Source organism: Saccostrea echinata, unplaced genomic scaffold (genome assembly GCF_033153115.1).
Source record: "Saccostrea echinata isolate AGI-Se365-2 ecotype Australia unplaced genomic scaffold, CSIRO_AGI_Sech_v1 ptg000009l, whole genome shotgun sequence".
In the NCBI taxonomy this organism is placed as follows: Eukaryota; Metazoa; Mollusca; class Bivalvia; order Ostreida; family Ostreidae; genus Saccostrea; species Saccostrea echinata.
The window spans coordinates 36296234-36368322 of NW_026889758.1; the positions used below are offsets into that span (position 1 = coordinate 36296234).

Consider the following 72089-nt stretch of genomic DNA (forward strand, 5'->3'; position numbering starts at 1 on the left):
ACCAAAGGGAAGACCACTTGCCAGGTTTTCAAAGGGTCCCGGGGAAGACATAGGGCCAGTAAGCTAACCTGAACTTTGTTGTTTTTCACTTTGTGTTTTAATAGACGGGTTAAAGGTCAGCCATTATACCCCTTATCTTTGAAGTGTGCTTCAAATCATTACTGGGGCAAGGTAGAGGGCCCCTAGGACTATCATTTCCAGCTTTCAGAATGGGGCTGTAGTGGTACCACCAAGTGGTGCCATAGGTTGGGACCGTATTTCAAGCATTCATTTTGAAAGCATCTTTGGTTACTAGAACAAAGTAACACTAGTGAAAGGTTAAGGACCTTAGAGAGAACCACTTTCCTGTTTTTGAAGGGTCCCTGGGAAAGGAAGGGGCCATTTTGCTAACCTGAACTTTGTTGTTTTTCACTTTGTGTTTTAATATACAGGTTAAAGGTCAGCTTTTATACCCCTTATCTTTGAAGTGTGCTTCAAATCATTACTGGGGCAAGGTAGAGGGCCCCTAGGACTATCATTTCCAGCTTTCAGAATGGGGCTGTAGTGGTACCACCAAGTGGTGCCAAGGGTTGGGGGCGTATTTCAAGCATTCATTTTGAAACCATTTTTGGCTACTAAAACAAAGTAACACTAGTGAAAGGTTAAGGACCAAAGGGAGGACCACTTGCCAGGTTTTCAAAGGGTCCCGGGGAAGACATAGGGCCAGTAAGCTAACCTGAACTTTGTTGCTTTTCTCTTTTTGTTTTAATAAACAGGCCGGTTAAAGGTCGGCTATTATATCCCTTATCTTTGAAGTGTGCTTCAAATCATTACTGGGGCAAGGTAGAGGGCCCCTAGGACTATCATTTCCAGCTTTCAGAATGGGGCTGTAGTGGTACCACCAAGTGGTGCCTAGGGTGGGGGGGGGCGTATTTCAAGCATTCATTTTGAAAACATCTTTGGCTACGAGAACAAAGTAACACTAGTGAAAGGTTAAGGACCAAAGGGAAGACCACTTGCCAGGTTTTCAAAGGGTCCCAGGGAAGGCATAGGGCCAGTAAGCTAACCTGAACTTTGTTGTTTTTCACTTTGTGTTTTAATATACAGGTTAAAGGTCAGCTATTATACCCCTTATCTTTGAAGTGTGCTTCAAATCATTACTGGGGCAAGGTAGAGGGCCCCTAGGACTATCATTTCCAGCTTTCAGAATGGGGCTGTAGTGGTACCACCAAGTGGTGCCAAGGGTGCGGGTCGTATTTCAAGCATTCATTTTGAAACCATCTTTGGCTACTAAAACAAAGTAACACTAGTGAAAGGTTAAGGACCTAAGGGAAGACAACTTGCCAGGTTTTCAAAGGGGCCCGGGGTAGACATAGGGCCAGTAAGCTAACCTGAACTTTGTTGTTTTCACTTTGTGTTTTAATTTGCAGGTAAAAGGTCAGATTTCAAATGATTACTGGGCCAATGTAGAGAGTCCCTAGACAGTGCTTAAAGTCAGACTTCCTACCAGGTCCAAATATGACGACCTCAAATATTTGGTGGTCGGCATTTCGGAATTTCTGGACGCCATCAACAAATATTTCACTCGCCATGCTGAAAACATTTTGTCAAAACAAATTTGCATGTAGCATATAGTAAAAGCAAGGAACAACACTCTTTTATGTACATATCATGTGTTTTTTCAATTTTGCAAAGATTACTTATTACTGTGAGTTAACACTTTGCTAGGCTGAAGAAACCACTTATGAAATATTAGTTTATAGAACCACCAGTATGATTGTACAATGAAGAACACAAGTGTTTTACCATAGAATTAAAATTAATTCAAATGAAATTGCAGCAAGTTTTACTGATGCGTGCATAAGTTTGAATTATTGAGATCTGACTTCGTCAGCTGTTCATTATGTATATTTTATGAACTTAACATATTAAACAGTTGCTGTCCATATCGCCAAAACATGATGATATTCAAGCAATATATGCCAAATGCTCCATTTACAAGATCGGGTTTTAAGAATAATACAACATTTTGACAGCCGTTCTGTTAACTGTACAGCATGCTGGCATATCATTACGTTATCTCAGTCTTTGCGACGCTTAACAAAGTTCTGGAATGTCTTCAAACATTTTCTTGATAGAGAATCTTGGAAAAAAAGTAATCTTGATCCCGATCATAAAAATTGACAATTGCCAGCCGAAATTTTCTCAGTCGCAAAAATGCGAGTTAGCTTTCATTTCCAGTCGCAAAATTAATTGTTTGGTCGCAAATGCGCACATTTTAGTCGCAACTTGGAACACTGCTGGGGCTATCATTTCCTAATCAAAGAATAAGGCTCTGGTGGTACCACCAAATGGTGCTAAGGATGTGTCCTATTTTTATTTTTTATTTTTTTCAATGAAAACAAATCAACACTTGGAATGATTTAAGTACCTCAGTGAGTATCCCTTGTTAGCATTTGGAGAAATCTGATGTAAAGGACGGAACCAGTTAGCTTTCCTAAACGTTGTCATTTCTTCTCATTATATATTGAGAAAGTTTAACCTCAAAAATTGCTTCAGATCATTACTTGGGCAAGGTATAGTTCCTTAGTGCTATCAGTTCCTACTATGAGTTTTGTGTTTTATGGATCAACCCCAGTTCTACCAATTTTTGATACCATATTTTAATATCGGACAACCAGAGGAAACATATACAAAATTCCAATTATGTGTATGCTCTTTGATTGTATATTTCTTTTTATACTTTATTTCCATCAAAGGAAGATCAAGGATCCCTAAAATGTACACATGCCTGGTGTCAGGGATCCATTTTGAAGCTTATTTATATATATATATATTTTTGCATTATTTAATTTATTCTCAATTCTAACCCAAATATAACCCAGCTTAATAAACTGGTAAAATAATGTCTATATGCTCAAATTACTGAATGTACCTTTGGTATTTTCAGAAAGAATTGTGACGTTTCCATTTAAATACAAATTCAAAAATATCTGAGCCTTTCTCGTGGCCTCGAGTTATCACTTAACAATGAGAATCCTGATTACATTAGAAAGCAACATCTTGGGTTCTTGCATATCAATTTTGTACATGGTCATGCTGTTCTAGAAAATATAATCTGTTTTCTCTCTAGTCTCGTGTAATTAGTGTGCATGTATCTAATGAGATTTTGACAATGATGTTGATACACTGGAAATTCAATACCCAAGATTGAATGCTTATTAATGTAGTCATAGTAAAACTTAGAAAAAAGCCCTTTTTGTGTATTTTAATGATTATTTCCCTTAGAAAATGTGCCCTTAATTTAAACAACTTTGATATCAATCAAAGATCTCTGTGCCAAGTTTGATTGAAATTTGCCTAGTGGTTGTAGAGAAGTTTAATATGAAGGAAGTTAAAACAGACAATCACAGACATACAGGAAAAGGGTGATGAAAAGTTGCATTGAGCTAACAGGTCAGGTGAGTTAACAAAAAGAAAAGACCTTTTTTTGCATGTATCTATGTATCATTATGAAAACGTGTTGCAACGAAATGAAAACAATTAAAACCATAGCAATTTATTTAAAACTATGAAATAACAATAGATAATGAATCTGAATAAAACTAATCTTTCAGGACATACATTTTTACTGTTCAGTAACAGATTTTTGCCGAGTAACTTGTTCCTCGTTTTTGCGAGCCAAAACATTCTTGATACCTACTTCTCTTCTCGTTGCTGTCGAAGCTGTTTAAAGAAAATTATATGGCATTGTTAAACATTGAACTGGAAGTTCACAAGTACTGATAAGAAGCTCTAAGATCATTTATCGATAGCTATGTTAAACAAATACATGTAAAAATCTCACCTTATTCCTTTTTTCATTGATAAATGACATCTCAGACATGACGCATAAGTTATTTGCAGATTTATAGTCTATAGAGAGATGTTTTGCAAGTATTTCTATTAAAATTTCTTTCACCAAAACATCTCTCACATAAATGTTGCCATAGGTCCAGTTGGAAGCCAAGATTTGATTAAGCTTGCTTTCTTTTGGTAAATCCCTCAATAATACTTCCTTTTGAAATAACTGTATCTTCTCAAGTAGGTATCTTTTTTTCAGATATCGTGATGCCTCATCAATTGTTTCTGCTGAAAAATAATCCCCTCCAAAATTTACAAGATATTGTCCATGATAATACGTTGGATTTCGAAGAAAGATTTTGTGACGTTTCAAGCGTTCTCCACTATCATTTACATCAGCCGACGCGATGAAGAGAACCAATTCATCTATGTTCTTCAACAGAAGTAATTCTTTCAATCCGAATGGTTGCTGTTGCTGAAAAAAGGTTTTCTCTAACAATTCATTTAGAACTAATTGACGGATAGTGAAGTCCTGTCCATAATACTTCGCATGTAAGAGAGCTTTTTTAAAAAGCAAAGTTGCATAAAGACAAACATAGACACCGCAGCTGTCGAAGTCATTCTGCTTGGGAAATGATTTAGAAGTACCCGCATCTTTGACAACCCATTCATTGCAACTCATTTGTTCTCCAGTGTTAAGAAAGATTTGAATTCTAATGAAATGTTGTAGTTTTGATATAACTGCATCATTAAATCCTCCTAAAGGATCGAGCTGGACAATGCATTTTTGTCTCAATGACACCACAATCAATATCCAATGACGATTACATAAGTTCACTGGTATCAGAACAAAGTTATCGTTCCACTCTCTGTACGTTTGAGGAGAAATTCTTTCGTCTGTCATGTTAGGAAACCAACTGCATGGTAACACAATACAGTTCTCGTTAATATCATCTGAAACCAGTGCTGACAGAAAAAGATCTATATGGAGATCAGTCAGCCATCCCGTTAAGAACGATTCAACTTGGTTTCCCTTTAAGTTAAATTTGGAATTGGAAATACTACAGGAAAAAGCAGTAAGCATCCTCTCTGTAGTTTGATCAAAGTCAATTGACAAAACTTTCGTTTTTTCATACCCGAACATCTCTGGAAACGCTTCTCCTGGCTCTTTTGAACACAAGTTCCTTTCAATGTCCCCATCTACTGATTTATCACAAAACAGCACATAATTCTGTTTAGATGTAAGGTTGATGAATTCATTTTTTGTTAATGTCGTTATTTCTTCACAGTTGTCCAGCAATATACACTGGTTGTTCGGAAATAAAATGACACTCGGTTCCTCTGGAATAAAACATACCGAAACTCTAAACTTAAACAAAACACCAGGGAAAATAACATCTGCAGCCCCAGAAAGAACCAAGTTCAAACTAGGAAATCCTATTGTCTTTTCCAAAGCTGACTGTATAAGAATGGTTTCCCCAAAATTGCTGATGACTTGCTTTCCAGTTATTTTTCTTCCACAAGTGCAATTTGTTTCGACTGTGAAGCAATCTTTTCTGTATAAATCAATATCGCCTTCATTTAGCTGCAGGAAATGTTTTGTTTTACCTACGATCTCGTGGCAATCATCACAGCAAAAATACTGTAAAACATCAATACCAATAATGTTCTTAGATGCGTGTGGATACTGTTCAACGAGATAGTTTACAACATCTTGTATATATTCAACTGTAAATCGCACATTTACACCTGAGTGATAGATTAGGTACAGAAGTTTACTATCTTCTGGAACTAAATCCGTTATGATTTTAAAATTTCCAAATCGGTCCAGTATTTGCCTTTTAATAGGGGAGGTAAAGGTTGTGTTTGACATATGGACATCAAGTGAAGAATGTAAAGCTGAATTAGAAATACAGCAACAGCTCATGTAAAGAAAGGTTGACTGTGAAATTTCCATGGATGAATATACAAGGAGGTATCCATCCTTGTTCAAGGCATTGCCATGATACATTTGAACACGATCGTCGTCTATCAATACGAAGGAATCACTAGCTTTTCGTAGAGCTGTGTAGTGACCTGAAGTTGGTTGCCGTCCGTTATGCATAACAACACTCTCAAGTTTATATATCAGTTCGTCCTCCCGTGTTGTGTATTGTTTAAAATTGATTAAGTTGTCTGGATTAATATCCTTCCTGTCTTTTTCAATACCGTCCCACTTATTGACTTTGTATCGCTGTAATGATAGGATTATAGTGTCGGGAAAAAATACAGGCACGCACTTCTTATATTTTTTTGTGTCATCGCAGGTGTCACATCTAGCCCCTTCGATATATTCATCTTTAAAGAAATCATCTAACAGATCCTGCAAAGAGTAATGTAAGCATTCATAAAAATTAAATATGTTGAAATTAGACTAATACGGACTTTTTGGAAGAAATAGTGATATACGATATTTACTTTTACACAAATGTTATCTATCCCTGCTGGTACACCAAGTGAAAGACAAGTTGTTTCTTCTTCACGGATTGTGACATTTCCGCATGTTAAACAAGTGATAATATCCCTTATCTAAAATATAAATATATATGTATACATGTATATAAATTTATACTTTTGTCTACAAGAGAAAGAAAGCTTGACTAAATTTATTATTAAGAAATAAATTTTCATTACCCGCATATTCTTGTAATTAAGGGAACGTGTCAAGAATGATAAGAATGTGGTTAAAAATTCATGGGCGTCATTCTGTCTTGTGACTTCAATTTGAAATGCTTCATGCAGATCATCTAACGCTTCACATATGTCTGTGTTAGGAATTTCTGCCTCATTGTATAGGTTGTTGATAATGCAAAGGGTTTTTTGCAAGGTGGGACAAAATGTCATTTCTTTGTTGTATCTATCTAATGCTATTTGCATTATATCTGTTGGAAACAATGCACTCAAAACAGCATTAAACCAACATGAGTTTCCAATGTTTGATAAACCGTAAGTTTTTTCAAATATGAATTTGTCCTCTCTCGATATAGTTTCTAACGACTGTGGAAAAACAACGTGACGTTGAGCTATACATCCTTTCAATCTTATGAGTCTTGTGTTCTCAAGATCACAGTTGTGGATATACAGAAGCGGTTGAAAACTCTGCTTGGACTGGGATCTTTCAGAAAATTTTCTTGCTTCTGGATTGCGTTCACCATCCTTATTGAAGGACTTTTCCGTGATCTTTGTAGTAGTTTTCTTTTCTTGTTTTTGCTTTTTGCAGGCACTCGCCGAGAAATCCTTATTTGGTGGTTTTTGATATTTTCCAAAACTTTTAGATTGCAACTTCGTCTGCTTTTTCTCCCACTCTTCTTCAATAGTTTTTGTACTTCTCCCTCTTCTTTCTTTTCCACCACTTTTGATACTTCTGATTATCGCCATGTTTTGTAAAGTTTCGACATGTTTCTGTAGGTGCACTGAAAATTCATCAAGCCTATGTACAGGTTTTCCTCCGAGTGAAATGTTTTTCAAGACTTGAAAACGTTTTTCAATGGAAGTGTTTCCGCGTATACATTTGTTATCGCTGGCGTACGATTGATAAACGTGACCTGATCCATGGCGTGAAAGATCTCCAAGAAGTAAATTGGACCACAGTGGTACAGTAGGCATATAAAGTCCATGGATTTTCTCTGCTAAAATCGTCGAATGAAATTTGTTTTCTTGAGCGCGAAGGCACACAGTCGTTGAGACTTGTTTTTTCACCTTTTGCAAAATTTCATCAGACATGCTGTAAAAAGCATTTGTTGTTGATCGGTTTAAATAGTCCTCTTCCGTCAGTCTACTAGCTTGGGCTAATTCTGGGAAAATGGAATCTGTTTCAATTAAATCATTGTCAATTTCCAGTTCTATATCGTTCAATGATTTAGATGAGAGTTTTGACAATTTTTCGTCAATTTTTTTCAGCTCATTCTCAGTGTGTATATCAAGCGTTTTTGAAAGGAGAACTTGATAAACCGATGTAAGAGTTTCTTTCATAACATTAAGTGTAGTTGAATTCAGTATAAGACTGAAACAAAACATGCCGAATTCGGAATTTGTCTTGGAAACACTTTGAACGACTTTTTTGAAAGACGACATTACATGAGAAAGGCAAGCGTGTGGGTTAACTTTTGTTAAATCCGAAATGGATGCTTTACCATTGATAATTCTCCAAGCCCTTGATTTAAATTCGTCCATTGTTTCATTGTTGAACTCTGATAATGCTGCTTGTATAAATACCAGACTTCTATCACTGTTTATCTGTCTCGGAATTGCAACATTGGCATGGCCATACAGTTTTTTCTCTCCTCTCCTAAATTCACTTATCCAAAATCTTATCATAGGAGTGGAGTGCAATGTTGAGAGGAGGCTAGTCACTGGTATAATGTTTTGATCTTTTGTCGGATTGAGGCATGCCATTTCATAATAATAAAAATGAGGACGGTCTTGTCTTGAACTTATAACGGATCCGGTGGCGTCCCAGAAAACTGTTGACTCCTTAGCCATATCATGCCAGATTCTCACACCTGCTTCTGACCAATACATGATTATAGGTGGATAGATGGAAAGATGTCTTATGAATCCTGGAAGCCTTTTTGAAGTGGATTCTGTTATCATTTTTTCTGATACCCTCAGTAAGCTTTCAAAATCTGATTTTTCTAGAGTGTGTGTGAATCTGGATTCGCTTGCTATTTTTTGAAATGTTTGGGGAGAGTTGCCAAAATCTGAAAAGTTTCCTGCAAGTTTTATTTCATTATCAACTGATCTGAATTTATCCATATAGCATTTGAAAGGTTTAGGCCCATCTTGAAATTTAGTATGGAGTTGCTGTCTTCTGTCACCCCTGAATGGCCTTGAAAAATTTTGCGTAATGGCATGCTTGACCTTTGGGCTCATTGAGTACTGAACTTTTCTTTTTCCATCCATGGCAAACTTTAAAACATTTTTGCAGTCTTCAAATTTACAAATGCCTTCTCCACGAAACGCAGGTTTTGTTGAAGATACTCTCTCCGTGGCAATGGAAACCTTGTGCCATTTGAACATGTAGACGCAGAAGGGATTTGTGTCTTTGATTCCGTCACATATGATATCCTCCCAGTTGCTATCAGAAAAACATCTACCCTTTTGGCTACCTTTCAATTGTTCCCATGTTACTTCTGGTATATAAAAATAGCCACTCTTAGGCACTGTCTTTTCAAAGAATGGATCCAAATGCGATGCACCAACTGCAGTTTCTAAGGTTTCCACAGAAAATGAGTTTCCTTGCTTCAAAGTATGGTCCAGAACGTCCGTGGAGGACATTTCCTTTTCGTGTTCTGTTCCGTTTTTCAATTGTATATGATAGGTTTTTGCAAATGGAGAACATTGTTCTATATGTTTGTCGAAATTCTCATTCTCCTCAACGTGGAAAAGGTTCCCTTCTTTGGTATGCTCTAGGTCCTTTGAGTTTAATGCGTCGTCTATGGGATGTGTTACGTCTAACAAATGTTTGTCATTTGCATGAGTGCAACTTTGAATATTATCATTACATTCTTGGAAAACTTCTTTGTCCGCTTTTTGTAAATAAGTATCAGATTTGTATTTGCAATTTTGGGGTTGAACAGGAATTTTGCTATTTGGATAGATGAGCTGTGTTCTTTTTCTTTTCGTACTGTAGTCATATGTTTCATTGAAGTAACGCTTATTACTTTGTATACTTCTCCCCGGTCGTAAATTATATGGGACTTGTTTTTCCATATCATGTGTTACACCCCTCTCTCTTTGATATACCATATGTCTACCAATGTCTTCTTGCTCGTTACTGAGTTGCAAATATTCCATGCTTTCAAGCGACCTAGACTTGAAGGTTTTGAAATCCCTAACACCTGAACGCATATTTTTCAGGTTATTATGAACGCTGTTAACATCAACGAAACTTAAAGTAATATTTTGTATGCCAATGTCCTCAGTGTCAATTACTTCATGATCATTTCCCTTCTTTTCTAATCGTAGTCTCGTCGAATAATCGTTTACGATTTGCTTGTCTTCTGTTTCATGGAAGACATTATTTTTCTTTGTAGAGCTGGCATCCTCATCACAAACCTGCGCTTCCGTAGCATTTTCATCATCAGATGAATTGGCAGAAATATCAGTGAATTCTTTGCTTACTTCCTTACAATTTTCAGTCAAAATAGAATCTGCTAGATGAATGCTTACATCATCATTATTTATTGAAATTTTCCCAGATGAAGAACTACATTTTCTTTCCTGCGCGAAGGACTTTGACTTTTTCTCAGAAACTTCATTTCTCTCTTGTCTGTTATTTACATTCAAGAAGAAGTCCTCTAAAATATCATTTTTCAAACACCATCTTTTTAAACTCAGTATTGCAAATTTGGTGTAAGGTTTCCCAAGATATGCCAATAGTCTTCCCCAGATTCCTGTTTTGCTAACTGATGTAAGATTGTCATCATCTCTGTAGCATTGTCGAAATCCCTCCAAAATATCATGTCTATTAAGTTTTGAGAAATGTCCTCGAAGATACGCTTTGTTTTTGTATTTCTGTGATGGAAGCATAATAGAAAGGACGTTAATACTGTTTACATTTCCAAAATAAAAAAAAAATGTTCATGTGAGGAAAATTTAAAAGAAGAAATCAACTTTTGGTAAAAGACATAGATACTAAAAGTTTAAGATATGTTGACCATTTGAAAGTAAATATTAGTAAAATAAGAAGCCCTGGGTCTTATGTATGGTACAACCCTGTGATGTGACCCCATCCCACAGGCCACAGAAAGGCAGAGACCATGAAATTCACAATTCCTTTGTCCATGACATCCATAGAAAAAGAAGAAGGTAGGCAAAGTCCCCTTTATAGCCCTGGTTTGGAATATCTCTTAATACTCCACGATGAAAAGGCTATTTTATGCCTGTTACCAAAATTTTCCTTTACGTAATATGATATACAAAGGTCACTGGAAGGTTGCAAAATTGTTTATGTCCAAATTTCCTCATTTTCATTCAATTTTTATGAAGTTTAACGCATTTTCCCCAGAAATCATTGACTAACTAATAAATATACCTACCTTATTAACCAGTTTACACTACCTATCATGCTCTCAAATAAAATTGACTGGTCATGCCTTTACTTTTTTGACAAGAAGATTTTTAAAGAGTTTCCCTTCATATTCCTATATAAAGTTTTGATCGCCAATTGTGGTCCGAATCTCAATTCAGGGGACATGATTTGATCAAATTTGAATCTACATTATGTCAGAAAGTTTTCACAATAGTTTCATCTTCATGGCTAGTGGTTCTTGAGAAGATTTTGAAATGCCTCCACTCAGTTCTTACAATTTTTAATTATATTCCCTTGGAAGAGATTTTGGTCCTTCAAACTTTCTGTAAAGGTAGTATTTTTCAACCTTTTTAGGACAAACTTCGACGTGCTAAATAGCACCTCACCTTTAAAATGTCAGAAATATGATGTAAATCTGTACTCTGAACTTTTTGAGAAGTAGGTCTAAGTTGAAGTTTAAGGGTAACGAGGTCGATATCCATTTTATTCATAAAAACCATGGTGCCCAGCAAACATATGTGCAAAATTTCGAAATCTACACCTCTAATACTTTTCAAAATATAAATGTGTCACATATGGACCAACAGGACGGACAGACAAAAAGACGCCGGATAAAGGGATTCCTAAGTGTTGCTCTGCTCTACAAGCGAAACAAAAATACCTCTTTCATCTGGATTACAGAAAAAATAGGGTAGTCAAATCAAACTCATTTAATAACCGGACTCCTCACCTGCCTCTCAAATTCAGAATATAAACTACTCTATCGTTATTATCATATAATGTCCTTCATGGCTTTATTATTAAAGAATCAAAATGCAGATGCAACAAATGGAATAAGATGAAAGAAAAGGAAGGAAAAAAAAATCAAAATATTCTTATCAAATATAAATACACAAAATACAAAGGACATTTAATTCAATATTTTTGTAATTGTTAATGGTAATTCAAAAGTACTTTATTTTTTTTTTTATATCAATGAAATCTAATGGTTGTGTTTCGACCATATCGTCTTAATAAAATGGCTGGCGTTATTAATATATCATCGTTTCCCGAAAAATTTTTTGATCCGAAGAGAATTAAGGTAGGTCCCTACTTGGCATATCTTGGGTTTAAGTAACATTTTTCTACTTCAATCATCAGAATAATATCTTATGCTATGAAAAAGCCCCAAAAATACACATCTTGACAGATTTCTCACCTCAAACTCTGCAAGATGTATACCTCCTTCCTTCCTCACACTTTTCTCAGGTAAAAAAGTATTTTGTTAATCTAAGCACAAAATTACAGCTAAACAACTTTCAAAATGTATCAAATTATCTGCTCTCATGTTAAAATTTCATAATTATTGTGACTTTCTTTAATATATTAACAAAGATAAAAACTTGTTGGAAAAGTAAACAAGAGGGAAAGTTTAAAGTATCACAATATTTACCTACATATTTTTAGAATTTCATGGTTAAACACCTTTTTCTTTTCAAAATATGAGATTTATATCTATTATGTTTAAAGAACTTAAACATGTTGTACTTCACTGGCCTTTTATCTGTCTACAGCTTCTAAAAAAACACGTATACCCCGAAAAATCAATCAACATCAACTTGAAAACTTTAAATGAAACATTTTTTTTTGAAAAAAAATAAAATGACTTCATTAGTTTGTTTTGATAAACAAGAAGAGTCTGTATTTGAAAAAAAAATACGTTACCAATTTTATGAAATTAGTTATTCTTGTAAATACTCTATGAAAAGACGATGTAAGATGCACAAAGTGCATGTGTATATACGTCAATTTAGCCATGAAATCCAATTCACACTGCACTGCTATTAATACAATATCATTTTTAAAAGTTTACAATAATTCTATTATTCCTAATTACGTATTTTCAAATAAGTAACAGTATCGATGACGTCACTCGAGTAGGGACCAAGTTTAAAAAGAAAACTATTGTTTCTCTTCTGTTTACCCTATACATGTATCATTAAGTCATTAAGCTAGGTAGGTTACAATTTGAGTACATTCGGCTAAACAAGAAGACTTAAAATTACCAGGTCGTTTATATTACTTGAAAACATATATAGATGGAATAAATTTTGCCATTTAGGATTATATTTTTTTTTAATTCAACTGATTTCCAATCATGGAGTGTCCCTTTGTAGATAAACAAAGCATTGTGTTGCCATCGACTATGACTTTAAAATTATTGTTGTCGAAAGATCACGGGTCTTAAACCCAATTTTGTAAGTACGATAGCGGTATATTTTTTTGTGGAATAGAATGTGTCCAACAAATTAAGGAGGTTGGATCCTGTTATCAAAAGTATTGAGAATTTTTTATTAAGTATATTTTTAGAATCTACACACAGCTTAATTTAAAATCAAAACAGAAAATGGGGGTCAATGCACTTCTTTTGGCGCTATGGAGCATTGAATATGACCTTTCAACTGTAATTACGTCTAACAAATAAATAAATTTTTCAAAGTTTTTCCTCAAATATTTCTTCATCCAAATAAAGTGTGGAAACAAACACAGCCTTCTTTTTCATCTTGAATAGTCACATTAAAATTTGTGACAACAAGAATGTTTCAAGTTACTCCGCATAGTCAAGTATTTGACATTTCTGCACTCAAAAATGTTATTTTTCTGGCATTAAAAATGTAACAAGGAATAAAATCATTTAAAATATCTCCGTGATCAGCAGGCTATAATCTGTTTTTTCATGTATGAGTATGGGTTATTCCCATTTAGCCAACATTTTGAAAAATCCTATTCCCAAATAGCCAAGGTTATGATTTCTACACATGAACGATTTGCAGGCTAAAGTCTGTTTTTCATGTATGAGTATTTTGCAATACTTTACCTGAGAATTAATTCCGTTATAAAAGATAGTGTAAAATAATCCCAAATAAAAACTTAAGCAAAATAAAAATGAATGAATTATATATATATATATATATATATATATATATATATATATATATATATATATATATATATATATATATATATATATATATATATATATATATATATATAAAGAATAAATAAAAATTATATATATATATATATATATATATATATATATATATATATATATATATATATATATATATATATATATATATATATAAGAATAAATAAAAATAAGAAAATAAAATACAACAGTTGTTACATTAATCTATGCATTAATTTATTTCTGTACATGTTACGTTTTATTTCTTTATAAAAAATTCTGAAAATTACCTGTTGATATAATATCAGTTGTGCAGAAGGACATTTTCACTTAAGGCCTTTTTTGGCCCTATAAATTTTTATAGAAATTAAAACTGCTCAGTTTCAGCTGAAAATACATTAGATGTCACTTGGACCATTGATTACTGCATATCTATTTATAATGACGTGATTTTTTCGCTTTCCAATGTATTATGACGTCATGGATTGCGTCATTTTCCTCAAATCCTAAAAATTTCTTCAAAAAAGACCAAAAAATTAAACTGTTTATCATAAGGTTTGCAATCGTCGATCATAAATTTACAATCATATAATGAAAGAACCGTTTCTGGTGCTCATAATACGTGTTTTATTTTTTGGATGGAGAGGTGGGATCATATTTTATTTCCTTGCTGAAGGTAGTAAAATGCAACCGTATTCTATAAAATTCAACAACCTTGCAACTTCACAAAGCCTGTTTTTACGACCTTGACACACAGAGGAATCTTTTTATTGGAATTGAAAGCACCAGGTCTCTACTTTATTATTGTCTTCCTTAATTGGAAGACGATATACAGAGCTGAAGTATTTAACAGTCTTCGGACTGTGCACATCCTCTCTTTTGTGAATGGTAGAAAATGCATGATGAGAAAATTTTCAACTATTTCATTGGTTGAAATGCTGTTCAAGGCAAGGGAGATAATTTTCTGATCTAATTTTCGTACGACTGAACAATTTTTCAAGATTTTCAATCGTAAAAAAACATGACAAAACGAACAGTGGAAATTGGCAGTAATTAATTCGAAATAACATGCTAGTTTTTATAACAATTTCCATAAAACGTTTCTATGTTTTCATTGTTAACAGAATTGATCTTTATTGCATGCAAACTTTACAGCTTGTAAGTATTCTTTTTCCCTTTCTTTTGCACTGTCTTTCTAATCTCGGCAGCACTCGGCACACCTCGGCCGATTTGTACCTCATCTACATATCACAAGGTGACGGAATCAGCGGAGGTTTGCCGAATGATCATGGCAGCAGAGTCGAAATTTACGGAGATAGCCGAGCATCTGTTAACCTTTCACTTGGTAGGGCTTATGTCAGAAGAGAAACTAATGAAGAAAAACAAAGCCAAGAAATTTTCAAGAAATATACGGCCTGATAGGTAGAGGTCAGTTTACTGTTTAAGATTGTTGCTAAAGATGGTAAGCTTTTTGAAAAAGCTCTACTTGTATTGATATTTGAAGTGGGACATCTGGTTTCGGTCACTTAATTGGTATTTTTGCAGGACCACTTTATGGATAAAGTAAACCTAGCTCTTTAAGTAAAAGTAAATAAATAAAAATAAAACATAGAATTAATTTAAATGTCTGCATTACTTTTAATCAATTTGTTTCACATGCAAGTTATTTTGATTAGTGAATAAATTAAAATTAAAGATACTAATGATTTGAAAACAATGATTATGATCAATCACCAAAAGAATGGCTGTGTTTATATTATAAAAAACGCGGGTATGAATAGATCAATACTGATTCAAAATTGAGTACGATTAAGATGATTGTCTTAATTTATTTGTGTCTTATTTATTACTGTATCTTATAACAATGTGAGTATACATTTTTAATAAAATATTACTTTCCACATGCGTTTTAACTTATTATTCTTTAGACCTATATCTTACAATAAAATATGCACTGTAATAATTCTAAAATGAGTTTTCATATTTTACAATGATGAAAGTCAGAAATAGAAGAAAATACATAATATTTTTAAATAAAGTATATAAGATTTGAATAAGAAAATATTTTGTTATTCTTTAAAATCTAAATTGTTTTTTTTAATTCTTAACATAATCATAGGTATTATTTAAAAAACATTTCTTATTATAGGAACAGAAGCTTAATATACATAATCCATACTAAATGTATTTATAAACACATGTATATATTCTACAAAATGTTACATTTAGCTATTTCTTTAAACAGACCTTAGGCTACCTGTAATTAAATTCTTTTGTTCTCCACCTGCACCCCATTCCCTATTAGCAACACAGATTAACCGGTGTTGTACCTTAATTTTTTAAAATGTTGACTGAATGGAAAGACACCAAATACTCAGACATTTTGACGAGTACTCGAGAAACTGGCTACTCTTTGACACCCTAATTTTAAAACCAAAAAGATATTGCGTATTTGTGACCAGTTCTTATGAAAAATTTCATAAAGATGGCACCTACGGATATGAGTAATTTTAAAGAATAAACATAATAAAAACATATAATTTCAAATAGTAATATTCCAAATGTTCAGTTACCCAAAACATCAACAATTTCTACTTACAGTTCTTGGTCCAGGATTAATCTCCACATCACCACATTCCAAAAGTAGATGCCGTAAAGAATGTAAGCCTGAAAAGAATGCAATTACGCATTAATATAAAAAGAATAAATGTTTTAAGGCGTGAATCATCCTGGATATTAGTATATATAGTAAGGGAGTTTCTTGGTAGGGTTCTTTTAATTCGAATTTTGAGAAATACCTTTCATATGGCTTTTGCTAATATCCATTGCAGATGAACATCTGAAATAAACAAGGATGAAATACTGCTGAACTAAGCACTTTTTCAAATACATATTTCAACATTTTTAATCCTATCATTCCAAATAATTTTAATAATTGACATGCCTGCTGAAAGGTCTTAATTGTTATAACGTGTTTATGATAAAACAATTATAGGTAGGTGTAATCAAACTAAGAAATACATTGTCAGTTACAAGTTCACACCATTCTCTCTCATAGTTATTCTCCAATGACAGCGGAACGCTAGCAAACTGTTTTATATTCTATATTCGGAATATCCTCGTGCATCATCAATGACATCCAAAATGAGTCAGCATTTTTCCTGCTCCCATAGTCCTTTGCCACTTGACACTAAGGAACTTTGCAATGCATCTTTTAGCACTATTGGGATAACATTGCCACTCATTTACAGAAATAAATTATGATTTTTAATAATACAGGAAGCAATGTAAATTCTATAAGTTTCACTCATTTGTGCAAATTGAATAAATACTTACTGTTACTCGCAGATTTGTCAGTGTAGACTTCTTCTAATTTTCATTCCATTTCTTCTCTTAAACTTGGTTTTTTTCATTCACCGACTTTTCGATGTTCTTTTTATTTTATAAAACGCATGATTATGAATACATGTTACCTCATCGAATCTCATAACATAAGGTATTATGTATAATTTGCATTTAACATTCACACAAATCTTTGTCATGACCCCTCCCTCCCCCCTTCCCCCCACACAAATTATATAAATTAACGTTAAAACATTCTTTTAATATGGTATTACAGTATGTAACCTGAAATAGAACTTTTTCTTAGAGAAAAATGTCAAAGTTGCTTTAAGTGTTAAACTACCTACAGTTATAATGATAAACCCAGATAAGGGAAGTTCAGAACTATGATCACGAAAACACTTGTTAAAAGTTTTATAAATATAATTAGGTGAGGATCAACCTTTTGAACTGATAACAAATAATGAATAATTATAATGAAAATTTAACAGAAGGTAAAGTCTTTGAAAACTGCACAGGAATAAATAAGTTTTAAAAATATACTTTAATTTGGCAATTGAATAACATTGGCCTCAATGAGTAAGTAAGTGCCACAAGGTGACTCGCAGCTTCCAACAACACAAGTCAGTTTTGTTAACATAAAGATTAAATAGGGTTTTTCATTTATAATCTCTTTACAAACACACGCTTTTTATGGTCGACGGCCCATACAACTTACCTAGAAAATGTTAACTCTGGCCATATTAAAAATTATATAGAGAGGATATTCAATGTTTTGTAGATGAATATGGAATTTATTTCACGAGTGGGACAGGATTTTTTGATATTTTCACCAGTGCGATGCACGAGTGGAAATATCAAAAAATCCTGTCTCACGAGTGAAATAAATTCCCTATCCATCTACAAAACATTGAATTTTCTGTTTATTACATTTTCTTTGATTTTTCCTTTGCCTCTGTCTTTTCATAACAAAATGTCATAGGCTGTGATGTCATAGTTGAGCGGTTGAGACGTCATAGCTATAAGCGATTGCGAGATTGAAAAAAACGTTGTAAACATAGATTTTAACGACATATTTGGAGAAACTTTGTCAGTATAACTATTAGGCTCTGTCAGGCTGGCTCATTAACTCTATCTTACAACAGACCAGGGATTAAAAAAACACTCTTCGTTAGGAGAAGGGAAATCGTACGTTTTGCCACACTTCTGATATTCTCACACTGTGAGAATACCATTTTGATACCCTTTCACACTGTTTCAAAATATCACTTTTATTCAGTAAATAAATTACACAGTTTTTCACTGCTGAACATGTAATAAATATATATATATATATATCAACTGCCATTCTGATTTCTGATGGAATGGAATTTTAAATCGCCGGGTAAAACCTGCTGAATAAGCTAGAACATATGGAGAAAAACTTGGACAATAAATATTTGTAAAACGATATACTAATAAAACATATAGAAACTATTATGGACATGAATCGTGACAAGAAGTTTATGAAAAAAGTAATAGAAAATGGGGAACATATGGCAGACATATGAGAAATTAAGAGACAGGTAACAAAAATATTTCTTCAGCTACTTGGCCTCCATACTTATCAAATTGACCAAACATTTTAATTAGTTGTAATAAATACTACTTTAAATGCTGGAAAATATGATATATCAGCTGCAGTAATTTCCAATGATGAATTAAAGTCCCGGGTTTTTGGCGTCATAGACAGCTTCTTTTTCAATAAAAATGGAATTCCTATATTAGTTACCTAGTCAATGGTCATTTGCAAAATTTTTTGCTAAAAACATTCTGCTTGTACACACAAGCTCCATGAAATTGATTTTAAAAAGATGCTTGAGTTTCTGGTTGATATCTGTGTACATTTTAAAGATCAGGTTTTCCAACAATTTGTACGAATTTCCATAGGTACCAATAACGCCCCCTTATTAGCAGACCTATTCTATTATTCATTTGAAGCAGAATTAATTCAAAATCATATACATGAGAAAAAGAAAAATCTTTTGTTGTGGCCTTCAACTCGACGTATAGATATATCGACGACGTATTATCGAACAACACTTGTTATATCTGTATAAATATGAAACAGAATATATATATAAAAAAAAAAAACCTTATACATGATGAGAAAAAAAACTTGCTGTGGCCTTCTTAACTACAGTAAGATATATATACAACATATTATCAATGAAGAAAAGTGACATCCATCCATTCATATGTCAACTCGACATATCCCACTGAACTTAAAATAAACGTTCAAGGTTTACCTGTGAAACTGAAAATCGGACGGAAGACTTACTCGTTGCTTTGCAACGAGCTTCGCTCTAGTTATTATTATTATTAATATTATTAATATTATTATCGTCATTCCTATTAAAACAAGAGATACTGTTAAAAAAAAAAACACAACTACAGCTGGATAAGACCTGATATGTTGCTAAAAATGAGGTTTTCTAAGCACTGCAAAAGGAAAGCTCCACCAAAGCACTACCTGCTGATTCCACTACAGCCCCGTTTTGATGACGTAAATAATAGCCCTAGGGGCCCTCTTCCTTGCCCCAGTAATGATTTGAAGCACACTTCAAAGATAAGGGGTATAATAGCTGACCTTTAACCAGAAGTTAAAACACAAAGTGAAAAACAACAAAGTTCAGGTTAGCTAACTGGCCCCTTCCTTTCCCAGGGACCCTTCAAAAACAGGAAAGTGGTTCTCTCTAAGGTCCTTAACCTTTCACTAGTGTTACTTTGTTCTAGTAACCAAAGATGCTTTCAAAATGAATGCTTGAAATACGTCCCCCACCTATGGCACCACTTGGTGGTACCACTACAGCCCCATTCTGATAGCGGGAAATGATAGTCCTAGGGGCCCTCTACCTTGCCCCAGTAATGATTTGAAGCACACTTCAAAGATAAGGGGTATAATAGCTGACCTTTAACCTGTATATTAAAACACAAAGTGAAAAACAACAAAGTTCAGGTTAGCTAACTGGCCCCTTCCTTTGCCAGGGACCCTTCAAAAATAGGCAAGTGGTTCTCTCTAAGGTCCTTAACCTTTCACTAGTGTTACTTTGTTCTAGTAGGCAAAGATGCTTTCAAAATGAATGCTTGAAATACGTCCCCCACCTATGGCACCACTTGGTGGTACCACTACCGCCCCATTCTGATAGCGGGAAATGATAGTCCTAGGGGCCCTCTACCTTGCCCCAGTAATGAATTGAAGCACACTTCAAAGATAAGGGGTATAATAGCTGACCTTTAACCTGTATATTAAAACACAAAGTGAAAAACAACAAAGTTCAGGTTAGCTAACTGGCCCCTTCCTTTGCCAGGGACCCTTCAAAAATAGGAAAGTGGTTCTCTCTAAGGTCCTTAACCTTTCACTAGTGTTACTTTGTTCTAGTAGGCAAAGATGCTTTCAAAATGAATGCTTGAAATACGTCCCCCACCTATGGCACCACTTGGTGGTACCACTACAGCCCCATTCTGATAGCGGGAAATGATAGTCCTAGGGGCCCTCTACCTTGCCCCAGTAATGATTTGAAGCACACTTCAAAGATAAGGGGTATAATAGCTGACCTTTAACCAAAAGTTAAAACACAAAGTGAAAAACAACAAAGTTCAGGTTAGCAAAATGGCCCCTTCCTTTCCCAGGGACCCTTCAAAAACAGGAAAGTGGTTCTCTCTAAGGTCCTTAACCTTTCACTAGTGTTACTTTGTTCTAGTAGGCAAAGATGCTTTCAAAATGAATGCTTGAAATACGGTCCCCACTTATGGCACCACTTGGTGGTACCACTACAGCCCCATTCTGATAGCGGGAAATGATAGTCCTAGGGGCCCTCTACCTTGCCCCAGTAATGATTTGAAGCACACTTCAAAGATAAGGGGTATAATAGCTGACCTTTAACCTGTATATTAAAACACAAAGTGAAAAACAACAAAGTTCAGGTTAGCTAACTGGCCCCTTCCTTTGCCAGGGACCCTTCAAAAATAGGCAAGTGGTTCTCTCTAAGGTCCTTAACCTTTCACTAGTGTTACTTTGTTCTAGTAGGCAAAGATGCTTTCAAAATGAATGCTTGAAATACGTCCCCCACCTATGGCACCACTTGGTGGTACCACTACAGCCCCATTCTGATAGCGGGAAATGATAGTCCTAGGGGCCCTCTACCTTGCCCCAGTAATGAATTGAAGCACACTTCAAAGATAAGGGGTATAATAGCTGACCTTTAACCTGTATATTAAAACACAAAGTGAAAAACAACAAAGTTCAGGTTAGCTAACTGGCCCCTTCCTTTGCCAGGGACCCTTCAAAAATAGGAAAGTGGTTCTCTCTAAGGTCCTTAACCTTTCACTAGTGTTACTTTGTTCTAGTAGGCAAAGATGCTTTCAAAATGAATGCTTGAAATACGTCCCCCACCTATGGCACCACTTGGTGGTACCACTACAGCCCCATTCTGATAGCGGGAAATGATAGTCCTAGGGGCCCTCTACCTTGCCCCAGTAATGATTTGAAGCACACTTCAAAGATAAGGGGTATAATAGCTGACCTTTAACCAAAAGTTAAAACACAAAGTGAAAAACAACAAAGTTCAGGTTAGCAAAATGGCCCCTTCCTTTCCCAGGGACCCTTCAAAAACAGGAAAGTGGTTCTCTCTAAGGTCCTTAACCTTTCACTAGTGTTACTTTGTTCTAGTAGGCAAAGATGCTTTCAAAATGAATGCTTGAAATACGGTCCCCACTTATGGCACCACTTGGTGGTACCACTACAGCCCCATTCTGATAGCGGGAAATGATAGTCCTAGGGGCCCTCTACCTTGCCCCAGTAATGATTTGAAGCACACTTCAAAGATAAGGGGTATAATAGCTGACCTTTAACCTGTATATTAAAACACAAAGTGAAAAACAACAAAGTTCAGGTTAGCTAACTGGCCCCTTCCTTTGCCAGGGACCCTTCAAAAATAGGCAAGTGGTTCTCTCTAAGGTCCTTAACCTTTCACTAGTGTTACTTTGTTCTAGTAGGCAAAGATGCTTTCAAAATGAATGCTTGAAATACGTCCCCCACCTATGGCACCACTTGGTGGTACCACTACAGCCCCATTCTGATAGCGGGAAATGATAGTCCTAGGGGCCCTCTACCTTGCCCCAGTAATGAATTGAAGCACACTTCAAAGATAAGGGGTATAATAGCTGACCTTTAACCTGTATATTAAAACACAAAGTGAAAAACAACAAAGTTCAGGTTAGCTAACTGGCCCCTTCCTTTGCCAGGGACCCTTCAAAAATAGGCAAGTGGTTCTCTCTAAGGTCCTTAACCTTTCACTAGTGTTACTTTGTTCTAGTAGGCAAAGATGCTTTCAAAATGAATGCTTGAAATACGTCCCCCACCTATGGCACCACTTGGTGGTACCACTACAGCCCCATTCTGATAGCGGGAAATGATAGTCCTAGGGGCCCTCTACCTTGCCCCAGTAATGGTTTGAAGCACACTTCAAAGATAAGGGGTATAATAGCTGACCTTTATCCGTATATTAAAACACAAAGAGAAAAACAACAAAGTTCAGGTTAGCTAACTGGCCCCTTCCTTTGCCAGGGACCCTTCAAAAACCTGGCGAGTTGTTCTCCCTAAAGTCCTTAACCTTTCACTAGTATTACTTTGTTCTAGTATCCAAGGATGCTTTCAAAATGAATGCTTGAAATACGGTCCCCACCTATGGCACCACTTGGTGGTACCACTACAGCCCCATTCTGATAGCGGGAAATGATAGTCCTAGGGGCCCTCTACCTTGACCCAGTAATGAATTGAAGCACACTTCAAAGATAAGGGGTATAATAACTGACCTTTAACCTGTATATTAAAACACAAAGTGAAAAAAATAACAAAGTTCAGGTAAGCTTACTGAACCTTTTTCTTCCCAGGGACCCTTTAAAACCTGGCAAGTGGTTCTCCCTAAGGTCTTTAACCTTTCACTAGTGTTACTTTGTTCTAGTAGCCAAAGATGCTTTCGAAATGAATGCTTGAAATACGTCCCCTACCCTTGGCACCACTTGGTGGTACCACTACAGCCCCATTCTGATAGCGGGAAATGATAGTCCTAGGGGCCCTCTACCTTGCCCCAGTAATGATATGAAGCACACTTCAAAGATAAGGGGTATAATAGCTGACCTTTATCCGTATATTAAAACAAAAAGTGAAAAACAACAAAGTTCAGGTTAGCTAACTGGCCCCTTCCTTTGCCAGGGACCCTTCAAAAATAGGCAAGTGATTCTCTCTAAGGTCCTTAACCTTTCACTAGTGTTACTTTGTTCTAGTAACCAAGGATGCTTTCAAAATGAATGCTTGAAATACGGTCCCCATCTATGGCACCACTTGGTGGTACCACTACAGCCCCATTCTGATAGCGGGAAATGATAGTCCTAGGGGCCCTCTACCTTGCCCCAGTAATGAATTGAAGCACACTTCAAAGATAAGGGGTATAATAGCTGACCTTTAACCTGTATATTAAAACACAAAAAGAAAAAACAACAAAATTCAGGTTAGCTTACTGACCCTTTTTTTCCCAGGCACCCTTCAAAAACAGGCAAGTGGTTCTCCCTAAGGTCCTTAACCTTTCACTAGTGTTACTTTGTTCTAGTAGCCAAAGATGCTTTCAAAATGAATGCTTGAAGTACGTCCACCACCCTTGGCACCACTTGGTGGTACCACTACAGCCCCATTCTGATAGCGGGAAATGATAGTCCTAGGGGCCCTCTACCTTGCCCCAGTAATGATTTGAAGCGCACTTCAAAGATAAGGGGAATAACATCTGACTTTTAATCTATATATCAATAGACAAAGTAAAATACAACAAAGTTCAGGTTACCTAACTGGCCTTTTCTAGTCATTGAAACCTGTCAAAAAGTTGACAAGGGATACTCCCTAAGGCCCTTAACTTTTTTCCAGTTTAGTGTTAGTTTGTTCTAGTGGTCAATGATGGTTGAAAAATGAAAGCTTGAAATATGTTCCCCACCGTTGGCACCACTTGGTGGTGCCACTACAGCCTCATACCGATTGCGGGAAATGATAGTCCTAGAAATCTATCTTGCCACAGTAATGATTTAAAGCACACCACTCTTATAAGATAAGAGGTATGATAGCTGCTTGAAATATGTAACCCACCTTTGGCACCACTTGGTGGTACCACTTCAGCCTAATTTTCATGGCCGTATATAATAGCCCTGTGGACCCTTTACTTTGTGCCAGTAATTGTTCGATTCACATTTCAAGGATAATAACTTAAAATAGATTAAATTACCTTCAAACCCTTATCAATGTAAATATTAGGAGTAAGCAAATTTCAGGTTAGCCTTTTGGCACCATCATGTTCCTGAGACCCGTAAAAGAGCTTAAAAAGGATTCTCCCGGAAGTACTTAACCTATTTCCAATGTTGGTTTGTTCTTTAGCGGTCAAAGATGGTGACATTTTCTCTTTTTTTGTGTGTTTGTTTTGAAACCGCATAATTTTCCTTATGCAGGTGAGCTTAACTGCCTCCAAGTGTTTGAATTATTAAATAATAAAGTGTTGCATTAATTATCTAATTATTAATTATAAATTGTCGAAAATGAGGCATTAAACAGTATTGCGTCAGAGTACTCTCAGTCCTTTGATGAATTTCCTTATTGGCTGCTAGCTTCTACGGGCTTAATGGCTGCTGTTATTGGCTGCTAGCTTCAGTCTAGTCTAATAATAAGACGATTCTTGATTGCCGTGTCCTCCTTATTTAATAAATTAAACTGGTACGATCAGCTGAAAACATTTTGGCTAATTGTTTAATATCAATAACAAATAAATAAATTTCTTAAGTGATAAGAATATCTTCTATCTATTTTGGTCGTCTAGTTGGCAAAACAGTAATTTATCTGTATATCATCCCCACTCATCTGTATTTGCCATTTTTGCGTTAGAAAATTTCTTGAATATGATCGATATTGCAGACACATCTAAAAGATCTATCAATTGTTGCAATTTGGAGGATTTATGATATCGCTGTTTTGACACATAAAAACTCCGTCAATCGCAGTATACATTGTGAAATGTTTCCTATGTGTTAAAGATACTTAAAAAATTTGTACCAAACATGTATCGTAGTAACTTTATTTGATAAATAACAGTAGCTCAAGATGTAACAGAAATGACTGAAAATGAAGCAATGAAATGGTAAAATAAACTAAAGTTAATACTTTAAAAAGAATTATAATTCTACTACAGATAAATGGAAGTGATCACAAAAATAATTTCTTTTTTATACAGCTAAGTTTCGTGTACACCATCATGAAATTATCCTACACATGAGAGTGAATTTATATCTGAAAGACTATTTGGACAAAATCCATCTTTGTGTCAATGCTTTGGCAAAACTCTGAATAGTGGTTTCGCAAAGCACAGAAATTTTCCCGTCGTCATTTTATCTTATTCCTTTCCACTCTATGATCATCCGTTTCCGGTAAGGAATGACGAAGAAGGAAATGTAACATGGCACAATCAAATTTTCTATTTGATCATTTTTAGAAAACACATCGTTACCTCTTCGGTTCAGACTCTAGCAAATATCCTCTCTTTAAAAGTCCAGGGTATTCTCAACCTTGGGCTGAATGTGTTTGCCAAGAGAGGTCTTAATTTTCGTCATGTCACTTGCAGATGACAAAATATTACAATGGCGACCTCCTCCATAATAAAGGTCATTATTCTCACGGCCCAAGGGACTTCTATGCTATTCCCAGAGTTATACGTCTCTAAAAATACAATAATTAACTATGACAGGTCTTCCAACAAGAATAAAAGCTATCCAAAACAATCAATATGGCTTACAGAATGTTCAAACTCAATTTATTAAAACTCTTTTGGAATTTGATAGAGAATGACATTGTAATTTGTGTCCATGGACAACAGAAAGAATATATACATGTTTTAATATTTAATCTTCACTATGTATTCTGTAGATCTGATGACCCTGTGCTGTATGTTTGTCATTCTTCAGTCCAGACAAAACAGATCATTTTTAAAGCAGTCACACACAATCTATAAACATATCCTAAAACACTAATGTGCCCATGTTTCATATTCATTATGAAATAAACTTATCTATGAATCAAAAATTATAACGTCGAGTATTTGAAGATATCTTGAATTTTTTAAAGATTATTTTACTTAAACTCCAATATTGCGTAGTGATTGATGCGAGAATGAAATTGTATGAGTGGGCGCAATAAATGAATTATATGATTTGATGCGCGCATTAATTCAATTATTATGCTCTCATCAATAGGAGAATGGAATAAAAGTGTTATTTTTTCACACTTCGGCCTCTGGCTGATATTTGTGCCTCAGGCTGATTCAGGGTGCGTTATGGAAAATGGTATGTTTTGTTTTGATTATTACATATTTAGTAATAACATACAGCACATATCCACTTTAGCAAATAAATTATCAACGACTAGTGTATCAAATTCCAGTAATTTATTTTATTTTATTTATTTATTTATTTTTTTTTTTACAGAAAATGTCAAAGAGAAATAGATGTATTATCACATATTATGTTTTAAAGGTTTAATCTACAAGGGGTGTGATATAAATCCGTATCTGGCCTTCAGATTCATATCAGCCCTGCAGGATTCATATCAGCCCGGAAAGCTCTTACGCTATTTTGACATCAGGCATATCACATATGCAAAAAAAACCTGTACTTATTACTAAGTATGTAATAAATGTCGATAAAAGAAGATATAGAAAAAATAAACATTATTTTTAATATTTTCTTTTATTGTTCTGCCTGGTTCAGATTTTTATTATTTGAAAAAAAAAAGAATTTTTATTACACTTACAACGTGGATCCTTATTATTATGCTAACAAAGTATTAAGCTTAAACAATACAATGAATGTTGTGTTTACTGATTCATTGAATTTTTGTTCCCCAGAAAGGTGGCCAAAAAACAAATTTTGAGATATACATATAAAAGAAGTAGTCTATTGGTGGAACTTGGTTTAATCTTGGAGGACCATTGACCTACCTTGAATGAATTCAGCATCATGATCTCCTGAGAGAAGCAGGAAATAAACAAAAGAGCATTAACCCGAAAGACTGAAACTATATTACAATTAAATATACGACCATTCTTTAATGTTCCTAATATATATGATAACTATGGTTCAGTAACCGTCATAATTTGTCGAGAGAAAAACCGATGAACATTTGAGCAACTGAGACGAATATATAATTCTACAATATATATATGTATTCTGATATGTTGCAAGAATAGGGATATGAATGAAACAATCGATCATCAATTTATGTAAGTAAAAATATCAAATTAATTTACTATTTCAAAATTCTGCACAGGATCAATTGCAAGAAATTGTCTTACTTAGGAAAAAAATTACATGATAAAGTATCAGTGTATCACATACGTGAAGAAATGCATTTCCGCGTACTTTTTAACCTCACGTGGTTTTTCGCACAAACTTGTAATAATAATAACATTATCTAACCAAAGTACAACAAAATAACCCTGAGACGTATTTGTTATCTCATGTCAAGGGAAAACATTGAAAAATATTATAAGTATTATAATTTTTCAAAGTCGATATTATAAAGGGGAGTTGATCAATAAATGGTACGATGCAACAACGATAATTCCACTATTGGTATTTACAAATTAAATTAATAAATTTGGTTGAATTCTTTTCAAATTGACTTCTTTAAGGTAAGTATTTTTTAAATACTTTGCTCATTTATTAAACACGTCTTGGTTTTATTGAAATGTAGCACCGAAAAGGAATACAGCTGCGGATGGAAACCAAAGGGGAGGATAATGAAGTATTGCTTATCCATTAAAAATGGTAAATTGTTACTATTTTTTAACATGGAAAGCAGTTGAGCAGATTAAAGAGAAATGCTGTGTTATCATCTTGCGTCATGAAGTCATGTGAATGTCATAAATATACAAAATACAGGTACCGTGTCTATAGGCAAGGGAAAAAAGTCACCCATAGTCAAGAGAGAGTCTTCAAGAATCTAGCATTACAGGAAAGGCGATTCAGTGCGAAAGTTGAAGAAAAAGATTGTAAAATAAAACATTATATCCTTAATGAAGTAAAACGACAATTCTATAAAAGTTATAAGAAAGAGTAAAATGGAGAGCTACATATACGCTCCTGCAAAAAGATACTACTTTCCAAAGAACAGATACAAAGGCAGCTGTATCGGGCAAGAAACAGCAAAAACAAAAACAATAACCAAAAAAAATGTGATTTTAATTTGTGCGAAAAACCATGTGAGTTTAAAAAGTACGAAACTGTACACGTATATACACCGTTATATGTTTTAAATTCATATTAAAATTTAAATGTTTAAATATTAAATCCAATCTGAAACATATTTAAATGTTTAAATTCATATTTGCAAACTGAAAACTTTCTATCACATAGGTAGCTCTAAACAGAATAATAGATTTAAAGTATTGTGCATTTTATAAAACACTTTTATAGTAATATAAATTTAAATGATCTTTATGTTCATGTACTAACATAAATTGAATTTCAATTCAAATCGATATATTAATTAAGCTTTTCTCAAAGGAGCAATGACTCACCTCTTTTATCAATACTTGATGATCCCTCTGAAATGTAAATAAAATAATATCAATGATGAAAGTTAAATCTTCAATGTTTTAAAGTTCTGCTGTAGTGTAGACAACATCTTCAAACGAAGACCTTTGAATATTAGTGATATAAGTCAAATGAAGACCTTTGAATATTACTGATACAAGTCAATGAGTTCATAAGAAGTGATAGACGGAAGTGATAGACGGAACTCAAATCATGTCATATGATTAATGTATGATAGGATATTTTTAGTAGGTAGGAGAAAGCTATATGTTAGCGTAGCTTCGACATAAATCCCTCACCCTCCACCATATTACATGTATAATATTTTTCGAAATAATCCAATCTTGATGAAACTGAAAAATATATTTTACACCAACAAACAAAACTGCTTATGAAATTACGTGTATAGTTAAAGAGAAGGGAGAATCAGTGTATTATAATTTCAAGTAAGCTCACACTCACCATCTAGAACATGAACTGTCTTCTTAGCTATATCATCTGAGATCCGACACATATAAGTGCCCGAATCTTCCATTGTGACTCGGGCAATATATAAAACACGTTTAAGTGTTTTTGTTTCTATGAAATGAAAATCCGTAATGTTCATTGCTCGTCCTCGAAGACGATGATGTTTCCATATGTAACCATTGTCTATTATTTTGCCGTCTTTATACCATTCTAAGTAGTCGGACATCTGATTGAATCCAGTAGCCAGACATTCTAGTACCAATGGATCACCTTTATTCACAAATTCAGATCCATTTAAAATTATGCCTGCAAAATTAGAAAATGGCAAAATGCAAGAACATAAAAAGTTGGACTATTAAAAGGCAATTAAGTTTGTATTACAACACACAATTTTATGTGGGGTTTTCGCAAACATCCATTGGAAGGGCATTCTCAAAGAGTCTAAAATGGGATGTTTAGATTGAAATTTTTACCTTACTGAAATGTTGCTTTATTGGGTACATTTTCTATAGATAGCAAAACTAAAATAATATTAATATTGAATGATGTCAAGCCTTGCACGAAATAAGGGTTGAAGCAAGCTAGTTTTGAATCTATGTTCCAATGCACCAAGACACATCACAGAAAAAGACGGAAACACATAAAAAGCCGATTACGTGAACTCTAATTAAGCTGTAATGTTTTATGAGAAATAAATTGGAAAAACACAGTATCCGTTCTAATTTCGTAATGAAACGTAGTTAAATATTCTAGTAATGGAATTGCCATTCTCATTTGCTTGATATTAAAGAAAATGTGCCTGTTGCATGTTTAGTAGCAAATGTAAGCTGTTGATGAATTTGATGCTAGTAGCAGACGACAGTAAGGCTGGAAAGTTAAAACTATGTACTTACCTGGTGGAATTGTCGTGACTTCTGCAAATAAAAAATTGATAAAACAGACTGACGAAGATAAGTTGCACAGTGTTCGAGGTTTTGCGTGTTCAAGTTGTGTGTAAATATTTCATTACACATCAAATTACATTGCTCTGTGCTACTTGATGAGTAATTGAAAATAACTTATGACCATATGAAACATCTACTGACACATTGAATTGAGCCAGGATGTTTACGCTAGTCATTACAATGATAGATGTTATGAACAGGCTTTTTTGTCATGCAAACAGTTTACAATAAAAACTACTGGGAAAAGATAACGTTACAATGAAGTTTATACAGGAGAAATTTATACAAGAGTTATCATCAATCACTGTATTATTTTGTACTTCCATGATCCTGAGTTTGGATTTACGAAGTTTAGAATGAAACTAAGTTGTGAATTATCAATCAAAAATACGATTGTGATAAGATAGACGACTTTCTCTTTAGCAGACAAAAGAACATACTTGTTCGTTTTTTAATTACAAAGATAAAAAAATTTAAATGCTTCTTTATTGTAATAAATTTGGACCGTGAGTTTGATATGGAGAATGAAAAAGGTGAAGATTACTAAAAGTGATCAATTTCATACAACAAAACAGGGCTAAAACATGGATCCCTGGAAACACCAGACGTGGGATCAGATGCCTAGGAGGGGTAAGCATCCCCTGTCGACGGGTCACATCCGCTGTTAGCCCAATGTATTGATCAGAAGAACGGAGTAATCCGTTGTCAAAATTGATATTAAATAAGTCTAACAATTCGTATGAAACATGATCGATAGTCAAAAACCGATTCAACAATAAATTTTTTTTCCTAAAAAGGTCACTATAACGAAAATAAAAATTGTGAAATACTGACTTAAAGAAAGAGCCATACTCGGGTTAATTTCTGAGGGGATTTTTTTCAACATTAATCATTTTTAACTAACTCACATAAAACATATTTATGGAAAAACAGTCATTATCATCGTATTATTTTTTTCAGTGCCACTTAAAGTTGGGGGTACAGACCAACCCTGCTGTGGCAGAATCCATTTCAGATAAATAATTTCCAGCTATATTTTAAAAAAAGAAAACAAGGACAATGAAAGAATTACATATCAATAATTTGAATTAAATGATACATTAATTTAAATTTATCCCTCGGTTTTTTTTAAAGCCATATGCACTAAACTGATGATGCAATGCATCATATAGATTTCATTTCAATTTTCATACATGTAAATGTTTAATTTCAAATATTTGTATAAATCTGAGAAAAATCCAAATCGGGAAATACATTAATAAACATACATTAGGAAAAAATTATACGTAATCGCAATTATTTGAAAATTATGTGTGTTTTTACATCCGAATGATAGAAATTTTACATTTTTGCACTAAGACTCATTTTTTGTAAGAATGTCATCTCTAAGTGTAGAAATCGGAAAAAAATACATACCTTTTAAAATAATCAACTTTAAATACATTTTTATATTTCATAAAAATTTCACTTAAGAAGACAATTAATGAAGCACTTTTACACAGATCGAAATCTCTTTACTGAAGATCAACATCTCATTATTAAAGATGCATCTCTACACAATTCAAACACGTATAGCCAGGTACACATATAGCCAGTTTATTTTTACCCATAGTTTAAAAACAGCCTTTTGTCATATATTCTGAGAAGAATACAACATTGAAATCTCCAAAACAATTGGGAATATGTGGTTAATTTTGGGGGAAGTAAACCGTACAAGGTAGTAGCATTTCTGGTTTACAATATGACGTCAAACGAATAAGGCTTCACATTAAACGAGACTGTTGAAAGACCTGTAACATTAACTAACTTGTTAGTATCCTGCCTCGAATCAAAAATTGATCGTACTCAGAACATGCTCTTCCATACCAAATCGGGTGACATAAACACTAAATGCAGGTGAAAGTGAAGTATTACTACATAAATAGGAGGAGTTGATGATGAATAAAGTGAAAACGTCCCGCTTGTGATATGCTTTAGTTGTAGGTTGCTCTTAAACTTCTATAGCCATTAAAAATTTAAAATATGAAACAAATTTAGCAGACTCCGTGGTACGTATCTTTTATTTCAAGTTCACTTGGATATATGAAGTCGAAATAAGAATGAAAATAACTATAATTGTTAATTGAAAAGACGTCGTCGATATACCTAAATTAATCGAATTGAAGGCCACCGTAAGGGAATTCTTCTACTTATGTAGAAGTTTTTGAAAGATTTCTACTCCATAGTCCATAGGAATATAAAAAAACAGATAGACTAGTAAAATATTACAATTTTTGCCAATCGGAATTCCAACAGATTTTTGGAAGACCTGGACCCCTATATATATATATATATATATATATATATATATATATATATATATATATATATATATATATATATATATATATATATATATATATAAATTCTCAATGATGAACTCCAGCATCATTTTGATTTTACACATTTGATTTACAAGAACTGTGAATTTTCTGAACTATTTCTTTAGAAAGGAAAGCATTCTTATTCAACATTTATCGCCAAAGGTTTAGTTCATATTCCATATAAGCAATACCTTGATCATGAGATCTGTATGATTTATCTGTTCTAGACAGGCTAATGCTAAGGAAACACACAATCCTTTTTATCATTTCAAACTTTTAATTGAAATTTATAAATGCCTAAAAAGGTGTTTACCGAGTATCCGTCGATTCGTAATTTTACATATTTTAGGAGCCATTGAAGGACAAAATAAGAATATTTGAACAAGAATATTTAAATACCCCCCCCCTTTACAATAATGTCTGATGGGACCTAATGTAACTACATGTTTTTAACAGCAAAATGCTAAAATTATGTCAAAATAATTTAATAATTAAAAGGTGCTATAAGGTTTCGGCAATTGCCTGTGTATCTATGAGAAGCTTATTCAGGCTGGTACCTTTGTATGTTTAAACATGAGTATCAATATTAGATGAGGTCAAGCAACCTTGTGCATTGTGGTCGACTCCTTGAGATTCGGAGTGTTGTTTCATCCTAATTAATCATTTTAGGAGAACAATGGCATTATCATTTTTCGTTCCTTATTCTCGAGCGTCCATTACAGCATACTTGGCCACTTACAGTGGACTGATCGTTAACACGGTCTATCGTCCATCATACACCATTCAGCCATTATGTTGGATTGAACAACGTCAATTAATATTACGACTATCAAGATTTATTCATTATAAGGCCTGTAAAACTTTCTTAGCGCTCTACAGGTTCGGCTGCCCTCGTTCTTGTGGTTTTAGAACCATCCACTTATCTGCCTGCACAATGAGTATAGCTAATATGCAGTTTAATCAAATTATTATGAATTATTTCAACTTTTAAAATACACAGTTTTATATTTCATGTTTAAATTTTTGTAGAAATTAATAATTTTTGTCGTATGAGATAATGCAATTTGAATAGATTACCCCACTTTTCACTTTTAAAAGCAATATTAGACTAAACTATACAATTTCATCACTTTTACTTTACTTCAGCGGTTATTTTAGGATTTTGCACCTAATGCCCTGACATGCGATTAACCTCTGAATACTTATAAAACAGCGCAAATAGTGCATTTCGGCGAGTCCGGTGTATCGAATTGTCTATATATATTTGTTTTTCTGCACATGATTTATTTTTTTCCATATTGACATCGTCAGTATTCTAAAGCAGTCGATTGAATGAATGGTCCAGCTTTCTGGATCCGAGGCATTTGCATTATGGACAGATCCTAGGGGAATATGGAGTATATGCAATTCAATTAGCATTTTTCATACAAAGTCATAAACGTTTCCGAAATGTCTGTTTTTTCAATGCTGGAATTATTATTTTCCTATTACCATTTACGGCTTTTATAAATGTAAGTGTTTTACCCCGTGACACTTGTCAAAGTTAATGGTTAGTTAAACTATTAGCATAAATCCTCAACCAACAAAATATAATGGCTATAACTGAGAAAAAAGTCTTGATATTTATGAAAAAGTTATATTTCTCGTCAGTTTTTTTCAATGATAAACATTTGGAAATTCTGCGTCTGTGAAATTAAAATTTTTGCAAAATATCCTTGATCATGCTAGTATGAGTCATTTCTCTGTTTTTGAAAACGTAAAACATGTACCAAATTCAATTTTCCAACAGAGTTAGAAAATATATCGACTTGTCATTTTTTATACGGTGTACTTCTCTGTGAGTGAAAACGTACATGATACATGTACAAAATTCAATTTTACAACAGGGTAGAAAATATATCGACTTATATTATCATTTTTATTCAATGTAAATTAGTATTTTTTCAATAAGGAATCAAGACTTTAGAGACTCAATCCAAATAACATTATATTAAGTAATTCCTGTTATTTTCTATATACCTTTCACATTAAGTTTGATTAGTCTCCGGTATTTTTCTCTGCTCTCTCCGGAACTAACAGCACAAAAATATACACCCGCGTCTTCCGGCTTCACATTCCGGATTCTGAGATCCCAGTGTGTGGAGGTAGGGTCTTTTCTGACGGAGAACCGTGTGTCCGGGCTGTAAACAAAAGTTCCAACAGTAATAGGGTTAGGTTCGGACATCCTCATCCAGTACAGCTAAAAATAAGAAAGTAAAATATATACTTTTTTACTTTTATTAAATTAAATACTTTTTTACTTTTATTAAATTAAATGCCAATTCTTAAGAGCAATCGCATCTTCTCGGGTCTTTTCGGCAAGCTTGGATGTTAACCGGATGTTAAAAATTTAAACAATATGTAGAAGATCTAGATCTATTTTAAAAAACTCGCATCCTATTTATTAAAGTATTGGATAGACGGAGTTGGAAGTCTCTTCTGTAGTACACTGTATATTTTAGGTAATATCATTACATTCAATGAAGTTAAGCTCCATACCCTACAGAGAGGTCTCCCTACATTTATTTCAAAGTTTAGGAAAAGGGTTGTCTTGGACGTAATTTTTTTTAAAGTCGATAATTCCAACTTTAAAGTTGGTAATTCCAACTTTAAAGTCGATAATTCCAACTTTAAAGTTGGTAATTCTAACCTTAATCTTGGCTTTTCCAACTTTGAAGTTGGTAATTCCATCTTTAATTATGGCTTTTCTATCTTTGTACGGCTTTATGCATTATATTCAGATACTTTGTAGCTGGACTCGTGTTGCTGTTTTATACATGTAGTTAAAATGGAAAGAAACGATTTAATTATGAAATTATGATGAAAGAAGGAATTATTTAATCGTGTTTTTACATGCATAATTGATATATTTAGTTCAGTTGCATTTGTAGCATGTATTATAGTGTTGATTCATACCATATATTAAACACCAAATAATATTTGTTTAAGCTTATTCTCTCATACAAAACAAAATATATGTCTGATCTAGCTCTTAAATACGTTTGGGTGAAATACTATCATGTACGGAGTTGTATGAAGTTATTCTCTGTATAATTATATAAGATGGACCAAAAACATGATCAGGGTTTACAAAGTTGGAAGTTATATGTAAGGTAATAGGGAAGGCCAAGTTAAATCAAAGTACTGAAAGTACTGAAGGACGGAGGCATAAATACGACAATTTATATATTTAAAAAACGGTGAATTGCCAATACAGGTTGTTGAGAATAAAAAGCAATTCACATTAATTCCACCTGAAAACTAGAAGCATAACTTTAAAAAATGTGGATACTTTTGTGGGCTCTTTTTTAAGTACAGGGTTAAGGAGGAATGGCTTAAGTATGAGAAAACAATGGTGTCTCGATAGGGCTTTTTACAAAAGTGTAACAGCGCGTTAGGAACAATGCGCTAACGTGAAGTGACAATGCACTAATTTGTTGTTCACAACACACCATCGCGCTTACACAACACGTCATCACGCTATTGCAACTTTACACAACACGCCTTCGCGCTAATACAAAACATGCTGTCACGTTAACACAACTTTGCACAACACACCGTCGCGCTAACACACAACACGCCGTCACGCTAAACACAACTTTACACAACACACCGTTGCGCTAACACAAACACGTCGTCATGCTAACACAACTTTACGCTCTAAGAGCCTCCATCCAAAAATGATTGACACAGATTAATTACCAACCTATTTAAGTGTATTAATTAAGCATTAATAAAATTGGTAACAATTTAAAATAAAGGAAAAAAAAGCTATGATAAGGTCTAGAAAAGCTCAATTAAAGTTAGAAAAACCAAGATTAAAGTTGGAAAAGCCTACTTTAAAGTTGGAATTACCAACTTTAAAGTTGGAATTACCAACTTTAAAGTTGGAATTACCAACTTTTAAGTTGGTGAAGTCAACTTTTTAAGTTGGAAAAGCCAAGATTAAAGTTGGAATTACCAATTTAAAGTTGGAAAAGCCAACTTTAAAGTTTGAATTACCAACTTAAACAAAATATTACGTGGCACTTATACAATTTCCGTACTATACGTAACACATTCGAGGTTGTTTTTTCCCCTTGTCAGAAAGGCCCATGCAAAAAGTTGCGATTGTTATAAAAAAAAAAATTCACAAATGGATATATATGCATATAAACAGGGATTAATATGTATACACTAATGTTAGTTTATAGGTGCCTGATATAAATAAATATTTCATGTCTTTTATATCCTTGAAAACAAGAGTCTGAAGAGTAGAAGTACATGTAATTTTAGCTGTGGGTGATCATAAGTAGAAATCTTAAACATAAAGAATTATTCCACAGCTCTTAAATTAAGAGTAATGTTCAGTATAAGTGCCTTCTGAATATGTACATGGATTTACGATGTAAAAGTTCAGTAAGAAACTATGCAGGGCCTCTCAAAGGAGCGGTCGATGTGTCCAAATGACAGATGTCCAAATATTGTATTTTCTTACATATTTATGCAACTTGTTTAGTATTTTAAACTTGATAGATGTGATAAATTAGATTTAAACGTTGAACTTTCAAAGTTCAAATTAGAAAGACAGTGAAAAAATAAACATTTCACATGTCTTCATCCTTATTACAAAATAAATATGACCTCTTCGTTAGGTTTAAAGTTAATCAATGAAAGACTTGTTCAAGTGAAAATAGTAGCTCTCAAATAATCCATATCCACGATGCAAACAGAAAATCATTCACATCTTATCAAATACACATAAAAGGACAATGTTTGACATGATATGTTTGAGATGAACATCTTCTGGTACCTCATATGAAGTTAATAGCAACTTAAAAAACCTAAGATGTTATTAGTTTAAACCAGCGTTTATTTCATTAACAGCAAATGAATTAATTCAGGTTAAAAGAAGGCTATGATCCTTTACCAAATTGTCCTCCTTTTAAAATGAATTTTTGTCATATTTTCAGTATTTTTTGTGCAGGAAACCCAGAGCTAATTTTGATACGTAAAACATTAGCCAAATTTGCAAACTGTATTCGTTGTTTAATGAAAACATTGCTGAAAATTCATTTAAAAAAGAAATGAAGAAATCAAGAAAGGAGTCAATGACCATGTCAATCTTTGGTACAAACATTTACTTACAATTATACTCGTATATGTTTATTAATTGCACAAAGTTAAATGAGACAGCGAAAATTAGACACTCCCGCCAGTCCGCCCGCCACTAGATACTAGTATTAAAAATGTCTGGACTTCTGAGTAAAAATCAACCGAGTTCATATAGGTTGGAATACCATAATAATATGATGTAACATAATTGATTTATGCCTTTGTTACAAAAAATTGATTTAGGAATTTCAATAGTTTACCAGCTAAGGTAACGTCTAACTCTTATTTTTAAAGAAAGAAGCAATGGTACTCTTATGATGGAAACGGATTTGATTTATTGTGTCCAAATTGAGAAAACTCAACACTCCCAGGGGATCTGATAAATGCTTTATTGGAACCTGACAAGGCAAAAGCCCGCGACAAAAAGACATTTTATCTTTCCCTTGAAGATTAAATGACAAGTTCTCTTTTGTGGTATCATCAAACGGTTTTCAAGACTATCAGTGGGAAAATGTTTTATGAAAGAATACTTCTTTATAATTTCATGGCATATTTATTTTACCATTATATAATACTTTGAAAGGAAATCTTTTTTTAAAAAAAAATCATGTCATATCTTTATGGATCCTTATAAGCAATTTCAAAATCTATCAAAATTTATTGAACAACCTCTAAGAACACGAAATGAAACTAAAGATAAGCATCAACCAAATTTACAGAGAAAACCAGAAAGGAACGATCCATTCTATCGACAATCAGTTATCATTTTCAAAGATCTTTTACCTTTTGTTTTGATTTACTCTCCTTCAGACTCAATTAATTGGATAAGATGATAACGTTTGTTTAATGTTTTTCTTTCATGTCAAAAGAAGTTTTTTATCTAAAAAAGCGGGGGAGACCGAGTTTATTATTTTTTGTTGACGATAACTGTTTTGCAATACCAAGGCATCTGGGTAAATAAAAATTTCAAGAAACGTAAAATTTCTTTGAAAGGCTGCAGGCAAAAAAGGGCTAAAATTAAGAAAATTGAATGAAATATTTTTACTTTTGTTGTAACAAATACCGTGTTCAAAAGTGTAAAAACAATCATTTCCTGAGCCTGCTTAATGATGTGTATGAATTTTATGTCCGTAAACATCTGTTTTAAAGAATTTTTATACGAAGAAACATATGTATACCGAAGGTCACGTTATCAAATATTCAGGTCAATTGAGCTGGCTTTGATCAGGTGCATATCTATATAATGTAGAGGTGTTCGTGTACAAGAAGAAAGAGAGATTAACATTTTTTCTTTTTGCATGGTTATCAATCATACATGAATTCTACTCTGTATTTAAGTTTATTTGAAACAAAAAGGATATACAAAGGCCTCTGATCAATATATCACATCATATTTATTAAAAAGGAATGACACTGACAGACTTTTAAGTGACTGCATGAACTGTCATGTTGTAAATTTTGAATTTACCAGGTGGCAGTAGAAAAGAGTAACGCCGCAGATCAAGCGTTTTACCTTTTAGGAGTGTTCGTGTGTGTATGTGTGAGGGTGTGTGAGGGTGTGTGTGTGTGTTTGGGGGGGGGGGAGGGTACACCATTATCCAATAAGAGTTTGTCTTACATTAGGAACTGATGATAAATTTAATTGCCCTTTTCGGGTGTAAATTAATGTTGCTAATTGTATTTGAGGTCCACTACTTTCCTTTATAAGGAATTCCGCTATCAAATGATATGGTGATTCTTTGGTGGACAGTGATTATGTTTAATCTGATACTGATTTTTGATGAAACTGTAAGTAATATTTTCTACCAAATATCCGGGTCATTATGTAGTATGTAGGTTATGATCTACAATTCTGTCTGCCAAATTTCTCATTGTTGAACAGTTTTCTATGGATTTGGATAGAACATATGGAAATTATCATATTTTCGATAACAGGTTTAGTATGTAGGTGTCATAAAGACTACATTGTCTCTTTTATCCAGGGCTCATGTGCTCTTTAGTTCTGTTACGTTTTTGGATTTATTCTAAAGGACTGAGTCAATGGTACACGTACACATGTGTACGTGCCTGAAATCCTCTATACAAGCACTTTATTGGTATACGTGTAACCTAGTTACTATCACTGCATGCCTAAAAGTCATGTTTTAAAACTTTTTAAGCTATTTTAAGCTCAAGTGTATTTTATTGAAGTCATACATGTATATGGCGTATTATTTGATAAGTTGAGGTAACCAAAATTAAAAAGATCTTTCTATTTGTTTTATTACTTTATATAAAGATAGGACGTTCCTGTAAATTTCACAGTTTAAATCAATCGCATTTCAAAGATTTTTAAAATTTAAAACAATAACCGATTTATTTACCGACTCCACAGTCATTTAAATAACAGACAAATTTAAAGTCAATTTAACTATAGAAACGTGAGGTAATTAAAGCTCAAAATCGGTGAAAATTCTAATTTGAACGTAAATAACATATATCATGTATATTTACACTCAATCTCTTATCATTATTTTTCAAGCTCAGTTACGCCATATATAGCTTTAATCGGTTCAGTCACAGAATTTCGGTATTTATTCCTTAATTACTTTGGTCATAAAGACACCTTTTTTGTGTTTTATGATGATAACATTATCAATCAAAAATCATATCGTATTTCATACTCAGAATGGAAACCAGTCTATTTCACCTTCATGTATTTTACGAATTATATACTTACATATCTTGTTTGCAAATTGACCACGTGACACGGAAGTGTTGCAGTTTCCCCAACATTGAATGTAACATTGTTAGGATCGTTGTCGAATTCCGGAAACCCGCCGTCGGTAAAGGCTGAAAAATACAGCAAATAATGAGTCCATCTTTGTCGTATCAAAGTCGTATCAAATTTGATGCTGTGGTTTCAATTGCAAATTATCATTGGAACTGAAATGGCATAAAATTTAAGAGCCTAGATATCTGGATATTTATGGATATTAAAGTATTTATGTCTAAAATGTTTTCCAAATGACGCAATGTCACGTTATTACATTACATTTAAAAATAGTTCCAGAATCAACATACGTGTACATTGCTAAGAGTTCTTGAGGTAAAAAATGAAATTCTTACTACAAAATATCCATGAAAGTGCAATCTATGAAGGCGGAAATGCTCAGTGATTTTATGAATGAGCACCGTCTAGAAATTACATCGATAGCATGATTTGTCTGTGAGTGGGTTTTGTATATCTGTATTAATGGTTATTTTTGCTCTTCAATTGACATTTTCTTGATGACATTAAGTTGATTAAGAGGACTGAAAGGATTTTAAGACAACAATAAAAAATGTTTTCTCTATGAATGATTAAGTTGACATTCTGCTGTAGAAATATCAATTAGGTTTTAATGTTCTAATTCTCTCTTTCTATACTTGTAAAAATGTGTTTCGTTTATATGCTCCATTCTTATGATTTAAAAGCAGATACACAATAAATAGCCTTTAAATAATTCACCATAAATGTAATACTCATCAACAATTTTAAGCAATGAATAGCACTATGCATTTCTGCAGCAGAATGCAAATTACAGAAAGTTTTAATTTTATTGATGTTTTTTCGAAATTTTCTTGACTGGTTATACTAATGAATCCTGACAAATAAGATTTTACAAAGCAATTAAAAGAATGATATTCAATTTGTCATTGTTATTTAATTTTCTGAGTAGCCGTGTTTTACAATTTGGTTTCTGTTTATTCAGCGAGATGAAAAATTAGTAATGAAAAGTTAAACCAAGAAAATATGCGAAAATTGAGTGAGATTCAATGCTCACAAACATTTTTTCTAATATCAGCAAACTAAATGTGTGAATTGATGCTATTTTTTTGAATCATCAAATGGAACTTATAAATAGCCTGAAATAAAATAGACACCTAACTTCCTCTATTTGAGATCTGTGGCACTGTCAAGCATTGAGATAGCTTGAAATAAAATAGACACCCAACTTCCTCTATTTGAGATCTGTGGCACTGTCAAGCATTGAGATAGCTTGAAATAAAATAGACACCTACTGTCAAGCATTGAGATAGCTTGAAATAAAATAGACACTTTGCTTCATCAGAGATCTGTGACACTGTTAAGCATTGAGACCTTTATTGATGGCCAACTGATAGCACGATACCCATGCACCTTGAGCTATGCGCTAATGTACCCAGAAAACATGAAATATTCGTTAAAAGCAGATTGCAGGTATGTGCGATAAAATGCGAGGATGCAATCTACATTTTTCAGGTCGATCATTTGCATGATCTAAAAATCATAACAACCACACAGAGTGGTTTACGACGTATTATCTGTACATACTTTATGACTATATGATTGGTGGCCTATCGATTTATTTTTCAGAGAAAGCGAGATTTTACTGTTCAATCGTTTCGTACATACGTGTTTTTCCTCCAGATGGTAAAAGATATGGAGCAGTATGCATACCATACCCTGTTATGTCTATAAATGAAATGGACAAAAAAATAGTTTAAATATTTGATAATCAGTGAAATCTTTTTTTTTTCTTTTAGATAGTTGATACTATATATCATGCAATTTGATTTTATACGTGTAGGCCTGTAAAACACGAAGGAGGAGAGAGCCAACTTTTTTCTGAGCAGTCCATTGCCGTAAATTTTGTATGGACCTTTTCATTATTAGACCCTCATCTTTTTTTTTAAATTAATTATAATGTTTCAGCGATATCATTGCGGATTATCAGCTGGTGATATATTCCATTTGTCATGTAATTTGCAGTCACAGTACCGACGCCAAAAGTAGGCGACCAGTATGATTTACATGTACTTAAGCTCCATTAAACATGGCATCGGATTGTATAATACATGTACACTTCTATGGTCAATTTCAATTTATTGACTTGTCTGTAAAATAAATTTTAAAAATTATAATGCAACAATTTATGTAAAAAAAATTTGACTTGAAAACAACCCACTTGTCAACTTGAACACTGCTGACTTATTCTGGAATATAAATTAAACAGGGGTTGTTGACCTGGGTCAAAAAATGTAACATACGACGTTGGGGGGGGGGGGGGGGGTTAGCTATAAAGTATATGGTATGTATGGCATGGTAAAGTTATGAGTTGGGGGGGGGGTTAACTATAAAGTATTGTCTGTATGTTATGGTAAAGTTTTGAATGTTTATTTTATCTTTTACTGACTTATCGTCCCGTTTTTTTTTAAATCTCGAAAAAAAAAATGCTGTAATGAAAAATAAATGCTGTAATGGAAAATAACGTCAGTGATACTTGAAATGTATGTCAATTCAAAAAAAAAAAAATGAAACAGCGACATTTATGTCTCTGAAACATTTTTTTCAATTGTTGTCCTTATATTCACATTATATTATCGTTTGATTTGTAGTACGTACAAAACCGAAGGTATCCAAATTATCGCTATGTATTTCAATCAGTAAGCTCGAGTATGAAAGATAAGTTCTTTGTTGTCCTAATAAGTTTTTGAATTATCCAGCAACTCTTCTTTTTTTAAGTTGAATACATAATCAAAATTCTCATCTTTATTTCGAATCCAATTTTAGATGAATTTTTTTTTTACCAAAAAATTTGGAGAAAAGGTGAAATGTTGTATACTGTAATACTAGCTAAGTTCGCTTTCAGTGTTCATAACAATGCACACAAGTTTCGTTTACTCTAATTTGTGCACTGATTTGTACATAAATGAAATAGTTAGCGTTTTTAAGATTGTCTCACTTTTTCAGATTCCTGTTTATTTGTAGACTTGCATATCTTTGATCTCAAACAGAAGAAGAGTTAACGACTGTACAAAAATGACGTCTTGCTAACTGTATAGTATATTTTATAGCCAAACTGGAAATGAGATTTAGCTCAATTGACGCGAAACAATCTAAATGAAACGCAATTATGATCGGCAAAAGACCAGATGGAACATCTTGATAACACTTCCCATTTGTGATCGTAATCTTTATGTGCAACACTGTAGTTTTTTTAACACGTCCGGGCTGAGGTTTAATTAATTCGATGATTATAGTTATGTTTCTTAGCAGGACTTTGACATTTACAAATATTAAAGACTATAAGTTGAAAATGGTTTCCTGAGTAAGGCATCTGATGTATGTGAAATTGAAATCTTCAAACGATATCAGAAATACATTTTTTATTATTTCACAAATGTTTACTTTTAATACAACTTGACATGTGTTAAGCATATATATCAATTTATTCAGAATTTGGGTATATTGTATGACCCTGAACGGTATCAAAGAGCCCTGTGTTTTCTCACAACTTAACAAAAAATCAAATCACTGATACAGTACTGAAAGACGGGGTCAAATTAATTAAGTTCGCGATTTTATTAACTCCAAAACTGTTACAGTTTTTATAAGGTTATGATACTAACTGTAAAAAAAAAAGTAATAAAATTAAAACAAAATTTAAAAAAAATAATAATAAACGCCCTGAACAAAATATAAGATTCACTCTGTGTAAGATTTATGATTGAGGGACCTTTTGGCATTGTTCAAATTTAACAATGAAATATGGAGATAACGAATAGTTTTCAAGCAAAAAAGTCCACTGAAGCAATACAATCGGAAGCAGAGCAAATATGGACCTCTAAAATACATCAGAGGTTGGATCGGGTGCCATGAAGGAGTAACCATCTTTTGTCGACCGGTCACATTCGTCGTGTGCTCATTGTCATGATCAGGCAAACGGAAAAATCCGTAGAAAATTCAGTGTTCAAATAATGTCCTAACAATTAGTATGAAAAACGTCAGTCAGCATTTGACTAAATGATAAATTGTATTTGCTGACAAGGTCATTACATCGACCATAGAACTTGCGAAATGATGACTTTAAACAAGACTGTTGATATTCTTGTTTCATCAACTTGTTTATGAATAGCTTGCCTCGTTTTAGAAATTGTTAGAACGTGGAGCATGCTCTTGCGCATCGAATCAACTGGGAGATATAAACTCCATATGCTGTTGATAAGGGTATATTGCTACATCATCAACTTGACGATAGAAAAGTTGGTCTTCGCGTTTATCATAAAGTTTCGTTGTTAGGTCTTTTTTTAGTAAAATATCTAGATATGACACAGATGTGTCAGACTCTGTATATCGAATCGACATATGAATGGGAATTCCGACAGATTGTTGCTTTTGCATCTGTCAGAGCTTTCACAGTTTGACAGCTCCAGAGGTAATAAAATGATATGTAATTATATAAATGACCCATTTAACAATCTTTTTTCTTTGAAAAATGGAAATTAAAGAACTTTAAGAATACATTTTCTACTTTTAATTTAAAAATAGTTAGGTTTCAAATTATCAGAAATTAACTTGTCAATGTTAGATTATAGTCAAATACATATAGAAAAAAAATAACGTACCGATATATTTTTTTTTAATTAGCAATAATGGGCAAAAAGTAAACATAAAAAAACCAAAGGTAGTATGACAGCATGTTGGGATGATACAAATGGGAGCACTTCTAAATAAGGAACAAACATTCGTATCCTTTTGGAAAAGTACGCTGAGGACAGACAGTTTTCTATAATTCATGATGAGAGATCAATTGATGATAAGGCATTATGTGTTTGTAGCGACTCTATTACTTACACCATCAAGAGAATGTTGGAAATAAGAACTGGAAATAAACGCTGTCATTAGTCATGGGATTGGAGATGCCCCCCCCCCCCCGGATATAATTCTGTAACCTCCCAAGGGTCATGTGATACGAGCTAAATGAAAACAACTTGGTTGATTGGTATTAATTATTAATTCCATTGTTTTCAATAAGGTCCTGATGAATTCTTCTTCTGTGTCAATTAGTGAGATGTGCACTATACTCAATTGTATTGATTCTTTTGATGTGTTCTTTTAGGGATTAGCCTCAATATAAATCAGTTGGAAAGGGTATGACAGGCATTTTCCTTAAGTATACTTGCTTACTGGCCTTGTAAGTGATGGAATCAGAACCCGGAAAACATTCACAAAACTTATCAACAGTGATTGTGAAGTTAAAAAAGTGAAAAACATATTTAATTTTCAAACCGAGTATATATATTCTTAATATGTCCATAGACTCGTTAATGTGACTCCTTCATATGTTTATAGACTCCTTTATATGACTCCATGATATGTCTATAGACGCCTTTAAGTAGATAAGACTCTTTGTTATGTCTATAAACGCCTTAACATGAATCCTTGATACGTGTACGTGTGTTTATAGACTCAACAATGACTCTTTGATATGTTTATGCTGTGATCAGGTGCCAAAGAGGAGTAAACATCCCCTGTCGACCAGTCACATCCGACGTGTGCTCCTTGTCATGATCGGGCAAACGGAAAAAAATTGTAGACAATTAAATGTGAAATGGGCTAAGAATTTGTATGAAAAACTGGTCAGTCAACATTCAATTTAACGATAGATTGTACATGTATTTGCTAACAAGGTCATTGTATCGACCACAGAATTTGCGAATGTTGGCTATATTCGAGACTGTTGATATTCTAGTATCATCAACTTATTTGTCAATAGCTTGCCTCGATTTATGAAATTGTTCGTACGTTGAAAATGCTCTTGCAAAGCGAATCAATTGACATAAACTCAATATGCAGATGATAATGGTATAATGCTACATAAGTAAGGGGAGTTGATAGAAAAGTTCAAGTCGTCATAAAGTTTTGTTGTTAGTTTGCCATTAATGTCGTTCTCTAGTAAAATATCCAAATATGAAACAGATGTGTCAGACTCTGTAGTATCTTTAATTTCAAGCTCACTGGGATATTTTGAGTTCAAAGGATTATATCAAATCAACGTAGGAATGAAAGTGAATATCATTAATTGAAAAAAACGTCGTCGATATAACTATATGTCGAATTGAAGGCCCCAGCAAGTGTTTTTTTCTTCTCATGTAGAAGTTTTTGAATAAATCCTGCTGCTTCGTATAAACAGGTCTGTTAATAACGGAGCGCAATTATTACACATAGGAATTCCAACAGATTGTTGGAAGAACTTCATCTCTAAAAACTACATACATATTGTCAATCAGAAACTCAAGCATCTTTTTAATGTCAACTTCGGAGTTCTTTTGTGTACAATCAGAATGTTTTTAACAAAATATTTTGCAGATGACCAATAACAAGGTCTGTAAATTTACGTTCCTTTTCATTGAAAAAGCTGTTGTCTATCATAGGATTCTAATTTAGTTGCCATGGCGCCTAACATTTTTGATTGGCGCCTGAAAATTTTCTATAAATCGCCAAATTGGCGACCATTTTAAATTGGCTTGGCGATCGTCGAATTTCGAAACTTTTAACATTTTCAACATTTTTTTTTATTTTTCCGAAGAGGTGAAAAGAGAATTTTAAAGAAGAGAGACTTATTTAAGCAATGGACATGCCGTATTTTCTTTCTCACCTTGTTTGTTTGTTTTTTTCAGTAAGCAGTTGAGTACAGGTTCAAACGAAATTTTGCGTCTCGACAGTAGGCACAGAACTCAGATAGCCTAGGTAAGAAATAGCTGCCCCAGGTAATTGCTGGCTTCAGAAAATCGATTATTATGAAATGCAGTAAATTAGATGGGCGATGTGGTCATTTGTTTGCCAATTAAAGTCTCACTCATTAAAGATTTTTCCGAAGAGGTGAAAAGAGAATTTTAAAGAAGAGAGACTTATTTAAGCAATGGACATGCCGTATTTTCTTTCTCACCTTGTTTGTTTTTTTCAGTAAGCAGTTGAGTACAGGTTCAAACGAAATTTTGCGTCTCGACAGTAGGCACAGAACTCAGATAGCCTAGGTAAGAAATAGCTGCCCCAGGTAATTGCTGGCTTCAGAAAATCGATTATTATGAAATGCAGTAAATTAGATGGGCGATGTGGTCATTTGTTTGCCAATTAAAGTCTCACTCATTAAAGATACCGTCAACATATTAGTGTTAGGTCGTATCTGTACGGACGAGACTGTTAATCATGTAAACAATCTTCTATATTATTATAGGTTTAAAGAATATTTCATCCGATCCAAGTTTCCCTAAAAAGGAATGATCGATTTTTTTTTAACATTAGAGTTCTGCATGCATGCTTAAGTTAAAGGTTGCATTGAACTGAAGACCTATATTTCATTATTTCATGCTGATTTTACAAGTACGGACTACCCCCTCATGGGTCCCTATATTGACAACTATCAACTTTTAATTACCGTATAAAGTTGGCGCCTAAAAATTGCCTGGCGACTAAAAATTTGCATTGGCGACTAAATATTTGTGATAAGGAGCCAGCTGTTGCCTAAATTTTAGAGGTCACGTAGAGGCCTGCTATAATATTAAAAAACAAGAGGCCCATGGGCCACATCGCTCACCTGAACATAAATGACTAGAAAAAAGAACAAATCAATACAGTATTGAAAAGATTACGGGGGGGGGGGGGCTTAAATTTTAAACTACCTGAGGATGCTTCCATATCAATATAACAAATGGCTTTGCTGTTTTTGAGTAGAAGATTTTTAAAGATTTTTTCCTATATATTCCTTTGTAAAAATTTGATACCCCATTGTGGCCCCTCCCTACCCCCAGGGGTAATCAGTGGAACAAAATTTAATCTACACTACTCGATGATCCTTCCATATCAATATGACTAAACATGGCTTTACTGTTCTTGAGAAGAAGATTTTTTCCTTTATATTCCTATGTAAAACTTAGATCCCCCATTATGACCCCACCCTACCCCCGGGGTCATGATTTAAACAAACTTGAATCTACAATACCTGAGAATGCTTCCATTTCAATATGACTAAACATGGCTTTGCTGTTCTTGAGAAGGATTTTTAAAGTTTTTTCCTATATATCTATGTAAAACTTTGATCCCCCATTATGACCCTACCCTACCCCCGGGGGTCAAGATTTGAACAAACTTGAATCTACACTATCTGAGGATCCTTCCATATCAATATGACTAAACATGGCTTTACTGTTCTTGAGAAGAAGATTTCTTTCCTTTACATGTATATTCCTATATAAAACTTTGAACCCCCATTGTGGCCTCAGCCTAACCCCAGGGGCCATAATTTGAACAAACTTAAATCTACACTATCTGAGAATGCTTACATATCAATATGACTAAACAATGTTTTGCTGTTCTTGAGAAGAAGATTTTTAAAGATTTTTTCCTATATATTCCTATGTAAAACTTTGAACCCCCATTGTGGCCCCACCCTAACCCCAGGGGCCATGATTTGAACAGATTTAAATCTACACTATCTGAGGATGCTTCCATATCAATATGACTAGACATGGCTTTGCTGTTCTTGAGAAGAAGATTTTTAAAGTTATTCCCTATATATTCCTATCTAAAATTTTGATCCCCCATTTTGGCCCCACCCTAACCCCAGATGTCATGATTTGAAGAAACATGAATCTACAATACCTGAGGATGCTTTTATATAAAGATGACAAATCATGACTTTGCTGTTCTTGAGAAGAAGATTTTTAAAGATATTTTCCTATATATTTCTATGTAAAAATTTGATCCCCCATTGTGACCCCACCCAAGCCCCGGGGGTCATGATTTGAACAAACTTGAATCTACAATACCTTTCAGGATGCTTCCATATCAATATACAAATCATGGCTTTGCTGTTCTTGAGAAGAAGATTTTTAAAGTTTTTTCCTATATCTTCCTATAGAAAACTGATCCCCCATTGTGGCCCCACCCTACCCCCCGGGGTCATAATTTGAACAAACTACACTATATGACAAAGGTTTCCTATAAGTTTCAACATTTTTGGGCCATTGGTTCTGGAGAAGAAGATTTTTAAAATATGCCAACAAATCTTCACTATTTCTGAATTATCTCCCCTTGAATTAGGGCGTGGCCCTTCATTTGAACAAATTTGAATTCCCTTTACCCAAGAATGCTTTGTGGCAAGTTTGGTTAAAATTGGCCCAGTTGTTCTTGAGAAGAAGATGAAAATGTGAAAAGTTTACAGACGGACAGACAGACAGACGGACTACAGGCAAAATGTGATCAGAAAAGCTCACTTGAGCTTTCAGCTCAGGTGAGCTAAAAACCTGGACTCAATAGTGGGGAACGCTCGTACGTTTTGTTATTATTACTGATTTTGTTAAAATTTTGTGAATTTATATTTTCTAAAAGTTCAATGGGTTTTTAAGTATATAAATTTGATTAACACCACTTCTCATATATGTCAAGTGAAACTTGTTGTACAGAACTCCTAAAGTAAGTTTCCCCTTCACTGCTATTAATTTTTTGGTGAGGAGTAAAGAAAAAGACCTGGTAGAACATTTAGTACAACCCGCTATGTATATGTATCTCTTGTAAGGATTTTTATGTAGATTAGGAATCCAGTATAGGTATGGAAATTCAAATTCAATTTGAATGTTGGGAATATAAAGAATATTTAAAACTGACATTTGTTTTCGAAGAATTTCCATCTCAGAAAGGGGACTATAATTTGGATTATCACTTGCAGAATTAAATCCAAGTTCCTCTAAAATACAATTATAATAATGAGCTTTACTAACAAAGACAATGTTGTAACCTGCTTTGTCAGCTAGGAGCAGTGCATATGACTCCTTGACATGTCTATAAACTCCTTAATGACTACATGATATATCTTTAGACTCCTTTGCAGGACCCGTTATATGACTATAGAACCCTTAACCCTTAATATGACTGTCTATAGACGCCTTCATGACTCCATGATATAGCTTTAGACTGCTTTATATGACCCCTGGATATGGCTATAGACCCCTTAATATGACACATTAATAATTTACAGAGTTCTAAATACAGTATCTGGTATGACACTTTGATATGACTATCTACAGACTCCTTAATGACTTCTTGATATGTTTATAGACTCCTTAAAGACACCTTGATATGTCTATAGACTCTTTAATATGTCTGTTGACTCCTAGCAATGATTTTAGTCTGCTCATTTTCATGTAAGGACTCTTAATCTATCTACATAAAATATCAATTATCTCAGAAGAAATATAAGTAGTGCTAATTTCAATGCTACATAGAGACACATTGTTTCAAAGCAAGCCAAAATGACACATACATTTCCCAAAGACTCTAAACACCTAAGCCAGTTTGCTTCCAGAGAAAACCCTAATTTTGCCACTTTCAGTATAAGCGATATACATATATAACCTTGCTCTCTAACATTCAGAAGTTTCTGATCTATGCTTTCACACATCAGAGCAGTGGTGAGAGCTTGTGATGACATCAGAGCAGTGATGAGAGCTTGTGATCAGAAGACGTCAGAGCTCTCGGCAGATTTCCGGCTGTTCTTCTGAGTACTAAGGGAAAATAACAGGTGAGCTGGGCAGTTTGATTAGACATCAACGTGTTTAAAAACATTGATCTGGAATGATAGTAATACATTGATTTTATTATACACTTAAAGTACAATCCGAACACAATATGAAAAATGTGTGTATAATACATGTACGTAATTAAATTCAACACTTCGACCTCATTTTTATTATGCCCCCGTAATCGAAGATTCGGGGGCATAGAGTTATTGCTCTGTCCATCCGTTTATCTGTTTGTCCGCAAAAACTTTAACCTTGCTTATAACCTTTGAATGGTTGGTCCTATGTTTTTTTCATCAGCTAGAGATGAATTAAGTTATATTAAAACAAGAGGCCCAGGGGCCACATCGCTCACCTGAGCACTCTGGCTAGGAAAAAGCAGAAATCAGTTCAGTCTTGAAAAGTTTAAATATAAAACTGGTTCGCGTGGGGGGGGGGGGGGGGGGGTTAATTTGAACTAACTTGAATCTATACTTCATAGGGATGCTTTTGAATTAATAAGACAAATAATGGCTTTGCTGTTCTTTAGAAGAAAATTTTGATTGATATCCTTTGTTTTCCTTTGTATAGTTATGATCACCTGTTATGGCCCTTCTATATTCTCCTGGGGGTCATGAATCGAACAAACTTGAATCTACACTACCTGAGGATGCTTCAATTCAAATGACTAATCATGGCTTTGCTGTTCTTGAGAAGAAGATTTTAAAAGATTTTTCCTATATATTCCTAAGTAAAGCTTTGATCGCCCATTGTGGTTCCACCCTACCCCTGGGGTCATAATTTTGAACAAACTTGAATCTACACTACCTGCGGATGCTTCCATTTAAATATGACCAATCATGGCTTTGCTGTTCATAAGAAGAAGATTTTTAAAGAATTTTCCTATGTATTACTATGTAAAACTTTGATCGCCCATTGTGGCCCCATCCTACCCCCGGGGGTCATGATTTGAACAAACCTGAATCTACATTACCTGAGGATGCTTCCAAATAAATATAACCAATCATGGCTTTGCTGTTCTTGAGAAGAATATTTTTAAAGATTTTTCCTATATATTCCTATGTAAAACTTTTATCGCCCATTGTGGCCCCACCCTACCCCCGGGGGTCATGATTTGAACAAACTTGAATCTACACTACCTGAGGATGCTTCCATTTAAGTTTTATTTTCAAGCACAGTGGTTCTTGAGAAGAAGTTTTTTAAATGATGCAATTAATTTTTCACGAATTCATAATTATCTCCCCTTGGAAGAAGGCGTGGCCCTTCATTTGAACAAACTTGAATCCTGTTTACCCAAGGATACTTTGTAGCAAGTTAGGTTGAAATTGACCCAGTTGTTCTTGAGAAGAAGATGAAAATGTGAAAAGCTTACGACAACGACAATAACAGGCAACGGACAAATTTCGATCAGTATTATTCGTGTTTTAAATTTTAATTTTACTAGATATGTCGAAACTATAATATAATTGTTATAAGTTACGAATTAACTCCCATCCAGTAATACTATGACAAGATTTAAAATAAAAGTTTACTATTCATGACAGTTTAATGCTGGTAACCAAAAAAAAAGAACAGTATTTTAAGCGATTAATTTGAAAGTACAGAAAAGAAAATTGGCTTCAATACATGTATATTGTACACAACAGGAACTGAATAATTTTTCGCCAACAATAAATAACTTTTTTTTTTGAAACTGCATTATGAAAAGAATACCGGTAATTATTTACTATACATCTGGTTATTCAGGAGTATGAATTCTCAAATTAATATGCATTTAATGTATCTGCCTTTCTCTCATTTTTATTAGAATTTGATGAAAAATCGATGTTTATTTTTAATCTTCCACACGCGGTTTAACGACTCCATTCAATACATTATATGCAGAATGTGAAAAAATATTAATAACAAACGACTTCACATAGGTTGCAGCTATTCTTGTGGTAAATCAAGTAATTATTACATTGATTTTTACATCATTTCAACATTAATCGTTTGAGAGAAAAATCATTTTTTGATTATTGAATTAAGAATGCTGAATAATCAAGTTGAAAACACTCTGATTAGAATGCTTAATATTGTCCACTTACACAGGTTACGTATTTTCAATTCCACAAATGATTAATGACAAAAGACGTTACCTACATGTATCTCGAATCATAGCTCAGCGTTTGACTTGATAAAATGAATTTTCATTAAGCATGACTTAAAAGAATGCTTTTTGGACCAACAACTAATTTACAATTTAAAAGAATCATTTTTAAATTTTTAAACTGAATTCATTTATTTTTGAAATGTGGAATTAATTTAAGATGTAATTTTAAGGGGTATGAAAAATCCAATTATAATTTACAACCCTTTGATTGACAGGGAAATATATCTACAAACGTGTAACATTTGAGCACGGTGAGTACACACCAATCACTAAACAAAATTTTGATTAAAAACGAGTTGATGTCATTTAATTGAGTCGACAGTTTAAACATATTATTTGTCAAATGGTTGAATTGTTAAATACAAGATTCAAATAAGATAAGTAAGTGGATTGATTTGAAGAGAAGATATATGTACATGTACCTCATTACTTATACAACACAATGAGGGACTATATAAGTAGAACTGAATTAAGACTCTATATATGAAGGTGTTCGTATATATAATTGTGTAAACCTAAAAAGTTATAGTAGCATAGAGATAAATAACAGCATAGGGATATATGGGGGGAGGTAATGGAAATCGACTTTCTCCTAGACATATCTGACCATAGGAGAATTTTAAGAAATGTTCCTTTTTTTGCCAATGAGTTTATGTTAATATTTCTAAAGCTATAATTTTTTTTTAAATGAAATCTTAAGATATTTTATGGGGTGTTAATGTGTGACATTTGAGCAATTATTTCAAATACTTTCTCTCGAAGTTCGGTGCTGAAAGCAGATTACAGTTTCAATGTAATGCATGTTTCGATTGTCAAATTATTGGGATTCAAAGTTAATTATATTTTTCTCAACGAAGAGGTTACACAGGCGCTGTTCTGAAACACAGAATAAGCAATCAGATACGGTCTCAAGATGGGGTTTTTGCCTCTTTGGTTTCTTAATTGAATATAAAGCTAAGATTTAGAGTATTACTTCACAGTTATGGATACAATAGACAAGAATAATTGACATTTATAAGCAAGGTCTTATACTAATCGTCCATCGATGGCTAAATAGGAGTCTGTCTTAGAAGAAAAGATTCATAAAAATATCCTGAAAAAAGTCCCCAAAGGACACTGATACGTAATCAATGGCGGGAAGAAAGTTTGATGATAACGATCCCGACATGGTTAGAGAGACCATCCTCCAGGGGAAAACGAGGTAACATTACTTATTAAGATGGCCAAATTTACATGTATAGACGGGAGATTTTTTTCTTTTTCTGTAATTGAATAAGTATCGATTGTAAGAAGGAAAAAAGTAGAGCATTGTTTATTTCGGTCATGTTTTATGGCTTCTTTGTGATATTACTGTGTTATATATCTATTTTTCTGTGTACAATATACGATTTGTAACACAGCTTAACAGTATGGGGTAATGTAAAACTATCGTGTCTGTATCCAGGGACACATCAATTTCTGATCTTCAATTTAGCTAGATTCTAGAGGTTGTGACAGTTCATAAAACATGATAAAAATGTTACAATGCTTCAGTAACCTCTGTAGTACATAATCTTACAAGGTAAAATAAGCAGACCCAAGACTTTGTTATAATCTTGCCAAGATCTTAAATATATCTCGGATAAACCGGTCATCTCAATAAATAACATTTAGGTTCCAAGAGCCAAAATACAAGTTACTGAAATATATTCCAGACATAATAAATTAAGACACTTTTTTATCATCCGAAAATCACATAAAAAATATCGCACAAATGAACTTTTCTCTCTTTAACTTTTCATACCTAAGAAGTCTGACTGAAAGATAAGCGTTCTTGTCTTTTGGTTTTTAATATATTTTAATATTTCTCGCTCATTAGTAAAGTGCTGTTACTTCAAATCAAGAAAGCATTTGATGCATGCTGTGGTTATCAGACACCATGCATATGTTTCGTTCTATACAAGTGTCAAATTCAAACATGAGAAGAATCTTCGAAAGTCATACATGTATTAATCAGTAATTTAGAATAGAAGGTTTTATGGATAAGCTAAAGATTCGTCTTTGTTGCTTATATATATATATATATATATATATATATATATATATATATATATATATATAATATATATTGAAAGTCACCTACATGTAATTATGATTCGTTTGCAGATAACCAAATTCTTTATATAGACAGTGCGTTGTATTCGTATAGGATGTACGATTACAAACACCCAATGGATGCTAACCTTTGTGTTTTTCTTTCTAACTTTCTTGATTACTTCAAAGAAATTAAAAATTCAGTGCTTGGAGTAATACATTTACCTCTGAATTGATCACTGTTCAATATCTTAATGAATATACAATATTATAATAATAATGATGAAAAATTATGTTTACAGATGAAAACATAAGGAATTTTCACTAATATGACTTGTATTTTACACGTTTTATGGAAAACATTTTAGAACTTGTTTTCATCACACTTATTACAAGTATTTAGTATTTTGCAATTTTGGTTCTGATGAATCATAAATTGCAAAAAGAGCATATCTCTGTGCAGAAGACGAAACACAATATTAAAGGCAGATTTAATGAATACCTGTCAATGAAAATAACTGTGGTTCACAAAATTATACACCCACAGATACAAGGGACAACTTAATAGTAGTCACAAAGTAGCATTGGAATGTCAGGGGGGAAAACCACGTCTCCATGCAATAGCATTAAGAACCAACGACCGAGTGGCTTCTATAGAAATCGACTTCATATGGCTGCTCGGAAATTAAAGATTGCTCCTGATATTCCTAAGCATGAAAGTCGAGTGGATAAAATGTGTGTGATGTAGATACTGCTTGTCTTGCAATTCATGCTCCATATTATGTTGTATAATAATCCGCATGTATTTTCTTTCCTTTTTTCTTAATGTTGAAGTAAACCTAAGCGTTACACTGAAAATCAGCAGCATATAATTTCAGATTTTTTTAAATGTACATTTGTGGTACAAGTACATGTAATTCGTGGAAATAAAGATGCACGTTAATGATAAGAAATTATATATAAGCACACTTTGCTGAAAATACGTCGTCCAATACCGGCAAATAAACATAGCAATTCAAGCTCTCTCCTGAAAGATTGTACCGCAAGTTATATCATTTAGTTCCGAGTTTCTTTTTCTGGTTTTCTCGTTTTTCTCATTTTGTATTTGATTTTTTATGCAGAAATAAGATAACTTGACATTCGGAAATAAAAGAACAATCGCTCAGGAGGCATTTCATAAAACCGGAAGAATGAACACAATTCTAATAGAGAAACCACATTCGCAAAGCTTTCCAAAGAAGCGAATTGCGATTTATTTCTTATCAACATATGATATGAATACGCAGTCACGCTTTCACAACAGTTAGTAATTCGATTTTCTTTTTGACCCTTTCCCGGTTTGTATTTATCTTGCGTTCTTGAGATCCAGAGTAAAGAAAGCTGGTTCAATAGATGTGTCCCTACCAAAGTCGTGTCTCTGCCTGAACATGTATGTAAATATTCCATGATTAATGAATTTATGACTAGGAAATGTATATGGTGACATCTATTCAATATTTAAAAAAAAAAACGCTTATCAATAAAAGAGACAGTCGTAGAATGAAGCCTCGTTGTTTCATAAGAAGAAACCCTTATCGTGCAATAAAAGTCTCAAGCAGGATCCAAAAAATTCTATCAGGGACTCCTTAATAATAGATCTTCTTGGGAAAAAAAATCATTTGATAATACGCTATATTTGCTTTAATGAAATATTGCTGGAATTGATTTGTCCACACCTAGAACTATAATAATGTAAAACCTCTAACAAGCATCAAATAGGAGGGTTGTCCAAAAAGTTCGTGGACAAATGCTTAATTTTCTTAATAAAGTCCACAAAGGCAAACGTGTGCAATAATATTTTAAAATAGTCCATGACTTAGTAATTATATAAAAAATTAAAACAATACACACTGTTTTATGAGCATTATAGGTGTAAATACTTTGTATATGCAAGCCGCATGGCCCAGTCTGATGTAACCCTAATTTCACGATAACGCCAAGAATATGGATTTTGAATTTTTATCACATGTTCAAGGACACACGTTAATTTTCTGTATTATGCCAAACTGCCAAGTGTGTGCAATATTATTTATGTATAGACCATAATTGATTTACTTTTTAAAATTCAAAATAATACACAATAATTTAAGAGCGTCATCAATATGAACACTTCGTATACACAGGCTGCATAGCCCAGTCCGATGGCGCTAGATTTATAACAACGTAATGAATAGGGATATCCTATTTTTCATCAAATAACAGTGATTTTCCACTTCTTACAGTGTCTCCGAAATTTAACACACCGTTGAAAAATCGTATACCCCAATTACAAATCAATGAACTAAATATATTCCAATAATTTCAAGTCGTTTGAATAAATATCTTGTGTCTGATTTCGTTTCAACCATATTTAAACATAATTGTATGATTGGACACTGTCCCGTTTGGATGGCTGACGTTGCTTTTTCGGTAAATGTTTGAAACATACTTTTTGTGGTTTTCGCTTAATATTCTCACTGTCTATTTAGTAAGCGATACTAAACATATCAGAAAATGACGACAGCCGCTTTATTTGTGACACATTTAATTTTTATTAAGCTTTGACTTGTTTTATAAAGAAAATAATCATTTTAATCAGAACACTTTATTTAAAAGTTTATGGCATTTTAACCCTGGTCCGTGCTCACTATCAGTGACCTTTAATGACCGTGATTTTTACAAAAATATTAAGTTAAACAATAAAAACCAAACTATTCTGACTTGGATTTGCATAACTAATATTTTGGTATACAATAAGTAATCTTGAACCATTCATTTTGACAAAAACGCCATTGTCCACGAACTTTTTGGACAACCCTCGTATAACAATTAATATAGCATATAAAATTGCACTGAAATTAGAGTAGGACACTAAATAATTAAATAAATTAATCATTAGAGGTGGTGTAAAAAGTGTATTAATCAACTCTAATTAAAGAATGTTTTTTTTTTTTTTTTTTTTTTTTTTTTTTTTTTTTTTTACAGAGTTAAGAATTTCTACGCTTCTCAGGCAACATCAATTCGAAACAATACACATGGCTTTCGGTTTCTCTTTCCGAGATTTTTGCCAAGGTACCATTTATGTTAAATTTTAAGTGTACATGTATCTAAATCTCGTTTTTTACGACACTAAAATATTCATTGATAAAAAAAGAAATCCTTGCATGCATGCTATTGGGCTCGTACTGCGTTACAACATGCATCATTATTGCATTTATATTCAAGGCTCTCTAATTGTCCTGTATCTCAATTGCAACAGTGATTTTCACGGTCATGGCTATGTTTAATGAACAACTATATGGCATTAGTAAAAACCCTCTGTTTATCATTTTGAAAGAACCAATAATGCGTCTTTATGATGCTAAAAATCTTTTTCACATTCTGAAGTTCAATTTTGTTTTTAAAAAAGAGGGAAAAATCAATAGAGGTAAACATGAACTTCAAGTAAGCGAAATATGTACTGAATAATAACAAACCATCTTGAATCTTTTTCGTTAGAACGGTCTCGAATATATTTAACACGTTTGAAAAAAAAAAACAAAAAAAAAAAAACATTCAAGTGATGAAAAAGTGTGGTAGTACGACCCTCTTCCCTCATCCTTGATAACTTGATAGTTTAGTGATTTTTGCATCCATACAAATTTCCTTCACTACATCAAAACCTGTCTATCCTTAAAACAAAGGAATGAATCACCGCAAAAATGGCCATATCATTGAATTAGTGTCTTTGAAGTCTGTCTGAGCGTCAGTGGGAACAAGTGGTTTGTCGATGGGTTAAAATTCTTGTTGGATACACAAGGACATAAAATCAGTTGAAACGGGCAGATGTTTACTTACCACTTGTTAAAGCTGCATAAAAGAAAATACCAGGTACCACTGCATCAACGATGTAAATCCAACGGTGGATCCTGTCTCTTTTTCGACGTGGCATGATTAAGCTACGCCGTCTGAATACATTTAAACATTTCGTCTCAATTGCATGATTTTTAGTTACTCTTTCTGTAAGAGTTTTACTTGATAATATTCGCGTTTTATGTGTTCATCCACTTTTTAAAATTAATGGTTAATTAATCAGTTCACATTGTATATTCCAATTAAAAATTAATTTTTTCACCAATGAGTTCACTTGTATATTCCTGTTATTTAGTTGTCGGTTATAATATAATATCTCTCCTCATGTGCTCATAAAGAATGAAATAACAGAAAAAACAATTCCTCACTTGGTCCAACAATATAGAGTTTCTTTGAGATTTTTTCCCGTTAAGTTCTTATGTAGCTTGTTTGAAAGAAGTTTAATTTCGCGAAATATAATTGGAATTTATTTATGCAATATAAAGGGTATTTAAAATTGATATCTATTTGTAAGATTTCCTCAAAAATTCCAGTGAAGAATTTTGTAATCGAAGCATGAAAACCATATGACAGATTGATCCTATATCCCCGATCAAAGCACACCTTGCAGTGAGGAGCAGACGACCAGCTGTAGATAGTTTCCCGCGCTGCCAGACACTGAATGAAATTGTAAAGTTTCCACTGTGTTAAATCCGACTTGACGAGGAGGCGCTCTTCGCTCGGACTGTACAATACTTCCATGGAAAGCTGGTATTGGACATAACCGTGCGTGTGTGTGTTCCTATGCAGGATTGCGCTAGCGCACGTTGGGCGAAGAAAATTAAATTAATGGTATTTACAGTGAGCTTTTTCGTGGAGTTCGATGCTTACTTTGCATACTTTGACAATATTAAGATAACTGATTACTCAGTCAAATGGAACTTCACTATTATTGTGCAATTTAGTGTAAGCTCAAAGCTCATAAGATACCAAACAATCATACAATATATGTATGTATAAGACAGAAAATAGTGTTAATATGCATGTATATATTAATGCATGTGATGCAGCAATCTAAAATTGTGTGTAACAATTTACAAGTGAAAGTCGGTCAAAAATGTTGCTAAGAATAGAGCAAATGACGATATCTTTCGAAGTTCTTGACCTTTATTAACTTTGCTGTTTAACAATATTAATTATTCAAGTGCATTGCACCTCTTTCCACAATACATTTGCAAAAATAGCTCTTTTCAAAAATTTTAAGACGAAGCTTTAGGTGTTTAACTTGAGAGGTAGCCTTGTTTTGCTCGATTTTGCTATCAGCAACGTTCATTTTAGGGGAGTCTCCATATAAAAAGTATTTGAACCTTAAGTCACAGTTTATATTAAGTAGACAAAAATTATCCAAACAAGAAAATTAGGAAACATAATTGATTTTCGTCGTTTAGTGAGAAATCAATTTCCTTTTAATTCCTTCGGGAATTACGTATTTTACTCGGGATAGCTTATAGTAGAAGTATATCCAGAGAATCAACACTTTGTGTCTGACTGCGTATTAGATTTGAACGATGGAAAGACATTTTAACTTAATTTACTTTCCGAATGATTCGATTTTGGCGAGAGTTTGAGTACTTTTGAGTTCATCCCTATAAACAACTAAAACATTATTCGCTAACAATTCTGTTAACTCTAATGGTTTTATGTATTTTGATTTCCGTGCCTGTTTTATTACTTGACACATGACTGTCATAATTTATCAGAAGCAAGGCTTCATCATTACCTAAGACAATGAAAACACCTCCAAAAGACAGGGAGCAAGCAAGTACGTACAATATCCGATGGCAGTATCAGTACATAATCCGCGAAAGCTACTTCTGTATTAAATTTCTTAAAGCGATAAACTACATCAAAATTTTTCTACGCACTTCAAAAAAGGCGTAATAATGCGAAGTTAAAAAAGAGTTATAAAGTAAATCAAAATGCGTTATAGCGCAAATCAAAAGGCTTTATAATATGCATTGAGTGAAGATGATTTTCAAAGGACAGGTGTATTTTCAGTTTATGACTAACTTAGCCCCACCTTTTGGCCTGAACCCTGGTTTAATGGGGCATGATCTTTAAATATTTACCAGAGAAATAGCTAGTTAAAATAATGTAAACAGTTTGCAGCTATACATATCCAGGAAGATAGGTTTTTCAAAGGTCAAATATAGATGACCTACTCTTATGTCGGTACCCTGGACGAAAGGGACATGGATTTAACCATTTAGTGGAAGTTTCACTGCTCATTATAGTCATGCAAACAGTTTTGCCTGCTTGGTGACTAGAAAGAGATTTTTAAAACATCATTTAATGTGTAATAAATTTTCAATGCAAACTCCATGAAATATGGAGATGATGAACAGTATTCAAGCTCATGTCCATTTAAACGATACAAATCGGGAGCAGAGCAAACACAGACCTCCAAAAACATTAGAGGTGGAATCAGGTGCCATATGCATGGAGGTGTCAGCATCCCCTGCCGACCGGTCACACCAGCGGTGTGCTCATTGTCATGATCGGGAAAAACGGAAAAATCCGTCGACAAATTCAATGTGTAAACAATGGCCTAACAATTACATGTAGTATGAAAAGCGTCAGTCGGCATTTGACTTAATGATAGCTTGTATTTGCTGACAAGGTCATTGAATCGACCAAAAAACTTGCGAAATGATGACTTCAAACGAGATTGTTGATATCCTTGTTTCATCAACTTGTTTGTCAATAGCTTGCCTCGTTTTATAAATTGTGCTCTTGTGTATCGAATCAACTGGGAGACAAAAACTCCATAAGCAGGTGATAAGGGTATATTGCTACATAAGTAAGGAAGTTGGCAATTGAAAAAATTGAAGTCATCACGTTTTTCATAAAGCTTTGTTACCATTAAATTCTTTTTCTTGTAAAATATCCAGATATGAAACGAATGTGTCAGATTCTGTGGTATCTTTTATTTCAAGCTCGCTTAGATTTATCGAGTCGACATATGAATGGAAGTAACTATTGTTACTTGATAAAACGTCTTCGATAAATCTAAATGTCGAGTTAAAGGCCACAGCAAGTGTTTTCTTCTTCTCATGCTTAAGATTTTGAATAAATTCTGCTTCATATGACTACAAAAATAAGTCTGCTAATAAGGGGGCGCAATGGGTACTTAGGGGAATTCCAACAGATTATTGGAAGACCTGATCTCCAGAAACTACATAGATATTGTTTATCAGAAACTCAAGCATCTTTTTAATATCAACTTAAGAGTATTTGTATGTACAATCAGAATGTTTTTAACAAAATAATTTTGCAAATGACCAATGGCAAGGTAAGTAAATTTAGGAGTTCCATTTTTAGTGAAAAAACAGCTGTTTATGATGTCAAAAACCTTGGCCTTTAATTTATCGTGGGGAATTGTATAAAGTGTTGAAAAAATCGTACGTTTTGATGTTATTGATTTTGTTAAAATTTTGTGATTTCAAATTTTCTAAAAGTTCCTTTGAGTTTTCAAGTATCCACATCTGATTTACACCACTTCGCGAATATACTGTTGTACAGTACTAGTACTCCTAAAGTTTCTCCTTCACTGCTGTAAATATTTTAGTGAGGAGTAAAGAAAGAGGCTTGGTAGGACATTTACTGGAGCCCGTTATACTGGGAGCAAGTCCTGAATACAAGACGCAGAGATCATGACTTTGCAATTTTGGTGGAGGGTTAACTTCTTATTATGTTCAGCAAACAGCTGCCTAATAGAGGTACTTGAAGAAAAGATCTTAAAATATTGCTTGAAATCAGATGGTTTTTGTCCCACTTTCATATACATGTAATAGTTATTATTCTTTATTAACGCCTTTTCACATTGCATTATAACGAATGGAAAAGCCCAAATATCTGTCCGATCAAACCTAATGTAGAAGGTGCACAATGGCACTATGTAATAAAGATCCGGTTAAAGTATCAGTAAATTTTAATCAATAGCATAGGAGAAAAGGGCACCCCTGATATTATAGAAAGAATGGCAGTGTCCATGTTTTGCTATGAGAAACCCTAAATATCAAAAAGGAAAATAGAAGGTGCACAAAAGTACTATATTATAAAGATTCTGTGAAAGTATCGTTAAATTTTATTCAAAGGTGTAGTAGGAGTTGGGGATAAGAGATGGGTACCCCCAATATTATACAAAAGAATGACAGTGTCTATGTTTTGCTATGGGAAACCTGAAATATATATCCGATCAAAAAGTAAAATAGGAGATCACAATAGCACTTTGTAACAAGGATTCTTTGAAAGTCTCATTAAATTTATTCAGTGGTAAAAGAGGAGTTGCGGATAAGAGATGGATACCCAAAAGTGTGTCGGACGGACGTACTGACGGACGGAGACACCCCATCACTATACTCTTTTCAAGCGGGGGTATAAAAATACTCCCAGGCCTAATATAAGGTAAAGAAAGTAAATAAACCATCCTAATAGAGATTAAAACTGACGAAGTTTCTCCAATATGTTGTTGAAATCCATATTTAACTATGTTTTCAATCTCACAATCTCGCAATCAATATGTCTCCATCGCTCAATTATGACGTCACGACCTGTGATACTATGTTACGAAAAGAAAGAGGCAAATGGAAAATCAAAGAAAATGTAGTAAACAGAAAATTCAATATTTTATAGTTGAATATGGAATTTATTTTACTCGTGAGACAGCTTAGATTTTTCGATATTTTCACTCATGCTTTGCACTCTTCAAAATTTCAACAACAACAAAAAAAAAATACTGCATACATGTATGTCCCACTCGTGATATAAATTTCATATTCAGCTACAAAGCATTGAATATTCTCTATTTCTCAAACGAGTTGTGTTTTCTTTTTTTTATCCGCGAGCTTATGCACTAGGTATTTCAGTGTTTCAAACTTTAATGATAGAAGGTAAATCTTTACTGTAGATAATTTTTTGTAGCAATTTAGCGCATCTAATGCTATGCTAAATTCTCCCCCCCCCCCTCAAGTCCGTCTGATCAGAAAGATACTCTTACTGGAATAAATGTCTTTAATTTTTCCTTTAAAAAATTATCAAGTTAAAAAACAATTTACGTCAAATTTTGCAAAGAAAGGTATGCTGAATTTCTGTGCATTTTAATCATGAATAAGATTTCTTTTAGAAATTATTAATGTTTCATGATGTTCGTACGAAACAAATATCTTTAAAAGTGCGCAATAATTTGTATATTTATTAATGGTTCCCTGACTTCGATTAATAAGTGCCCTGGAAAACCAACACAGGTGTCTCAGAAATTTCTAAACAAACTTGTATTTCTTAGCGTTAGAGAACAAATGCTAGCGACATTTGAAAAAAAAAAATGATATTATAAACAATTGTATATAGAGAAAAAAATAAATTCATGCATGAATGTTACTAAAAACAGAGACATAAATAACAATAGTATTTATTTCCCTGGTTGGAATATTAATATTAAGGTCAGACGACACGTTTCTCAATAATATATATTTTTTTCCAAGAATTTGTCATTGAAATATTGCTACTTTAACCAGATTCCTCACAAAAAATTAAGGTACCTTACCAGACGTACGAGACCAGAGGATGATATTTACTATTAATATTATTATAATCCTATTGAAAATCAATAGCATTTTTTTGTTAACTATATCTACTTAGACATTTTAAAAACATTTTAAAAATCACAAGGCAATGATACTTAAGATTAATTTGTAAATTACGAAGAGATACAAAACAGATATTCAAGCAACGTGTCATCAGACCTTAATTCGGTCAATGTTGCAGACTTTTGAGTAATTTTTCAGTTTGAAATATCACATTACGTTAAAAAGTGGTTTACTTTTGACAGCAAAAAATTGCATCGATATTGATATTTGTTTTGTACTGTCTGAAGTTAATTTCAACTGTAATTAATAATATTGCCGTCAAGTTGTTCTCGAGATTTTTTTTTCCAATAAGAAACTTTGATCCCCTTTGGCGCACGCATGAATTCGGAAAATTGTTCAAAAAAAAGAAAGAAAAGAAAAGAAAAGAAAAAAGAAAAAAATAGAGGTACTGTGAGCACTGAGCTCAAAAAATGATACCCCTGCTCTCATATGAGTATCCTGGCAAAGTGCATTTTCTTGGCAGTACGTAAAAAGAATTCTGTGAAAGTTCCATTGAATTTCATTCAGGGGTTTAGGAGGAGTTGTCTTAACAAAATGGGCACATCCTTTAGCGAGTATACTGGCAAAATCTATGTTTTGTTATGAGAAACCCAAATATCTGTCCCATCTAAACGTAAAATAGAAGGTGCACATGTACAATGGCACTATGTAATAAATATTCTGTTAGTTTCACTAAATTTTATTCAGTGGTATAGGAGGAGCTGCGGATAAGAGTTGGGTACCCCCAGTGTTAAATAAAAAAATGGCAAAGTCTATGTTTTGCTATGAAAAACCCAAATATCTTTCCGATGGAAACGTAAAATAGTAGGTACATGTACAAATTAGCACTATGTAATAGAGATTCTGTAAGAATTTCATTAAAATGCATTCAGTGGTGTAAGAGGAGTTCCGGATAAGTGATTGTGTACCAAAAATGTCGCAGTCTGTATGTTTTGCTAAGGGAAACCCAAAATATATGTCCGATCGAAAAGAAAAATAGAAGAACAATGGCACTATATAATAATGATTCAAAATCTCTTTAAATTCTGTTCAGTGGTATAGGCGGATTGTGGATTAGAGATGGGTACCCCCACTGTTTTAGATAGAATGACAATGTCCATATTTTTCTATGGGAAACCCAAAATTTAATATCTTTCCAATGGAAATGTACATGTAAAATAGGAGGTGCAAAATGGCATTATTGTAGTATGTAATAAAGATTCTGTGAAAATTTCATTAGATTGCATTCATTGGTGTAAGAGGAGATGCGAATAATGGAGAAGAACGACCCCAAAGTGTAATGTACGTAGGGACGGGCAATGCATCACTATATATTGGTGATCCCCACCTCTCAAGCGCGCGGGGGGGGGGGGGGGTATAATGATAATAAGTGGACCTTGCTCGCAAAAACTGAATAACAATCTGGATAATATTTTAAATGATAATACAGGTAAAACCTTTCATGTATACAAAATGTTTATTCCCGTTTCTGCTTGTAGGATTTCTTCTTAATAAATGGATTATCAGAGAGCAAAGTAAGGCGAAAAGGGAAGGGAACTTGTATAAATATATATAGCAAAAGCTAATTATTTTTTGTTAAAACAAATACATGTACTAATTTTTAAAAATATTTTATAACAAGATATTCGCTTTAAGTACTGATTAATATTTGAAAATACATGTATATAATTTTTTCATATGAAATTTATATGACGCAAAAATGTATTCAGCAGAAGCATGTTCAGCTGATACTAATGTGTTGGACTTTTTGTACCCCAACCCCCTTGAAAAGCGGGGTAAATATTGATAGGGATATCTGTCCTCTGGAACACTTGGGGGGTACCCATCTCTTATCTGCAACTCCTCCTACACTTCCACTGAATAAAATTGAATGAAACTTTCACAGAATTTTTATTACATAGACCATTGTACATCCTCTGTTTTACATTTCGGTTGAACAGATATTTTGGGGATTTCCTGGCATAACCTGGAACTACCACGCTTAGGGTAGCCATCTCTTATTCGCAACTCCTTCTATACCACGGAATAAAATTTATGACACTTTCACAGAATCTTTATTACATAGACCATTGTGCACCTCCTATTTTATGTTTCGATTGGACAGATATTTGGTGTTTGCCACAGCAAAACCTGGACACTGCCTTTCTTTCTATACTTGGGGTACCCATATATCTTTCTATAATATTAGGAGTATCCATCTCGTACCTACAACTTCTGCTTTACCATGGCCACTGAATAAAATTTTGTGAAAACTTTCACAGAATCTTCAACACATAGTACCATTGTGCACCTTCTATTTTATGTTCTTATCGAACAGATATTTGGGTTTCCCACAGCAAAAAATGAACTTTGCCATTATACTCATATAGGAATAGGGGTATCTTTTTAATCGATGCTCACAGTACCTATTATATAGTTGTTTTAAAGTCTTCGTGTAAAAACAACAATACAAGTAATTGCTATAATTATTTTAAAAAACACTTTTGAAAATTTTCCAAAAAAATTTGGGATGTGACCAAAAATCAACATCACACTCTGCATAATTTTTTTCAACAAAGTCTTTGTCAATAAAAACTTCTAATTGTTTTTTTTTTTTTTTTTTTTTTTTTTGCGATATACATGTGGGTGAATTAAAAAAATGACCTCCAAATTGAAATATTTTGAAAAAATTCAACTACCTATAACATATTTTTCACTTATATCATCATACATTGTACATGCATTTTAGTTAAAATTCCCGAAGTTGCAATAGAATAGACAATTAAATGAAAGAGTTTCAGAATTTTTTTATTAGTAAAACTTTACTTGAAAAAAGAAAATATCACTATATCTTTAAAGACTTTCTAAACTACATATTCAAAAGATATATTTCTTGTATGCTTCAAAATGGTATCAGGGATATAAATGATTAGATCTAAACCTTGATTGAGTTTCTTCTCTTGTATACGTGAATGTGGAATTTTTTTTTTTAGCTTTTTGATTGTTATTTTACATTAATTTTCAATTCTGGTTTGAAAAGTTTTAATATAAAAGAAATATGAAACAATAAAATCCCTCCAAATCATTTTTGTCCATTTAAGTCAGTTCATCAAATTGAAGCCATAAGAGAATTTTGATATACAAGTTTTTTGACAAAAAAATACTAGATTTTTGAAGTGACCCTATATTGCATTATTGTGTTGCACTCCTGACATCTGATATCCGATTTTATTTAACATTGTTTTTAAATTATGACAAATTATGACACACAATAACCCATTCTTAGTTTGTAAATCAGTTCGTCGTTTTGATGTTTTTTTATCATTTACGGCAAGTTTTTTCATATTTTCAAAAATTCAAAACATGGTTATTTGCAATGTGTAATAATATACATAATTGTATTTAAATATATGTGTTAAGTGATGAAAATTATTCTCTGAATTGACTGTAAATGTCTGTAATTAGCTGATAGACATAATGTCTTAAACATCAAATAGTATCAAACATTTTTTTTTTCAATTTATTTTTTAGTAAAGATAGATGAAGATCATTGATGATTATGAAACAGTTTTGTTGCACTCCTGACTGCAGTAAAATTAAAACTACATGAAACAAAAATTCATAAAGCGTTGGCAACATCAAGTGATAACGAAATTGTGCAATATTTATAGTCCAATACTTTATAATTAAAACGAATACAAAATTGCTAATCGGTTAACCGCAAGACGTTTCGACCGATTAACTGGTTAATCGTATCAAATACACATTTTTCTGACCTCTTTTTTCAAGTAAACTCTATTCATATACGCAAGAAAACTTTTTTAAAAAGCTTAGTAATATTTTGTATATGCTTGATCACTACACTTTATATACTATATTTCAATTTCGATAGAAAAAAAAATACGAAAACCATGAGATATCTATCTGAACTGAACTGAATTTATTAATCTCTTCACAATTTTACAACTGTATACAGAGATATAAATGTAAACAATGATGACAAATAAAAACAAATTTTAGCATGCGTGAGTATGAGGATAGACAAATAGTACAATTATAGATCTTTACTAATTCGGGGAGCACGTTTTAGTAATTTTTCTAATAAATGTAGACAGTTTTCTTAAAAAGGATTGTTTTTCTGAATTCATTATTTCTCTGAATGTAATTGTATTTTTAAACCGTAATTGTTTTTGCGATAAGCATTTATTTCTTTCGTGTATCACTGACGTATACAGTTTAATATGTAATGGAATTCATCGCCTATTTCATTTAAATAGTCTCGTTTCTCTTGGTTCATTTAGCCAGCGTCCACTTTCAATCGGTAAATAATGATTGCAAGTACGGAATTTGCAGAAATTAATGGCATCTTTTCGGGATAGAATATCCAAGTATTTTTCAAATTTTAGTTCGTCTTTGTATATTCTGTAATTTAGAGTCTTTGATAAGTTTTGAACATCCGAATTCCATTTTTGTTTAAATTGATCAAGTAAAGTAAGTTTTACTTTCGATCTCAACCAATTTGGATTAAAGGTCTGACTTTGCCAAATATTTGAAAGTCCACAGTTGTTTAAAATATTCAAGACATTATTTAGCCAAGCAATCTTCGTCTTTTGATTTACGATTTCACTTAATTTGAACAGTAGGCTTGATATTTTTGTTTCCTTTCCTAGTTTAAGTTTGCACCAATATGAAATAATACGCGTCTGTATTTCAATGGACATTGGATGTCGACCGAGTTCACCATACACCATACAGTCCGGAGTAGTTTGTTTAAGGTTAAGAAGTAGTTTACAAAATTTTAAATGTACTCTGTCTACAATTGCATTGTTCGAAAATCCCCATACTTCACATCCGTACAGCAATATAGGCTGAACAATTTTATCAAACAGATCTAACTGACACCGTATTGATAGATTATGTAAGCGACCTTTCTTAAGAATTTCAAATATTGCTTTATTTGCTTTATCAACCTGTTTCTGTTTTGCTTCTTTGAATGAACCCGATGCGCTAAATAAAATACCCAAATAATTAATTTCATTTATAACCTCAATAAGCTGTTCGCCGTATTTAAATTCAGGTTTTTCTTTTTTTTCCCCTTTACTTATTATCAAAACCTTTGTTTTGTTAATGTTTATCTTCAAATTCCATTTTCTGCAATATTTTTCAAAACAATTAATTTTTGCTTGTAAGTGTTCAGCAGATTCAGCCATCAATACAGTGTCATCGGCGTATAATAGTGCAAACAATTTCAAATATACATTCAAATGTTGTTCAAACATAACAGATATTGAAGGTAAACCAATTGTCATATTTTGCTGGAAAAAATTCTGTAAGTCATTTAAATAAATTGAAAATAAAAAAAGGTGACAAATTTTCTCCTTGCCTGACACCATTTTCACAGTGAAAAAAATCAGTAACCTTGTTATCATAGACTATTCTCGACTTCATTTGATTATACATATTCGTAATAACATTGTACATATTTCCATTAATGTTGTTTGCACATAGCTTATACCATAGAGCTTTTCGCCATACGTTATCAAATGCTTTTTCAAAGTCTATAAAAGCACAAAAAAGCTTTTTCTTTTTTAATTTCAATAACTCTGATAAAATATGTAATGAAAATTAATGATCGGTAGTTGAGTATTGTTTTCGGAAACCTGTTTGATTTTCGTGCAGTATTTCGTATTCATCTGAAAAATCATTTAATCTGTCATTAAATATGGATGTAAAAAGTTTTCCAATACAGCTTAAAATTGTTATAGGTCTATAATTCTGTGGATTGTTTTTCTCTCCCTTGTTTTTATATATAGGAAGGACATTTCCTTCAAGCCAACATTCAGGTATCTGATATTTAAGACTGATGATTTTTCAGACCAGATGTTACGCAAGATCATTTTGCATTATCACCATAAACAGAAAATGAGACCGAACTAACACTTAATTTGCAATGTTTGTTTTAAAATATAATTTGGCAGACAACTCCAGAAGATATACGGGTAAGATACAAATTGTAATCAGTTCACAGTACTCAAAAGTAATTTTAATCAATTTATATCATTAAAGAGATACGGGACATGTAGTTTAACGGTTTGGTGTTAACAGCATTCAACACTTCACAAACTGACCAATTACATGTACCCCCAACGACCTCAATTTGGAGAGCCTAAATTAATTAATTACCTCCAAGTCGGCTGAAATAAATGTGGGAAACTTATCAAAAATTCAGAGATTTTTTACGTTGAAATTGATTTCTAATGAAGTTTACACATAATTATATAATTTTTTCCGACTAACCGATTATAGATTTGCCAACCGATTACCATCGTTCCGACAGAGTAATCGGTTAACCGGTTACGAATTGCCATCCCTAATTAAAACACATGAAAGTATTTAAACTTGGCCTTACATCTTGAATTATTCCTTATCTATGTCAAAAAAACTAGCCAAAATATATATTTAGAAGATAAAATATATTTTATTGTATATTTTCCTTCACAGGACAAACACTATAAGCAATGAGGTCAACCAGAAACATTCTACTCATCAATTTTTTCTTTATATTTATTCATATTTGATCAGTACATGTATTGATTTTAACATATTTGTTGCACTCCTGACCAAGAGCATGGGGTCTTTAAATTAGAATTGTGAAGCGAAATTTATATCAGAACTTGTTCTGTTGTTTCAGTGAAGTTGAGGTGGAATTACTTGAACTTTATAACAATTTTTTCAGTGTGTTTATTTTTAACATTCTTAAAAAAAAATCAAAGAAAAGATAAAAACACATCCGAATTGATAAAATTGAAAAAGGAAGGATTTTAATAATAAAACTGTCAACAACTTAGTACTAAATTATTCAAAGAGATCATCATTTATAAAAGAATTTTTCTTAGCATGAGTAGAAGTATCTTCATCATGTAACTTGAATCTTTAAAAAATGTGTTGCACTCCTGACCATATAAATAGAGATCTGAAACAGACAGACCCTGTAATTAATAAATCTATTTGGAAAAAATTTTCTTTGTGTCTATTTTCCAAAATAAAAATCAGAGAATCATATACTGTATACACTGACAGGGTTATTTTCGCCCTTTTACACTTGCAAACAATTTCATCCTGTTTTAAATTCGCCCAGTCTTAGTTCTATTCAAGAAATTCTACTGTGTTATATGAATTCGCCCTATTTTAAATTCTCCCACCTTGCGTAA

At 33.2% G+C, this 72089-nt stretch overlaps 1 protein-coding gene across 2 annotated transcripts; it reads right to left on the reverse strand.

The window, feature by feature from the left end:
• Positions 1-25363: 25363 nt before the first annotated feature.
• On the reverse strand, positions 25364-59479 carry LOC133183643 (lachesin-like). 2 transcript variants are annotated; one of them, XM_061318577.1, is made up of 8 exons: positions 59198-59479; positions 40475-40587; positions 34642-34861; positions 30209-30229; positions 29310-29621; positions 28832-28858; positions 27251-27277; positions 25364-25974 (listed from the first exon to the last, which is right to left on the reverse strand). In XM_061318577.1, exons 1-8 carry the CDS (start codon positions 59289-59291, stop codon positions 25865-25867), a joined length of 924 nt encoding a protein of 307 aa, XP_061174561.1. In that variant the 5' UTR covers positions 59292-59479; the 3' UTR covers positions 25364-25864. The 2 variants fall into 2 exon arrangements, with proteins under 2 accessions (XP_061174561.1, XP_061174562.1); XM_061318578.1 differs by lacking the exon at positions 27251-27277.
• Positions 59480-72089: the final 12610 nt, after the last annotated feature.

Coding starts and splice junctions, on each gene's coding strand:
- LOC133183643 (XM_061318577.1), bottom strand. CDS start 59,291: ATGCCACGTCGAAAAAGAGACAGGATCCACCGTTGGATTTACATCGTT. Junction 30,230..34,641: donor AATCAAACTTAATGTGAAAG/GTATATAGAAAA, acceptor TTTTATTTGCAG/AAGTCACGACAATTCCACCA. Junction 27,278..28,831: donor ATCAAGTATTGATAAAAGAG/GTGAGTCATTGC, acceptor TGCTTCTCTCAG/GAGATCATGATGCTGAATTC.